The sequence below is a fragment of the Archocentrus centrarchus genome, chromosome 21 (assembly GCF_007364275.1).
Source record: "Archocentrus centrarchus isolate MPI-CPG fArcCen1 chromosome 21, fArcCen1, whole genome shotgun sequence".
NCBI classification, from domain to species: domain Eukaryota; kingdom Metazoa; phylum Chordata; class Actinopteri; order Cichliformes; family Cichlidae; genus Archocentrus; species Archocentrus centrarchus.
The window spans coordinates 25,707,530-25,779,618 of NC_044366.1; the positions used below are offsets into that span (position 1 = coordinate 25,707,530).

At 41.1% G+C, this 72,089-nt stretch overlaps 1 protein-coding gene across 1 annotated transcript; it reads right to left on the reverse strand.

Moving 5' to 3' along the window:
- Window positions 1–3,931: 3,931 nt before the first annotated feature.
- On the reverse strand, window positions 3,932–14,252 carry shox (shox homeobox). Its single transcript, XM_030758446.1, is given in 7 exon segments — window positions 3,932–5,956; window positions 6,310–6,451; window positions 6,454–6,531; window positions 8,447–8,535; window positions 8,718–8,775; window positions 11,959–12,167; window positions 13,851–14,252. Coding segments are annotated over 7 exon segments (1,038 nt in total). The 5' UTR covers window positions 14,098–14,252; the 3' UTR covers window positions 3,932–5,741.
- Window positions 14,253–72,089: the final 57,837 nt, after the last annotated feature.

A 72,089-nucleotide genomic window follows, 5' to 3' on the forward strand; every position in this document is an offset into this window, starting at 1 on the left:
TAGATTAGCTGAAAGGCTGAGAGAAGTATGATCACAAATCACTTTTTTCCCGCTAATGAAATACATGTGCCATAATCATAGACTGTATATAAAAGATGGACATAGTCACCATGACATCACCCATTGGTTTGTGGACTACTGTTTTGAAGCCAGAAGGATGGGGGTGTATTTGTCAGATAATTGCACCAACCACAAAAAAACAAACAGTATTGAAGTCCAACCCAGTGACTCAGATTAGCTGAGGTGACACCTAGCAGGCAGCTAGCTATCAATGCTAGGCACCTATCGTTAATTATGCTTAATTTTACACATTAGTACAATTTAAACAAGTGAGAGCCCTGGACATCTGTCATGGAGAATAAAATTAGTTAAAGGGACCAAAACAATTTTTTTTAACCAGGCAGTAAATCTGTTTATTTGTGCTGTAAATTCAAGCAATTTAATATATGGATCTATAGCGACTGACTCAACTTGGAGTGGGCCTCAAGTGGCCATTAGAGAAACTGCAGTTTTTTGGCACTTCCTGTTGGTCCCAAAGTTTGTGCCTTGGTTCTGATATGAAGCAGCAGATCACATTTCCTCAAAAGCCATATTCATTTCATTCATTTATTATCACCACAGGGGAAAATGTATTATCATGTAAATTATGAGGCTTGTTAGAAAATAGATACATCATTCAGATACTTTGACTTGTCCCAGTGTGCCATCATAACCTGACACACACACACACACACACACACACACGCGTGCACACACAATATCAAGACTCTGAAAATTAAGCAGATTGAATTGATTCCATTGTGCTTATTATTTTAAAAAAGCAACTTTTTAATGTTTCTTTCAGTCTAAAACTTGCTGAACGTTGATACTGTGGCTGAAAAACTCCTTAAATAAACCATTATATTATCCATGTACGCATGTTTGATTGTGATTAAACTGAGAATAAACTTTGTGTTGGCTGCCGCTGAACTCTGTCATTAATCTAATATTGTTCCTAACTCGTAAATGGATCCCTCTGGCAGGGAGAGAGCGAAACCAGAGGAGAACATGAAAACGCTGTGGTCAGAAATCCTTGAAGCCCACTGGATGGAGCTGCACATCATGAAAGCCAGTCTAACCTAACTAAAGCTAACCAGAGGATTAAAGCCCAAACCAAACCATCGAAGCTCAGCCATTATGTAGATATCCTTGTATCTTACTGCATGTGTCTGTAAGTGACTACGGTTATTATGCTGATAGTAATAGAGCTTGATGGGTGTTGATTAAGGGCAGCTAAAGAATGTGAGCAATGTTAGGATCAAACTTCAAATCATCCTACATTGTAATTATTCTAATTCCAGCTTTTTTGTTGTTGTTTTCACAGTGTTTGTAGATGGTGCAGATATGTTTAATAATCACTTCTAATTGACACTGCAATAGGACAGAAAATATTGTGTTTTTATTAGATAACTTACTTAGATTGAAACAACACAAGCTGAACGCTTGAAGTGGAAATAAACGGCTAATGAACGTAACATAAACAGCTGAACGGAATGTGAACTTAATGCCTCGCTTTTTTTTTTTTTTTTACCGCCCCAGAATTTAGATTCTTGACAGTTTCCACTCTCACTAAAAAAAAAAGACAAAGTGTTGACCCAGACTTAAAATGTTGGTTTTAATATAGTTTTGCACTGTTGATGACTCCAGATACATTTATGAGCATTAGCCAACAAAGCAAAGCAAAGTCTAGCCCAAACAAACTGGGATGAAAGGCGCCCTTTGATCCACGCTCGACCGTAGTGACTTCAGCACTTCAGCTCGATTGTTTTCAGCTGAGGTTTCTCTGGGTGGCTTCACTTCAAGCTACAGCTGAAACTGCCGGAACAGGATTTACTCTGGATTTAAGAACCGCAAAAAGTTGGTTCACAGACACACACGCGCACACACACACACACACACATGCACACAGGAAAAAAAAAACTCCAAGCTAAACCAAACAAGGCTGTTATTTTCAGAGTTGTTGCAAGTAGCCCCTCAAGTTATTGTGATATAGCATGACAAAAGCTCTAACTTCATGTCTTTGAGCTAAATATACACTGTCTTCTCAGGCCCATAAGCTCTGTCATTTCACACCATTACCGGTGCCCCGCGGAGCTTCATGTTGAGGCTACGACAGCCCACATTCCATCTGATCATAGTTGTGTGTGACATTTCAAAGAGGATTATGAGAATGAAATGTGATAAAAACTATTTTCACGTGACCCCTGAGCACTTGACCCCTGATAGGCTAGCGCGGCGTAGCACCAAGCCTTAGACTTCTGGGACAAGTTGTGAAGCTCATTCTTCCCGAACCAGACGCGCTGAGAAGTGGACGACAAAAGAAAAAAAAAATCTGATGAGCTGTACCTTCTGGAGATCAAAACCGTTACTTGAAGAAGCAATCGTTTAGAGAAGAGTTTGAGATCAATATTGGGAATCCAAGTACATTTCAACAGAGGATTGAAAAGTCGGGACAAATAAGGAAGGAGCTCTGGTTCTCCTCTACAACCCAGCACCACACAAGAAACAAGCAAACATTCATTAGCAATAAAATCAGATGTAAATTTAATATCAAGCACAGGAGCCCACTATATACCCCCACGCACTCTCAGGCACACACACTCACTTCTATATTAATGTATTATTGTGTTTGTTACTTGTGGCCAACACAAACAGCTTTATGTGCTTGAACATGTTGACAAAGCAGCCATGGCTCATTGGTGGTTGATGGATGGCTGTGTGTGCCTTGCTAATTATTAGTACACATAAAAGGATGCTGTTATTTCCAGACCTGGCCTCAGCCAGAGGGGTCACTGGGTAAATATGGAGCCATCAGTCTGTGACTATATCACTCAATCTTGATGTATGAGCAAAGAGTTACAAATTAAACGTGCGGCGACCTTCTAGGGGGTACCGCACTCAACAGAACGCCATTTGGGATAATTCCTGTATGGGGTTCAAACAATAAGCCACTATAGCACATGGTGTAATTACTTTGTATACACACATCTGGAATTAGGCTCCCTGAGGAAGCTAATACTCTGAGAAAAAAGCTGCCAACCATTTTAAAGTGCAAAATTTAGTATGTGTGGGTAAGACAAGTGGAGGGACTGACTTGAAATGCTGATGGACACACAGAAATTCTTGACCCTTTCATGTCATCTGCTCAAAGTTAATCATGAAAACAAGGACAAAAGATCTTCTTTGAGCATGCAGCATGCAGAGAAGATTACATGTCAGATGCGCAGTAACCCTCGCATCTCTTTGCTCTTTGCTTCTATTTTCCTTGCACACTTTGAGGCTTCCCACTCCAGTTACAGCCATCTTGCTTCTATTTGACGACATTACTGCCCCCCCCCACTTTCCATGCCAATCTTATCCGTGTCATTTTGACAAACACTGTGAGAGAGATGTACCGCGCAGGAGGCTCCAGAAAAACGGGTTGCATCTGGATTTTATAGCAGCTCAATTTTCTCTGCTGGTGTGTGGCACAGATTGAATGTGAAGAGCTGGACCGGCTAACATGGAGTCTGCGTGAATGTCAACTGTAGACCGATATTGATATTGATCCACAGATTGAGACTGTTGTTGAGGATCAGCCGCAACATGATGTGAGGCACGAAGGGAGCATGACGCAAATACCCAGAACATTGGGGAAGGGGGTTTAGTCGCGGGCTGTTGTTATTATCTTGGAAACATGGTTAGCACTGTGTAGCCAAGTAATTTATGAAGATTGTAGTGTTGTTTGTATTCTAGTGTACAGAAAATTACCAAGTCTCCCAGCAGCCGTGTGTTACTCTGCGTACAAAACCGCAGGTTTTCAGGACGTTTAAAAAGTGATAACAGCATTTTTAAAACTCATGTACAAATATTTATAACTTTATTGATAGTTTACTTGTACAAGATGTACATTCATATTTTGTGACTCAAAAGGGGAAAAACAAACCGTACGATGATTCATGTTTAGGCATGCTTGCATATGAAATGGTAATCATTTTAATGGGTACAACAAATTCCATGGAGTATTGTTAAATTCAACCGTCCCTGAAATGTTTGTAAACTCGGACACGCTACATTTTCTTTTTCTTTTCTTTTTTTTTAGGCAAACAATGTACTACAGCCACACCCCGCCCTAATTCAAATGAAACACTTAATAAAAACATACAAAAATAAATGCAAAGCCATGTAAAAATGTACACTTGTAAGTTCAACTATTTAATCTTTCATAAACTTTCAAACAAAATAATAAATAAAACACCCATATGCTTAATTTAAAATGGAGACATTAATAAACATTTCTAAATGGAGGTCTGTTAAGATAGAAAATGTCGTTTGGAGACCTGAAGCGGATCTACATATTTAGCACAGCTCTGACAGCAGTGTATAAAAGGTTGTCAAAATAAACTGAATTTAATCCAAATGTTTTGTCTGGAACAATTTGTAAAACGCACTCTGAATTTATCAAGGAAATTGAGGATGAAAAAAGAAAAATCACATAACATGCAAAATTAAACTAATTGTATCATAAACAACTGCTTGGTTAGAGTGTTGATTTTTTTTTTTTTTTTTTTTTTGATTCGGTGATAAATCCTTTTCCAAAATCCAAAAAGCAAACACGTTTTTCGAAATGTCAGTGGGGTAGTTAAGAGAGTTTCTTTTACTTTACCCTAATTTCTGCTGCATCCAGAAAATGTGCTCGTGTCTTCCTCAAACAGCTGTGCCTGATGTATAGAAAATTGTTTGAACACATAGGAGGTTATGCGGGATATGGCACCTGGTTTGTAAGGGGGGGGGTTTCTCTCAAACTAAAGAAAATATACACTGCCGTAGATAAACTGGTGTGTTTGGCGAAGACATTTCAACACTCCAACAGTGCATGAAAAACAACAAAAAAAAATCATTGGGTCTCTTTATCATTGGGGACTAACTGCTAGCTGTTTTTACTTCTTTTTTTTTTTTTTTGCTATTTACAGTATTGCACTTAAACTGCACACCATTGCATTTCAGTTTGACTGATGCTTTCTTCATATTTTTCAGAATTACAAAAAAAGAAAGAAAAAAAATCCCATTTATACCCTTTATCTTTTTGCTGATCAAACCCAGCTCCCCCTTTAATTAGTAAAGTAGTATCTGCTTGTAGTGCCATTTGTAAACACCCACGTACGAGACCTGAAGTGCAAAGGCGATCTTCACTTCTTTACCCAAAATACAAACACAACAAACAGAAAGGGGAAAAAAACAAAACAAAACAATAAAGACAGAGAGAGAGCACACTTTGAGGAGAAATGCGAACCAAGACTCGCCAACACATGCCCGACAACACTGAGTAACGTCTCTCCCCTCTGCAGCTAACAAAAAAAAAAGGATTTGTTGCTTTTATTATAGCATAAGTCCATCAAAAGAAAGATATCAGACTGTAATGGAGACCTTTGACTTTGAAGGTGTTGGGGGCATGTTGTATGGCAGTGTTTAAAACAGCTGTCGAGCGTTAATGTCAGGTGCGGATGGAAACCAGTCCCAGAACGGTCCTCCATTAGAGCTCATGCACTTGGCAGCAGCAGGGAACACAGTGGTTGGAGACAAATATGGCCTTTTTTTTTTTTTTTTTTTAATGTTTTCTTCTTTCTTTTCTGAGAGGAGTGGGGTGGGGGGGGTGAAGATGAGAGCTGTTCCAATGCCTCGGTGAGGTGGTGTTTGGGTCTGTTTCCCCCCCCCTCCCAAGCTCAACCCTTTGCATTGTCAACATGGCGGCAGCCAGTGTCAGCGAGGCTCTGCTTTTGGCCCTGCTGCTGCCTGCCAGTTTGCTTTGTTCTAACATCTTCTGGTCTGATGGGCCCCGGCCCGGCCCTCAGACAGACATCCACATGTGTTTGTACGGTCCTTGGGATGTGATCTGTGCCTGGAGTGGACTGAGCCACTGGCCCCGCAGAAGTCCTGCCTGTTGGGCGAAAAGTAAAAGGTGATTTCATTGGTATTTAATTACCGTTCTCTACAAGTGGTTTGTTTTGGCAGCTGGTTTTGTGACAATTTTCTCGCTCCCTCCTTCTTTTTTTATTTTCTTCCTCCACTGTTCTCCCCCTTTCTCTCTCACACACACTCTCTCTCCCCCCTCTCTGTATGTGTTCCTCTCTTTCATTCTCACTCAGTGTTTTTGTTTATTTTAGTTTTAGCTGTGAGTGTCACGGCCCTTTCACAGGCTCAGTCTTGTGTGAGAGGCGATTATGGGCATCAGGCGAGCGGAGGGGCAGCCCGGTGGGGTCAGAGTCCCAGAGCCTCGGTGTGTTTTCTTGCCTTGAGTCGCAGGTCGGCGATGCTCGAGTTCTTGCTGTTGCTTTTGGCGGCCGCTGCCACTGCCGCCGCCGCTGAGGCCGAGTCGGCGAGAGACGCAATTGGTAGTCCGAAGGGAGGGGGTGGGAACATCAGGTAGGGAGCGTGAGCGGCCAGGTGAGGGTGCAGGTGGGGGTGGGAGTGGGCGGAGTGGGTGACCCCTTCCAACTGGAGCTGTGCTTGGACCTGCAGAGCAGCAAAAATATAAAGTCAGCATGAGCCCCTCAGTGTGTGTGTGTGTGAAGAGAGGATTTAGGTTTCACAGTTTGACACTATTAAATTCCCCCTCAAATGTTACCCCCTCAAAGCTGTTGCTTACAGTGTGTTTTCTATGAAAATAGTTAAGGGCTGCACTCTGCGCTTTAGCCCTTTTTTCATGTCAGCTATTCTAAAAGTTAATGAATCATACATTGCTCTCAGACACCACATCCAATTTAATCATCTAGAATCAAAGTCTTTCTAGGACCCAGAACAGATTTGTTTAATTCAGACTGAGGACTCCGTTATACCCTTGGAAATATGCAGTCTTGTTATCCTGATTATGTATTCAATTGCATAAATAAACAATTTTGCACTAAAAAGATATTCACATATTTGGAGTTATAAATATTTATCCAGACATATCCCTGAGTCAAGAGGAAGAAAAAAAACCATAAGGAGCATAGGATATCAGTTTTCACATTCTTGGCAATTATTTTATAAGAAGTAGGTGAAAATTAAGCATCCGCTTACTTCAGAGGGAGAGAGCTGAGCCTGTTGCCATGTCTCGTGTTTCAAACACCACAGGAAGAAGTGGGAAAACTAAAGTATTTCTAGCTTTCTTCTCCAACCAAAATAGCACGATAGAAAGTCAAAGTTTTAAGTTGACTAAATATTATTTTTAGTTGTATTTTATTATAAAAATACCAAAAGAGATTTAAGTCGGGTGTTGTTAAATGAAAGGGAAAATTAATTTAAACCACAAGTTTATAGTTGCTAAGCGCTGCAGTGGCATGCAAAACAAAACCTTCTGCAAACAACAAATTTTTCCACGTATTGCGTTTACCAAAAAAAAAAAAAAGCAGGGAGCAAACTGCAGCCATGACTGATAATTTCCAATTGTACGGTGTGAAAGCGACTGATTACACAGTGTAGTAGCTGGAAAACCAAAATCAGCGTTACAAAACTTGATTTTGTGGGTTATGACAGAAATTGATCCATCCCTGAAAAAATAACAGGTGATGAAGGTTCAGAGTATTTGTGTCTTTTTGACCTGCTTTTATCTGTGTGCAAATGAACATTTGCAACACACGGAAACTTTGCATAGCTTTAAAAGACGGGTTTGATGGTTTTTCCCTTTACTTCCTTGTTGCTAGTGTTGTTGACAGAGAGGTCATGACCTTACCCATCTAAACCACTAGCCATCTCCTCGTTTTAAATGCGTATGCAGCATTGTAATATCTGAGTCTATGCATGCCTAGTGCGTGTTTCAACTTCATGCAACGTGCCTCTCTCAGTATGCAGGCCTCAAGCCTCCACCCCTGCCAGTGCAGCTCAACGCCAATATCCATCAGAGCCCACTTCATTCCCCGCTTTCATCATCTCTTTTATGTGCTCACGCCTGCCGCACTGTTGGCTTAATTAGGCCGTTGCTTTTCACGAGGGTCAAGCAGACAACACAGCAACCAGGACGCAAACGTAGATAGCAGCAGATCAAATGTCTGTCCACCTTTTCTCTCCCTGTACGGACCAACCTTCTCCATGCAGCCAGGAGGTGAGAGGTGCACTGAGGTCTGAGTCCCCCCTCGTCCCCCTCCTCCACGTATGCACTCTTTCATCACTTGAATCTATTAGCAACACATGGCTTATACATGCATGTGGATGTACAAATATAGAAGGCCTACTCTGACACCAATTCCACCACATATCCAAAGCGCAAAACGACCTCATTGCAACTTTTCATTTGCTTGACTTGTTTTTAAAGATGGCAAATCACTTGTCACCACTGGATTTTTAAAACTTTTTCTTCATTTGAGCCTGTTTTAAGTTTGCGGTTCTTGAGCGGATGTTTCTATATTTTTTGAGCTTTGTCAGTTTCCGCAAATATGAAAACATGGCCTACCTGTTGGAAGGGCATCCGGAGGGCACCCATATTGACATAGGGTGCTACTCTGCATGCGTCAAGGGGACTGCCGCTGCCCAGGATAACACCTGGAGAGAAGGGAAAGATGTCTGTCAGACAGCCAGACAGTTGTTGTTATGTGAGATGAGGAGGTCACAACTTTTTACACATGCAGTCAAAAACGGTGAAATTGTGTTCAAAATGTAATCAATGATAAATACGATAATAATAATATTAATAGGCAAAATAAAGTGGAAAAAATGACATTCACCTTTGTGCATCTGGTTTTCTTGTTTTCTGCATTTCGCTCTTCTGTTCTGAAACCAAACCTGCAATTCAAAAAGATAATCAATGATCAGAATACATACAATGTTACCAAAAAAAATGCAAATTTATATACAATTTATTGTCATATCTAAAGCATGAAATTAAATTGTCATAAATGGATGAGCTAATTATTTGTAACCAATCAAATATAAATAAGGGAAAGCACACAGGCAAATAAAACCTCATTCAGATGCGTGCACAAAATAACTATAAATTATAATAGTTTGAAAAGGGGGGGGGGGGGGGGGGGGATACAGACTGATGGGATATAAATGAAGCAAAATAAATTTAAAGATATATGCAGCTTGAAAAAAGAAAACTTGATAATGTTCACTATCACTTTAACAAAGACATGGTGTTAGATTGTTGTTTAAAAAAAACGATCTAAAATCTCACAATACGAGAATACTAGGATGCTATTTCGTTAAGATCCTTTAAAAAATGTCGTTAACTACCTTCCAATTTGCTGACTGCCTTTGAAGCTGCAGGCTGCGGGCCTTACTGTTAATCACCATCAACTTAATTTGCCTCGTTGAATAACATTATCTCCCCTCCCCTTCGACCCCGCAATGATTATCATTTACAGATGCGAAATTAGCGACCGGTCGCGGACCACAAAGGGCGCAGACTGACGATGGTGACGACCACTCAGGGCGCCGTGACGCTGTTTTTAAGCTGAGGAGCTACGTGCAACATTTGTTGTCGACTGGACTGCAATAACAGGGCAGTCGATAAACCGTCCATTAGGGACCGAGTCAGAGCGAGCAGGAGATAAAAGTGACGCGAAAATACAAATCTACTGCTCTCTGCTCCACACAGTATTATACAAATATAATTTTACAATAATATCACAGAACTGAGACGCCCTGTCAATACTTTGGCAAGCTCATGTAAATCTTCTCCACATAGAGTACATACAATTTATTATATTATTATTTTTATTATTGCTATTATTATTTAGGCCTAAAGATATATATATATATATACTGCACGTTTTCATTATTGTTTATGCCGTGAGTTATTAGCTCTACAGCGGTAAATGATGCTAGAAAAGGTGTTTATGAAAATCCCAGGTGATTTTGCATAGACGCACAGTAATCCCTCAGATAAATCAAGGCTAATATTAGACGGGCCCGAGATCAATTCCAATTACGTGCCAGTATGTTAAGCAAAGTGAACTACACTGGTTCAGACAGTTATTTCTTCATTAAGGGCCACTCAATGATGCGCTTCACAAATACCCTAATCTCATTTCCTTTTTGATTTTTTATTAGAGACAGTGAATAATGACATTTAATTTAGCAGCGCGCCAGAAACCCAAAGATATTAGTCCTAACTGAATTACTGCCTGCTCCTCACCAAGCTCTCATAACTTTCAATTAGATTCATTGACAGCTGCTCGGAGCGCAGGTTCACAGCCTGTAACAGCCCTGCTACAATTCACTCTCACTAAATCTGGAGCAAACACGTCCCGGTGCCCCTCAAAAAAGACTCTTAAAATGCTTCTTTCTTTCTTTTTTTTTTTTCTTCCCCAAAAGAGAGCATCGGTAGCTTCTGAGTGTCCATTTGACCATATGAAACACACGAGCGCACACACACACACACACACATATATACACACACATATACACACACACACACAGCCAGTCTTTATCAGTCGTATTTCCACCATAAATAATTTTAATGAACGCACTTTATTAGCGATAATCGGAGTGTACTGCTGTCAACTAAGTCCGCCAATGCTCCGCTCAGAAAAAAAGGTAATCGGTGGGCTTATAAAGCTCTATGATGCGGCTTATTCATCCGATTAGATATAGCTGAACAGCAGCAGAGTTGGCCCAGAATTGAATTATTTCTAATCTGTTTTTATGGGGACACTACATCAAGCCAATGGCAGATATTACAAAGAAAATGAGGAGCGATACGAGTTGACATAAGAGCGCGTCCCCTGAAGCAGCCATTCAGGCTCTTCATTCATTTTAATCACTGGCTGGATTTTTTTTTTTTTTACCACCCGCAAGGATGCTCGGATCGGAGGCTGTAGGCTCCACAGGCCTACCGCTGCAAGTTCAGCTGGCTCTTAGGCTACATCCCGGGCGGTTTATAGCATTTGTACAGGACATGAATCTTTATTAAACATACACTTTTTTAAAAATGGCAAATGTATGCTACTTGTTAAATGTATCACAAAGGGAGCATGGTGAAGCATGTAGACTGAATATTTCCCTTTGGTTAAATCCAGATACATAAAATAAATCATTAAATCTATAGCAATTGTGCAGTCTTTTTTTTTTTTTTTTTTTTACTTTTATAAATGTCAAAGCAAAACTGTCTTGCTGTAGGAATATTAAGACACCAGAGAGAAAAAAAAGTCATAGCTAGACAGGACTTTATAAATCCCCAAAGGAATATTATAGCAATATTTCAGACTTGGAGCTTTTTCACTAACAAGCTGGATCATTTATCTGTCAAGTTTGTAAGGTCAAGCTGCCAGTAAACTAATGAGCTTCTACCCTTTTATTCTTCTGTTTTTATTTATTTATTTTTTGCATGGTTCAGGACACACACGGTGACCTGTTTATATTCTAAAAGAAACCAGATAAAAAGCTCGCCTTTTTTTTTTCTAATGATTTAAACGCCACACGTGGCTCACGCAGTCGTTCGTTCGTTCAGTCAATTTTTAAAAGATCCAGAAACATGCTCAGTGTGAGGCCAAACACAGCAGAAAGGTTTATGGAAAAAAGAGGGAGGATACAAAATGACTGCATAGTTGTATAATGTATTCTTCCGATTTTATGATGTGTTTTATAACCAAATGATTTCAAGACAGATCCATGTGATCTGGTTCCCCTCCTTAATAATTAATAATATTTGGGTTTTTAATTTTTCACTTAGTTATAGCAGTGTTTCCTTGGAGAACAAATCAAGGGCTGACCAATATCACTGACACATTTCCCACAAAGCAGTGATGCCACTGAACAAATCACCCACACACGTATGAACCTACACAGCGTCTTACAAGTGTTGTTTAACAACACCAGAAATATTTTCATGCTACAACCGCGGCCAGATAGCGCGGGCCCCTGCAGGAATATTATCAGCAAAGCTTCTCGACTGCTCCTCACACAGTGGCACCACATACGTGAGTACGAAGAAAACGGGGAACCTATGAGGGAAATCCTCACCTGCACTCTGGCCTCGGACAGTCCCAGCCTCTGGCTCAGCTCCTCTCTCATGAAGGCGTCCGGGTAATGCGTCTCGTCGAAGAGCCGCTCCAGCTCGTTGAGCTGCTCCAAGGTGAAGTTAGTGCGACTCCTCCGCTGCTTCAGTTTGCCCTGTGCGTCTTCATCCTCGGACTTCACGTCCTCCTTTTTCTCCTTACACTCATATATCCCTGTTAAACGGCCCACGGGTGGGAAAAAAACAAAAGGTGAAAGATTCGTTTAAAATCGGGATATTTTCTAAAAGGTGCATACACACGTATTCCACGCAAAAATAAATAAATAAATAAAATAAATAACACACCCACGAACATGCACATTGCAAAGTGCAAATTACGGATCCCTCCATGTAGTCAACGCTGGGCCCTGACAGGGGGCCTTAGGCCTGGCACTTTGACAGCAACACACACACGAACACACACACACACATTACACAGCCTAGTTCTTCTATAGAGAGGCCTGTGGCTGCATTCCCAGCCTCCATAAGTCAGCATGTAATGTCAGTGCCGTAATGAAAGTAAATCAGTCAATATGGAAGCCTAATAAGGGTATAAACGATTTAAAGAGCAGAGAAATAAACGGAGAAGAGTTGGGCCTAATTACTCACCTCCATAAAACAGACTGAGGTTATTTCAGGAAATACACAAACGTCATCAGCCAACACAATTTTTCAAAATTCAATCACACCATTACGTTGCATAGCTGACAGTACACTATAGCCTGATAAAAATAGAACAGCCTATACAGGCTACTATTAAGAGTTATCAGTGTTAATTTTAGCAACACAGTTGACAACTGCTGTAATTAATGGCCTGTTCAGTCTTATTTTACTGTTTGTAGTTTGCTGACGCCGAACAGCTTTTTTTTCTCACAAATGAAAGCCATTAACTTATATATAAAATCCGATCACTTTATTCTCCTCCAGACAAAATAATAATAATAAAAATAAAAGACAGATTTAATGTAAAATATAAGGCTGATTATTGCGCCATAATGCTGATCCCCCCCTTTTTTTTCCTGCTCTTCTTACAGGATAAATATAGAAACAAGTCCACTAAATCACAGTTTTCTCTCCACTGCACATTGTCTGACTGCTGAGTGAAAGCAGGCCTGTGCTGCTGTTTTATGCTACTTCATAAGCAGGCAATAAATAATGTGCTTTTTTTTTTTAAGGCAGATCTGTTTAATTTTTGAATTTACACACGATTTTGCAGCTGAACAAAGATTTAGTGCTACTACAGAGTGTACAGTCTAAGGGTGCATGGCAATCGGCAATCCTACAGGCTATAGGTTTATAAGAAGATACTGCATCACAATTACATTATTGTTAAGCTTTTAAATAATGCCTGCTGGAATGTAAAATGCCCCCAAGAACACAAAATATACTAATAATAAAGGCAAAAGAAAATACAGTGCAGTGCTGACTTAAAGTAGGTAGTTGCCAGACACCTTAAGTCTGGCATGAAATGTTACATTGTAATCAAAATAAAGCTAAACTTAAACATGAGATCTTCCATAAGATTATATTTTATATAACAAATGTTACTGTATATTTTTTTTTCCCCTTTCTCTTGGAAAGGATCATTAAATAGTTAAAGCGATGGTCAGGCGAAGGGCCCGCCTCCTGCTTTGTAAAATTATCATTACAATAACAGATTAATGTGTTAACTTTGGGGATCTACATTAACTAAACGCGTGTAAATGGTTCCGTAAATTCGGCTTTTTGTTTTGCGCGTGGATCTGTAGGCTTAAAATAAAAATATGTCGCTCCGGATAAAAGACAGCTGAACTTGAGACATTTTTCCCCGACATCACACGGGAGGGAGCGTTTCTTAAAATGAAAATGAAAACCTTACCCTCTGTCGCCCTCGTAACATTAAAGTCCTTCAGTTTCTCCTTCTCCAGCTCGACGTGGTCCTTGAACAGATGCACCGGGCAGTGGTTGCCCTCCGTAATGTCCTGCAGATTTGTCTCCGGGCTGCCCAGCTCCCTCGCCCTTGTCAAGCCGCTCTCCAAAACTTCCCTGTACGTGATACTCTCTTTGCTGCTCTCCTTGCTTTTCTGATCGAAAGATTTCGACACGAATGCCGTAAGTTCTTCCATGGTCAGCTCTGTCGCTCAGTAGTGGTCCTCGTCAGGGAAATCCACCGTGAATTCTCGGCATATACGGTCTCTATATACCAGTATACTGCTCACGGATACGCTCTTTTAGGAGGCTGGCAGCAGCGATAGATAGAAGGGGTGGAGAGGAGGTGAGATCACTCCTGCTGTTGTGACTGTGTATTTGAGAGCACACTATTTATACACGGCCACCTCAGCCCAGCGCCCCCACCCCTTCTTCCCTCGGATCTCTGTGTCTCGAGCAATTACAGGCCGGCTCGACTTTGCAGAATTCAACTTTCAGCAGCTTTTTTTTTCTTCTTCTTCTTCTTCCACAAATCAATGATGGAACTGATGGAGGCGGTTAATTGAATTACGGGGTCATTAAAATGCCTATGGTGGCTCACTCCTGTGAGGAGGCTGTATATGGCTGTTATGTCTAATTAATTCGGCGAAAATTTAATTAACGCGATTAGGAGATACAAATGCAGGGTTTGCGGAATTTCGCTTTGATTTTCTTGTCGTTTGTTGACAAATGTGTTTGAACCTGTATCTGTGCAAGCCTGGGTCCACCTATAGCTTCTGGTTTATCAGCTTTTTGGACCAGTCTGAAGTGGAATTAATGTAGCACACAGTTCTGAGAGCAAAAGGCGTGCAGGGTGGGAATCAGCAAATAATCAGCATTATAAAGTTGTTAGTTCGTTGGAAATATACGGAATTGCTTCAAAATGATTGGTGACTGACGCTGAGCCAGTGAAAATTACAAGAGACGTTAATTATGTCCAAGTAATGTCTGAAAAAAAATAAATAATCACCAAGCTTTTATTTTCTTCAAAAATGAGTGCAGCCAGAATTTATTTTCTTTTTGTTTTGAAGTTATTTTCCACTGCCTTCTGCAGATGAGTGTATTATCATGTAAATGCATACAAGAAAACACAGCCAACATTTAACAGCAACAGATACACAATTATCGGATAATGCTGTAATTAATATTTGGCTTTTCTAAATTCGGGTCCCTTTGGAGTATTCACGTGGAATCCGTTGCGGTTTCCGTTTACAGATACGGAATTGAAATCAATAGATATCAGCAGTGAAAAAATGTGCCCTCTTTTTCATGGGAATAAGTGAGCCCATAATGGCTTAACGTTATCTAAGTCGTTCATCAGTCCAGCACACAAACACAAAAGGCCGGGAGAAGAGTGTGATCCCCTGGGTCTGCCGCCCTGAGCGGCCCGCCACAGTGAAAGTCTCATATCTCAGCTCTCTAATGACTCGGTTTGATGTCTCTCCATTTATCAGTGAGCCCGCTTCACATCACTGCGGCTGACGCACAAGTCGAGGTCTCTCCCTTGTTCCATGAACTGCGCCTTTTGTTGTTAATAGACCTAAATCCTCTTTAAGACGCAAATCTGCGCTCCCAGTCGTGTGCCTCGATATCATCCCACAATAAAGTGGGGTTTACAAAAGGCGCACGTGTCTGTAACGAAATAATACACCAAGAGGGCTTTCAAAACTGGAATTAAAGGAGATATTCAACTTTTACGCACGACTTGCGTCTTCCATCAAACTTTGAGGTTTTTGTTTTTTTTTAAAAAGGCACCATTTATTTTTATTTGTTTATTTCGTAATTTAAATTATATTTATGTTGGATTTGAGGCTATATGTACATGCAGAAATAAAAAAATAAGTCTAACATTTTAAACCAATCACTAGAAATATAGTATTCTCTAGCACTTTTTGTAAGCATTTTGATTAGTTTATTCATCACCAAAATTTATTTAATATTTTCTCAGTGAAACAAAAGATTCTTGCAGAATAATAAAGGAAAACATGTTGCCAGAGGGCCTATAGGCAGTGCCTGTTTAATATGAATGACGAGCACAGCGCCCAATTAAAATAAGACAACTTAGAGCACCGCGCATGCATGTATCTACTTAATGTTTCACCACGTTTTTATTCCACTTTATTGTTTCTGCTGAATAAACAATAACTGAAGCAAAGGCAGATTTCTCAGCCCCACTTTCTCTAAATATTTATTCCACAGAAATGTTTCCGCATGTAATCTGACAGACATGAGGCATGTGTTGGCCAATCAGCTGCAGCCTGGAGGAATATCAGAAGAAATCCAGGAGGGATGCTCTTTACGCACCAACGATGGTGTCGCTACAGTTTAGTGGCCAAAAAAAAAAAGAACTCTTAAAGGGGCCTCAATCATAGCTTCACTTGCCGTTCATTCCCCACGATTCAAACACCCCCTCCTTTCCTGCTTTACGAGGGAAAACGTAAATTTTTTTTTTTTAACTATCCAGTAACTTAATTATTATCGGTTCAGGTGTCGTTATTTTAGCCAATGTGGCTGAGACAAATGAGGGCCACTGTGTGGTAAGGTATAAGGTAAAGCATTATTATTATTATTATTATTATTATTATTATTATTATTATTATTATTATTATTATTATGCAGTAATTTGTTGTTTTTAAATTTAGACTTTTTTATATTTCTTTTTTTGATCATGTGTATTGTAATCAATACAAGCACCTATTTTCTATTAACATAATTTCAATTACATTTGATCATTAGCTCTTTCTTTTATATTATTAATATGATCACATATTATTAACATGTATTAGTATTAGTTTAATGGCAATTAAACAAGGATTTTTTTTTCAAGTGATAAACTGAACTAACAGAACACTTATTGCCAGTTGCAGGATGAAAGGAGCACTGTCTCTTACTGTCCATAAACCTAGTCATCTCCTGATCGTCCATTTCTTGCCAGTCAGGTAGCTGAGGAATTCCTTCTCTACCTGCTCGTGAAGAACATTATCAAGACATCAGCAGACTTAAATGAGTCTGTGCTGGCTGGTGTAGAGCAGAGACAGAGAGACAGAGAGACAGAGAGAGAGGGGAGAAAGGGGGAGGGAGAGAGGATAAGGAGACAGTGTGGAAGAGAGGGTGATAAAGTGGGGACATACTATAGCAATGCAAAGCAAAGAGCAAAATAGGATTGTGTTGCCCCCATTGATCATAGATCAAATTTACACATCTGGTCATCATTTAAATATTAGAAGTGAACTGCTTTAGAGCTCTGTGAAGCACGTGTGAGGGGTTGAATCCCTCTGGGCTGTCAATATTCACATTTGGCAGAGAAGGAGCAGGGAATACTGAGAGGGTCAGGGCAGCCACCGCCTGCCTGGACACAATTCTTGACTCCAGTAAAATGCCACAGCACTGCTTCAACCTGCTCCCTCTGCAAACTATTCCCTCGTGTGTGAATGGAGGGATGAGCCTAAATGCAAATCTCACCCCCTGTAAGTTGGCCAAAAATGTTTCCACTCACGAGAAGAGTCATTTACCAAATTTAATTCAACTACCCAAAATTTTTAAAAAAAAAAGTCCCAAGATGACTTAGATTATTTATTTACTTTCTTGTCTATTTGTGCATGACAAATAATGTGTGTGAATAATAGAAAGAAAGACAATAAAAGATATGTGTGTTAGCATGCGCCCATCCTCTTTTCTTTGCAGCACACTTGAGTAAAATTAAGATATATGACAGCTGCGATTGTCCAAATGTTATACCCGGCCCCAAGACGATACAGTGACTTTAAAAAATGTAACTTAAAACCCAACTACTACACCTCTGGCTTCTAATATAATTTCCATGAGAATAAAGCCTTTTTTTTAGAGCCACGCTTAACTCCAAATATCATCATCTGGTTCTATAGGGACAGAGGAACAGCAAAAAAAAATAAAAAAATCAATAAAGTGGTTTACTTGAATCTGATTCAGCAATGCAGAGATGCTGTATAGATGCGCTCCTGCACAGAAACAGAAAATTGGATTCTTCCCCGGTACGAAAAATTTAAACCTGTTCTGTGAGGACAAAGAAGATTTGAGCTCGCAGTGGTGCTAATGACAATGATTGTATGTGTGTGTGTGTGTGTGTGTGTGTGTGTGTGTGTGTGTGTGTGTGTGTGTGTGTGTGTGTGTGTGTGCGTGCGTGCGTGTGTGTGTGTGTGTTTATTAGACTTCTCTGGCCTGTCTGTGAATGCTGGGATCTCATAGTTGCTACATTGTCTGGTGCCTTCATTTAGGTCCTTTTGCCGTGCTGCAGTAGTCCACAGAGACTACAGGCTGTTCCCTGTTCAAAAGCCTTGTCTGCCATCTAAATGAGGCTTTCGGGGCAAAAAAAAAAAAATTCAACATGAAAATACCACAATGTGCTGAAGATTAGCTCATACTCAAGTGGGATGTTTTGGGAATATGTTGGTTCTCCTTTTCGGATTGTTATTTTTCCTTGTGTATTCTCTAACAGCTATCTACCCACAGGGCACTGGGGCCTCTAGTTTAGTGCGGGGGAAAAAAGGCATGAAATTGATATTATATCCTTAAATGCAGTGCAGATTTGCAGGGAAAACACAGTAATCCACTGACAATGCTTGAAAATCAAACACATATTTCTCGCTTGCTTACAAGCTAGTTTGCTCTTAAATCTGCTCTTTAATCACTGACATCTTCTTAAAACTGGATTCTTTCTTTTATATATTAAAAATGCCAGTTTTCCCCCTATACAGTACCTACATAGATGCTGTTATTCTTATGGTCAAAGACTCTGGGGAAATGCAACAGTTTATACAAATCAATAGCATTCAAATAATTCATGACTGATCACATGGTGTTTTAGCTCCTTATTTGCAGTAGAAAACCATGTTTTGTTTTGCTCCCAGAGGGCAACATGAAAGACCCAGGGAGAGGCGGGGAGAATTGGGAATGGAACTGGAAAGAGTGCATGAGGATAATAGGAGGACATTGATCATTTGGTGCACAAGAACACAACTGAACCTGCGAGTCTAGGCTAACAAGATGTATCATTTATACATTATTTAGACATGTCTGGGCTTTCCATGTGCATTTTCTTGCATCAGGTTTGCATCATCGTTTTTGGAGGGGACACGGTACGGTGACCTGAGACGATAAGAAGAAAATGTTCTAATTTTCATTGTTCATTCAATAGAAAAGAAGAAGACGAAGAAGAAGAAGAAGAAGAACTACAAACACACCAGTCAGTTCTTTCAGTGAAATTACTATTGTGTGTAGTGGGAGCAAATAAATTCCAATTTGGGCAGTGTTAGTCAGTCACAGCTTGTAATAAAAATTAATTTTGTAAATGTGGAGATGGATCAAGTTCCCTCTTGGCAGGGGGAACATCCCACAGACATGTTAACAACGTCTTCAGAGACCAATGAGGCCCATTTACAATAAGTGTCTGTTTTAAGTCACTTGCTTTGTGTGTGTATGTGCATGTCTCACCACAGCAGGCTATAAGAGGTCCCTCTGGTGTCAGCCGGAGAGCAGCCATTTGAGGCAGACTGGCTTTAATGGAGTGATGCTACACTTTCTCAATCACACAATTAAAGCCTGGTCTGCAGAGAGAGAGAGTTCTTTTCTGCTGGTAGTGCAGGGAGCAAAAGAGAAGGAGAAAGAGGGATAGCGTCTTTTACAGAGGGTGATTTATGTTGTGGCGTTGAGGAAAGAAGAGTCCTTGATAGATGACTTCATTAGAATTAATTAACAGAGCCAAAGACCTGACACAGACAGAGGAGACGGAGGAGAGACAGAAGGATAGCTGGTGGATATGAGGGGAGATTTACAGATAAGAATAAAAGGTGAGGAAAACATAGACAAGAGGTCTACCCAGGAAAACAGAGAGGTAGAGCAGAGGGAAAAGGGATGAATGGAGAACAGATGCCAGAGATTAGGATGTGACACATGAAGAGGAAGCAGCTTGTTTTTCTGTTTAAAGGCTAGCGGGTGATCAAACAGGACTGCCCTCTGTAGCTAAGGACTGTGAAGAGAGGTTGTTCATTTACACATACATATACTCTTAGCTTCCTTTGTGACAGACTTACATGCACACATAAAGTGATTAAGTGCCTACAATCTAACACTCAAACTAGCTGCACAATGCCAAATGGCCTGTTTAGAAGAAGGGCACAAGCGTGTTCGCTGTTAGACTGATCCGGCATGTGCCGCAGGCTGTATGCTGGCTGAAGGCAGGCTTTGATGGGCCAAATCACTGCCTCACTTCTATCAGACATGTCTATCATCTCATCCCTTTAAATCTATCATCTCCCCTGCGAAGAGACAGAGGCCAGAACTCGCAGCGACTACAATCAAACTGGAATCTGCTTGTTGTAGATCTCAAATGTCTTCAGATGACATATAGACACTTGGTGCAGCTCAGACTGGCATGTAGTATTTTTGACTTATCCCGCCGTGCCTCAGCTTTGACATTTTGGGCATCTGCCGGACATACAGACAAGCACTGCCACTGGTGAGGAAAAAGGAATTTTTAGCGCTGGAAGGTGAGCAGTCTAAAGTAAATGCATCACAGTCAGGTGCAGGTGGACAAGGAGGAACGAGACAGACAGGAATAAAAAGTGCAATTTCTTTTTAGCAGAAGCAGTCAAAATGTCATGTGAATGGAATTATAGGGAACGCGAGCAGCCGTCAGTTAAAACGGAGCAACTTTGCAAACAATTGATAAGCTCGTAACATAATGCCCTCCGACTGAGGAAAATCTAAGACGGGACATCAGGAGTAATTAGCTAAGCTGTGAAAATGTTGGTATACAGCTACATTTTAGATTTTATTTTCAGTGTTTTTCCATATGTTAGTAAAGTGGTTTATATTCTCTCCAGACAGTCATTATAAGCTGCCAGTTGAAAGCTCAGTGAGCTGCTGTAGGCAGGGAGCACCTGTCACTACTCATCCATCCATCCTCGTCTGCTTTAACTCAGGGCTGATGGAAGGAAGAAGACCCCTTCAGACGACCACCGCAGCCTCACCAGCTGAGAGCAATAATTAATCTAATTCCCCCTCATTTCATTTGGAATACCTGTAATCTATAGGTGCAAACAGTGCAGATGTGATATACTAAACAGTGTCAAATAAAATATAACAAACTTGTAGCGCATTTCCTGATCGTTTTCCTTTTAATTACATCACCTCTGATTTCTCTCTCCCTACCTCATATCCTCTCATCTATCTATCCCGTCTCAGATGGATTCAGACACCAAACACTTGGATCACATGATATGACTGAGTAATCAGTAGGTATTAGTGCGTGTTAACAACCCCTGAGCTGAAAGACAATTCCCCTCTCCATATTAAAGAGATAACACAGCAGAGGAGCAAAAAGCAAATGGCCCTAAGCCTCCAGCTATGCTCCCCTCCAAAGTTGTTTTCCTGGAAAATTAGGCAATTGACTAATGGCGTAAATGCTGTTAATTACCAGCACCAGTACCCCAAACAGTCGTCTCTGCCTGTAACTAATAAGAAATCAATTAGCTAATGAATTGGTCATTAAGTGAAAAGCTAATCTTGGCCGAGGTATTTTTTAATGATTATTTTTTGCCTATGATCCTGGCTAATTGCCGTTGTCATACGGCGCTCTCAGCTTTCAGCATGCCTAATGAAGCTTCATTAGATCATAACTGGCACTCTTGGAAGATTCGCGGGCAAACCTGCTTCCCAATTATTTTTAATTGCCAGACATTCTGCACAAACAAGTGCTGCAGCACCTTGCGGAACAGGAGAGCTCAGGCTGGCTGTGCTGCATTTCCTTCATGACTTCATTTGAAGCGATTAGAGCGTGGGGCAGGGTCGTCACAGAGCTGCTGTTGTCTGTGGTGGATTTAAAGAGCCCATCAGCTCAAACTGCTGGGCTCATCATTGTGCTTCCTTCCTCACTTTGATTTGGACTGGGGAGAAAAGCTGCTGCTTCCAATGTGGCTGGACTGGCTCCGTGTCGCCCGTGTGCACAGACACTGACATAGTGTCTGGCGATAACACACACAGACACACACAGACAAAGAGACATTCATGCATTTAACTGGTGCATCTCAACAATTACAAAAAAAAACAAAAACCAAAACAAAAAAAACACAGAGTAACACAAAAATATAAACACACACACACACTGCATGCACTGTTGTACCTGTACATGTGTCAGCTGACAGAAACAAAGGAGAGAGAGCATCCCTCCCGGGCATGAATAATTAAGAAAAGACAAAAGAGCCTTGTTTTTTTTTTTTTCCTCCTGTATCTCTTTCTTTTGTGTGTCTAGTAAACCCCAGTGTAGTGTACTATGCGAGTTCCCCACTAATAAGATGGAGGATCATTCTCTCCATGGTGCTCACACAACACATGTTTCCAATCTGACCCTGTACAAATATCTCTCTCTAACGTGAAGAGGCTGGTGGCGAAAACAGAACTGCTCAAACTCTGTCAATCCCGCTGATGCATTTCGACAGTTTATCCTAAATTTGCCTTTCTCTCCAACATCAGGTCTTTCCCCCTACCACTGCTCTAGAAAGCAAACACAAACAATGCCACTTCAATGACACAGGACTGAAACATTGGTTTGTTTTGTAGGAACCAGCAAAGAAACAAGAAATCGTCTCCAAAATCAATCGCCTTGCTCTCAAAACAATGTTTGTGAAGCACAGACCGAGTTTAGTTAGGCGGGGAGCTGCACAGTCTTATAACCACCTGTGCTTATGAATATTTTGTAGACTCTGTATTAATACAGCTGTCAAGCAAAGGCATATTCATCCAATCACAATAAAAGTTATTTGCCAAAACATTGTGCCTTTGAGACAGCAGCCAATCTTGGAGGGGCTTGATTTTCTGGCCAAGGCCGTGCATTGCGCTGATGCCAAACACCAGGTGCCTTCATGTACATGTGCGTCTGTCTGCATGTGTGTCTGCTAGTGTGTGACACACTGAGGAGAGGGCTGGGCCTACTTCACTGGGACGCCAAAGTTTGATGGTGGATGAATGGTGCTCCAGATGTCTATCAATATTTAGCAGCAAACGTCCCAGGCAGGCGGGGAGACGTGGCAGCTGAGAGCATGAGGTGGTGCAGCTATGAACTGTTGACTTTCACTTTAACGGGCTAAACTGGAAGGTAAACCCTCTCTGAAGCTGACAGTCCCAGCCACAGCTGTGACAGATTTGCTGGCAGCACAAACTTTTCTCTTTTTTTTTTCACAGAAAATTACCTGGCATTGGTGTGAAAAATAAGTTTAGGTCATTGTAAAAAATTTACCTGGATTTTTAAAAACACTTAAGGTTCTGTTTTGATTGTTCAAGATCAGAGAAACAAATTGATTACGCCCTCTTGTGACTTTGAGATTTTGGGCACAAGCATGACCCAGTTCAAACAATACTGTTTGCTTTGTGAAAGGCCCTCATTTATGTTCTGAGAGGTTGTTATGCCTAATTTTAAAGTTAAAATATGTATTTGTTTTCTTGTTTAAACCACAGCTGAGCTGACAGTTTGTTGCTCGAGCTGCAAAAAATAGCATTTAGCAAAGCAGTGTCAACCATAGACTAGAAAAGATGACATCACACATTGGTTTACAAGCTCCTGTTTTTTAGATTCAATTATAGCATAATATTATGATAAGAGCGTGATCCAAATGCTGAGTGTCAAGTTATTAGCCAGGTGAATCCACTGAGCATATGAGCGCACTGCACAGATACCTGCTTATTAGTGCTGAGTAACAAAAAATCTAATAAACTGAAGCACAGACTTCTCAGACAGATTGTTAACTAAATGTAGAGCAGCTTTCACCAACATACCAACATCACAAACATAGTCTAGTGATTCAGCTCAGTGATTCAGACCTGCCAAGGTGGCACCTGGCGCTCATTCCACTGGAGCAGCCTGTGTCAGCATCTCATCTACCTGTCCGTCAATGCAGTCACTCCTCTAACTTCAAGTCTTAAAACTATGTAAAAAGGCAGCTATTCCAGCTGTTAAGAAGGGGGAAATTAACTACAAAGAGCTAATGCCATAAAGATGCCATAAAGTTGCGCATTTTATCCTGAGAGTCTGTCCTGGGGATTGATTAGCTCCTGGAGCATATACTTTATATAAAAGATGAGCATAGCTTCTGGGTCTAAAAGAGAAAGCAATGCAGAGGTGCCATAAACCTGCATTTCTTTAATGGCCAACAGGGGGTGATTCATGTGGTTAAAAAAATACCTCTGACGTTGTTGAAGATGCTGGGACATAACTTCCAGGATGGTAAAATTAAGCCAGTTCAGGAGTGCCTTAAACCTGCATTCTTTCTGAACGCCAATGGTGATAGCTGTGGCTCCAAAGACTTCCGGTGCTATAGAAGTCTATAGGAAAATTTTTTTTTTTTTACTTAACCTCTATAAACACTTTCCTGCTGAGCTTATGGTCTCACTTACATGTTTTGAGTCATTCTGAATAAATTAAGTCTGCTTTGTAAATCTTGTTCACGTTGTGTTTCAAAATGGAGCATTATCTGTGGTAGGAAACTATATGCTCATTAGCTAACGAGCTGTCAATCACAAGTCATTTTACAGTCAGACTCAACCCTCCCGCGACATCTGTTTTTTTCCCAACCAAGATGGCGACAGTGGAAACACTCATCTCAGGGGTTCAAAACGGGACTTCAGAAACCAATAGGTGACATCACTGCAGCTACATGAATCTTTTATACCGTCTATGAGCTGCATATTAGTCTATAGGAAAACAGTCCTCAGCTTCCTTGCTCTATGATGCCTGTAAATAGTGTTCTGATAAGTTTATGGGTGCGATCTCCAATTTAAAGTCATAATGAATAAAATGTGAAGCCCAAATTTGTAATTTATGGTCCCCTTTAGAGTCAGAAATAAGAATAAATCACAGTATGCTCACTGGCTAATGACCAGGTATTAGCAAAATATTTGCCAGTAAATGTGAATTGTCGCCAAGTTTCTCAAGCAGATCTACGACAGACAGTGACGATGAGAAGGGGACTCTGCAACGCAATCATGACCTTGTGGCATCATGATGGCTCTGTCCACCTTTTATATACAGTCTCAAATGGTCATTAGAGGAACAGCAGTTACTGGCGCTTCAGCACTGGCTTTATTTTTAGCCCCAGAAGTTGTCACTTGGCGTGAATGGTAAATAATGAAATATGACGGCACCTTGGCAACCAAAATAAGTGCAGTCTGACAAACCAGATTAACATTTCTCAGTAGCAGAGTAGACTCACATATAAGGATAATGATTTTAACCAGATTTTACTCTATTTCAGATGGCAACTTTTGTTTTTAAATATAGATGAGCACATGTTAAATGACTAAACAACATCTTTTCTTGCCTCTCTCTTAAACTCTACACACTCTAGCACACACACTCAAATCACATTACAAGACATCTAATTGAAGTTTATGATGCAGTGGAGAGCATATGCTCATTGAGCCAATTGAATCATTAGAAAAGCACACAGTAGGCCGAAGACCTGCCAGAACTGCAGCTGAGGAAAATATGTGACGGCCTGGATTTCCTGTCCAAGACTGTTACTGAGATGAAACGCGCAAACATGGTGACACAGACTAAAACACATATTTCACATGCAGTATGACATTCTTCCATTATGCAAATCCAACATTAGGTTGTGTGCTTGTAGCAAGCTCTGTGCCTTGATGTCTCCCCTCACCTCGCTCCCTCCATTTCTGAGAGCCAGTTGAGCTCTGACATCCACACACGTCCACACATTCTGTCTGACATCGGGCCCTGTGGTGAGATGCTCCTTGACCGGCCTTGATCCACAGAGGAGAGAGTAAGTGGAGGGGAAGTAAGATAGACAGGAGCAAAGACAGCTCGTCAGAGTTAAAGGCAAACAGACATTAGGCTTTCCAGAGCTGCAGTTGCTCTCTGACTCTCCTCCGCTGCACACTTTATAAAATTTACATGACGCATCAGAAAGGCCACAAGAGCCTCTTTGATTGTGGAACTATGTCTGAAAAATACATCAGTCGCCATCTTTTCTGGCGGAGAAGCTGGGAGACAGAATGAAAATACACTTGGCGAACCCTTTCACGCTCTCGTTCGCAAACAACATGGCACACACAAAGGGGGGAAAGGCAGAGAAAGTCGTAGACGCAGCACACAGAGATACATTTAGTCACATGCCGCTTCACCCTCTGCATCTGTGAAACAGTGGGATGTAGCTTCTCAGTGTCATCTCTAATTCCTGTGATCTAAATGTATAAGAATTGATGGTGCCTTCCACCAAATGCTGTTATGGGGGACCTGGTTTGTTTATTTAATGAAGCCAGTGTCACAGCAGATCTGCGTCCTTGCCTTTGGAAGCGGTGGCAGGTGTTGGTGGCAGATTTTCCTCAAACAGGGCCACTGAATTAACAAATCAAATTAACATAACACTGGCGTCAGATCTGGAGGCCTGTTTCTCTGGCACGGCTGTCCCAGTAGTTTGCCTGTATGGACGCTCCCCTCTTGTGTCCAGATGTCCCCACAGTGCCAGCTTCCTCTGCCCAGAAACCACTGAACTGGGCCCAGAGTGAAAATAAAACACGGGCAAGGACAGAGCTTTTTCCCTCGCTACTTCAGCAAAAGTTTTTCTGTGTAGTGTAATTTCATCACAGCAAACCATCACACTACTAAACGCCTTACTTGTTGAGGTTTAACAGAAGCCTTCTGTGGATGTGTGTGCTTGTGAAACACTAATAACATGTTGTCGTCTTTTTGGTGAAAATGACCTCACCACAGGAAGTAGGGCTAAATAGAGAGGTTCATAAAAGCATTACTTACACCGCCTGAATGACAAGATTCCCATTAGCAGCATTATAAAAACCCTCAGAGCACCGGTGATAGGAGTGGAACAAAATAAAATAAAGTGGGATTAAATACGGTGGCATGGATTTGATGATGGATAGACTGTGATGCCCTGAACAGAAATGAAATGGGACAAATTTGGATGAAGTTGAGCAGAACAGACCAAATTGCAATGGATATGCAGTAAGTTGGGAACTGAACAGATTATACTGGAATGTATGAAGCCCAGCCTGCGTAGTAAGTGAGTAATTAGGCAATATGCCTGAATTACTCACAGTTTATATCCTGCTGTAATGTGAAATGAACTACATGGAAAGCAGTGCAGCCTAGCCACTCATATGAAAAAAAAAATATATATATATATTTTTTTTAAAACTCATTACTACATGAAAATAGCAGAAAGTACAAAAAAAGACAAAATATACAGTCAAAGGAAGGCAGGAGTAAAAATCTCATACAACATAAACATGAATATTTACTATAAGCTTCTTTTTTTTCTATATCTTTTCCCTATGGTCAGGCAGATAGTGAGAAGACCAAAGATTTTTATCATAGATCAGCAATTAGTGTCCCTAACCTTCACCATAGCTGCAATGCTCAGATCCAGCGAGAATTGTTAAAAACATTAGCAGTGAATGTTTAGATGAATGGATGATGATTATATGTTTATAAAAACACAAAATGTTGACACTGCACTTCTGCAGAGTATTTATAATGTTGCCTAGGGACGGGGCAGAATGGGCTAAAACTGAAACTAGTCTGAGCCAGACCTCATTGTTGAGTCTGTTATTGTTTCTTCAGAACAACATGCGTGCTATTTGTAACATTTTCCCCTCTCACACTCCTGTTTTTTCCCCTTTGAATATATATGTGTGTGTGTTTTGGTTTTTTGGTTTGTTTATTTGCATCTTTTACCATGTTTTATGCCCCCCCCACCCCCAACACCCCCCAAAAAGAGAAAAAAAGGAGTTTTTCCTTACCACTGTTGCCAAGTGCTTGCTCGTGCTCATAGGGGGTTGTTTGATTGTTGGAGTTTTCTCTCTATTAATGTTGGGTCTTTAACTTACAGTACAAAGCACATTGAGGTGATGCTATACAAATAAAATTGAATGGAACTGAATTTTTGTGTTTGACACTTCCATCAGAGGATTGGCGCTATATATATATTTTTTTTTTTTTAAATGTATCTCGTTTTAAATTCTACTGTATTTTATTCTGTAAAATGTCCTTATAACTATAAAATAATTTCAGCAAAAGCATTCTAATGTGGTGCAGAGCTGAGGGGCTTGAAATATTGGTGTGGTGTGCCATGATCTTTAGTTTTTCCAGGATTCATACTAAATTACACTTTCCAGCCAATGGATTAAACCAAAGAAGACTGGGATTACTGTAAAATGAAAGGGATAGAGTAATAAAAATGGCAATGACTAGAAGCAAACCAGTCAGACAAGTATTCAAAATCAGTCCCTCAGTCATATAATAAATAAGAAGTGATTTTGGTCGCAGCCTTAGGCTTACCTGACATGAGAATATCAAAATGTAAAAATACGACAGTACAGGGGAAAGTCTGCTGTTTTCATGTCCACTTGAATGGGCTTTAAATGAGTATTACAGTAATCAGATTTTTTTGATTTTTTTTTTTTTCTTTTTTGCTAGCCAGGGGCAGAACTTCAAAGTGAACATCCCCTACAAGTAGTGGTTCTCAAACTGTGGGGCAAGCCCCACTGCTGGGCCATAGATCCACTGCAGGAGGGGCGTGAATGACTGAGGGAAAAATACAGAGTGAAGCTCAGTCATAAGAACATGATTTCTGTAGGTAAGAAAGAAGAACAACAACAGTTTACTAATGCTGTCATACTTACCCCACTAATACTCGTACTCAAAAATCATTTTTCTTAATGATAAAGATCTTTTTTTTTTACTTCTGACATGAGCCTTTCCAGAAAAGGTTTTTGAACCACTGGCCTATGAGTTTGACTTTATGAACATTTTACCTGCTGTTTGGAAATTCACAAGATACGGAGCATTTAGAGCTGTGTTTATGGAGACTAATATGTCCATTATTCACTATACTTGTCTATAAGAGCAGTCGCTACAAACCAAAACAAGGTTCTGAAAGCTGCTAGAAACGCTAAGTTGAAGGATGATGATGATTCGCTGCAGCTTTGTTACAATAGGCATCCCTGTGAAACATAGCCACTGGAACCACTGTTCACATGAAAATGTTAATTAGCATAGCTTTAAATAAAGTACATCAGTAATAGCATTAATTAAACCAATATTTATCAAAATAACTCCCTCTGAACAATCAGAATGTTTAATTATCATTTCATTAGCTGGTCCAGGTTTTGCTGAAGGTATTTATGTAGTTTTAGGTTGTTGCAGCAACAGCAATGCATCAAATTTCACAAACAATCCCATTTAATCCTATTTTTTTGTATAATCCTAATTAGTTTTCCTGAGCTGAGCTAAACTGAATACGACTGTTAAGTTGAGTGAATGTGGATACTGCTGTTTGCAGACGTAATGCAGCTTTATGGAAAAGTGGAAGCTTCTAAACTGACTGTAAACTGGCTGTCACAGTCATTTATGGCCTCCCTATCCATCGACTTGATGTTGTGGATGTGCTGGCAGCACAAACAGAGACAGCCCAGAGACTGTCTCCTAGTGTTAAAAACAGTTAGCAGCATTTAGCTGTATTAAACAGAATATTAATGGATTTGGAATGAGACTACCGAGCACCATTTAAACCTCAAAGTGAGTTGATATGCACATATAAATTCAATTACCTCCATTTACCTTGGCTTTTATTCACTCGCTGACAGTGGTAAACAAAAAGCAAAGAGTTTAAAATGAATGACTTTTTCCCAATGCAGGCTTTACACAGCGTTGTTTCTTACCGCAAAAACTGATTGTGACGTTACATTTTCTAATCACCTAATCTCACAGAAGACTGCCTCTGCCGACAACACTTCAATGGCTCTACCTGTCCCGGGGAAAACATTTAGAGTGAAGGCGCATGTCCAAATGTCTCAGTGTTACACATGCCATCACAAAATGAAGCTGGACACCAAAGCTCAAGTCAGCAATGCTATAACAACACGAGCTGTAATAGAATGCAGGAGGGTGAGATTGTTTATTCATAATTATTGGTTTCAATCTCTTATATAGTGTGTGTGGCTAAATGACTGCTTCAAGAGTTATACTAATGAATGCGTACAGTGACAGCGGATGGCTCAGTCAATCATAAACACCTCTCATCTCATAATCACCAGCCAGCAGCAGGCCAGGGTTTCCTGTAAGATTCACCACAGCATTGACAAATATAATAATCAACAACCGCTGAGAATCTGCAACAGACACAAGCGCACACACGCAAGCTCAGGCGCTCAGATCCACAAGCGTGACAGAAGATTCAGACTCTGCAGCTGTGCCCGCATCGTATTTTAGAACTAAGCAAATATGGGAGATTGCCTGCATTTAATGACAAAAGAAATCCCAAATCAGGTGCAAAATGAAAGTTTGCTTACACCTTTAACAAAGTAATACCAAAGCTGTCAGAATATTTTCCAAATCCCTGCAGTTGGGAGTTTTTTAGGGGGGGAACATAGCAGCAGCCACTGAGCCTCCCTCAGCTCTGTCCATTTCCATAAACGCTGCTGGCTGTCTCACCTACACCAGAAACACTGCTGGGCTAAACGCCCTGGCATATCATTTCCCCCTTTCTTACGCTCACCTATTCTGAACCGAATGTTCATTACCATGCAGTCCGCTCGGAGAAAAGAGCAGGAGAAAACGACGAAGAGTACAGAGCTGAGATCATTGACAGCTTGATGTGACGAAGGTCAATTGAAATAACAGGTTTTTTGTGTGTTTATATTCTAAATGGGCCACTTGTGTCGGTTGTTCTTGGCTTTCTGCAGAAGGAGAAACTGGGGAAGCTCTGTGGCTATAGGGCTGTGTTGAAAGTGTGAGGCCGACGCACACGCACGCACACACACACACAGACACACACACAGAGACACACACACAGACTTACTTTCACTCACTGTAATGAGCAGGTTATGCTTCGGCACAGGCTGCTAAAATCTGTAATTATAATCAACCTCTCTCTCCACCTCTCCCTCTCCCCTCATCTCCATCTCACTTCCTCTCCCTTTTCTTTTTTTCTGCCTACATCAGTGAGCAGGCATGAGGGAATCCTTCACTAAGCACAGGAGGTAATGAGTTTATTGATTAACATGCACAGATGAAGCAGCTCTCTCAAATTAGTGTTGTTTTACATTATTAGATGGACTCGGGGCACTTCAGAGCGCTACAAGACCATTACCTCATTGCAGTCCCAAAACTCACATATACATTAACTATATTACTTAACATTAAGTAGAAAACCTTTGCTAAACTCTGTGTGAGGTGTTTTGACTCCTGAGCATCTAAGAATGCTTTGATCGCTGTCCACCAGCTTCTGCTAAATCATAGTTCTGTGGTCATTTTTGATGAATGCACCTCTACTTTAAATATGTTTGTTTTGTATGCAGGTAGGATGTGCGCTCTGTCAGACCACTGGCAGCGCTGCATCTGGCACAACCATCTGGATGAAGGAGATGACATGTGGCCCACATAATGGTGTGCGGACCGCACTCTTTGACACAGAGTCAAACAACAAGTTGTACCAATGGCTGTAAGAAATGGCACATAATTCTGGGGACTGGACAAATGTATGGATGAATGCATTTGCATAGTTTTACAATGAGAATATTTAACTTGATGCAAACCCCTTAAAAAACTCTTAAAACATTTTCTGTGTCTCTAATTAGTTACTTTTGTTTCAGCCAAGAGGACATGGGCATGCCAATGCTAGCTAACGCTAGCTAGCCTCACCACAGGTGGCAAAAGTACAGACATTCATTACTTAAGAAGAAGTAGAGATACTTGTGTTAAACAATAATCTAAAGTACTGATTCAGCTTGGTTCTTGACTTCAAGCACTTTATACAACATGTCTTCATTCACCTATTCATATAAGCACTTTGCTATACTGAAATGCTTCCTATCGCACACACATTCACACTCTGATGAGCCAGCGAGGGCTTGCGAGCTGCAGAAAGTACCACAACCACAACTTACATATAGATTTCTGTGCCAAAAATGCCGTTTGGGATCTTCCTGGCCCACTTTAACCCCCTGGGTATAGTGCTATAAATGATGCATAAATTACATACTTCATGTGCATTTAGCACCAGTGATGGATGCACAATCACAACTGTGTTTTATGTGTTATTATTCCCTCCATTTAGGTTCAAATCAGTTTGATGACCCTGATGCCCATCAAATGTCTTCAAGTAACGATCTTGTTTTGAAAAATGTAAGGAGCAGGAAGTACAGATATTTGTAATAAAATACAGGCAGTGAAAATAAAATACTGAAGTGAAGTACAGATACCAGAAAACAGTTTTTATACTTATTTCTTTCCACCTCTGTAGCAAACAACAGAAGCATTTTTATCACACCTTGATGTTGTGACATTGTTTAGCATATTAAATTTCTTATCTTCATTGTAAAACAGTTTGTATTATATGTTTATCAGAGGCTGAACAAGCAAAATGTTGCAGCTAGCGAGACAACACAATGACCATTTATAGCAAGTGCACAAATCTGAACCATTACTGTACTAAAGTACACTATATAGTATTGTGCCATAACTACAAAAAAATTAACAACTAGCAAACTCTGCAAGATTTAATTGACAACTTGAAATAATTTTCCTATAAGTTATACAGAAATATTATCTGCCTAAGTTGTCAAACTCTATTAAAACAGTTTGTTCATGGTGCACATATGAAAGAGCTTTTTTCACTCATTGTTAGCATTTGAAAATTCTTTACAGCATTAAGTCAAAAGATAGAGAACAACTGCCTACAATCTGTACAATTTTTGGTTATAATCCATTATCCTTACATCAGTTGAATAGTCTTACTTTCCAACATTGTGAATATTTCACTGTGTCAGTCATTACGTGCAGAACAATCACTCTAATTGTCAAAATCTGGCCGAGCCCCCAGGGCAAGGAGAAGACAACAAGAATGTGCAGAAGACAGGAGAGAGGGCAGATGCAGCACACAGGAAGTCCAGTGATTCCAGCACCTTTTTCTTGCTGCAGTCTCCCTAAGTTTTGTTTCCCAACTCAACACATTTTTTTTTTAGTGCTGTGTGTTTTTTTGTTCCTCTTTACTCTAGCTTTTTGTGTTGTGTAACTACTGAAGGGGGGGTGGGGAATGTAAAATCTTCTGCTCTTAAAATCAACATGTTAAGCGTATTCACTTTGATTCTGGTGTCCCAGATGAGAAATGCACTATAGTCCACCGTCATTCTGGCAAAATATTTAAACATTTTGACAACCATGGTTTACTCATCATGAAAGGAACTTGTCATTTTGGTAACAACTTAATTCAGTGACACAAAAACTTCATTTTGACAAATGAATTAAAGGTTTTTAGGTGAGTTACACCCTTTTTCAGGTTAACTATAGTGTTTTGCTGTATGAGCTGTTTGGTAAATTGCATCTTCAGAGCTAAGAACTTCAAAATATTGCGGAGAAATGTGCTACAGCAACTGAGAAAAACTGTAATCAGTACGTGACTGATATTACTTTTTCTGAACAGTATGCTGGTTCAATCCATGGACCCACAGTACAAATAAAAGTGGGGAAAGTGCACTAATAGTTGCCAGCAATGAGAGCTGCCCTTAAACAGGTGACAAGAGAGCGAGATTATCAGGAGAGCACAAAAGTAGCGTTCCACAGGATCTGGAGCAGACAACTTCTTTAAAACAGTGTAACTAGTTCTACATACTGCACCTTTAAAAAAAACATTAAACTGGTAAGTGTTGGTAAAAATGTTTTGCCCAGCAATACTGGATGTGATGATCATTATTAAACTAGTCATTAAAAAAATGTATACTCTTCTAACATGTTTTCTTTCATCCTGGATGCCCTATACAGAGAAATGCCATGCGGCCACACACACCCTGCTCACACTTTTTTTTTTTAAACTGGCCACCCCCACCCCCATCGACAACACAAACACACAAACACAAATCCTTTTAAACAGCCTGTCATGTACTCTCAGTTTACCCACACTCATCTCTCAGGAAGGTTACCCACACTCACCACTCAGCCAGAGGGGAGTCCCTCAACTCAGGTTCCCCCCTTTGCCAAGTGGATACTTCCTCTGAAGGTTCCTGGTGCGCGGCAGTCAGAGGCGCTATGAAGATACCAGCGAAATGGCAGAGCAAAGAAGTGGCGTCAATCTCTCACCGCCAGTGCCTCTCTCCCACCACTTTGATGTGATGGCTTTGTGATGTGGAGGAGCTGTCAGATTAGTGGGCCTGTCACGGCTCTGTCTGCTTGTCTGTTGGACTTGACAGAGTCTGTGATGGAGCTCAGACTAAACAAAAGGGTTATCACCTTCCCTGTGCTCGACCACACTACTCTTTCATATGTGGGGAGAAGGGAGGAGAAGGCATCCGTCCTACGTGAAGAGAGAAGTGGAGGAGGAGAGGAATGTCACCCTTCAACCATCATCAAAAAAGGTGTAAGTGGGAAGAAAAAAGCAAGCAATTATAAAACCTGGATGTTGACTGCATAAATAATACATGCTTACATTCAGATAGATAGAAAACAGATAGATATTCTTATGTATATTGTAAAGTAAGACGGGTGTGTGCATTTGTACTCCAACCCCCACACATCCTTCGACAGGAAGTCCCTGCTATATGGACTTCCTCTTAAATACAGCTGTTAGTATAAATGAGGCATAAAGAAAGTGAATCCATTCTCCGGACACCTGGAGACCACAGCCTACAGGTGCAGTGTGTGTGTATGTGTTGCAATGAGGTGAAATAGCACACTAATGAGGAGAGACTGATCACTGCTGACACAAACCGGCACACACAGTAATATGAATTTCCTGTTTCGAGTAATTCTTATTTCCTGTTTGACTTGTACTGTAATTAAGAGGCCGCGGCCTGGACTACAGTTTACTGCACCCTGCATTACTTGTGTGCGGATTTCAAAAAACATACTGTCCAGACTTTACATATCACCATCTGTAAATCAAAAACAAATGAGTAGAGAGATTGCTCCAGCAACAGACAAATGCGGCCCATCCCGGTACTTGTACAGCACAGCTGACTCATTAGAAATGCTTCTTACTTTCTATTAATAACTAATAATTCTTACCCTCCAAGTGAGTTGATATGGACAGCCAATATTCAACACCAACATGACTAACAATTTCAGCTCAGTTAAAAGCGAGACAGAGTTTTACTGTTTGATTTTTTGTGCTTCCTAAGTTGCCATTTGTGACTCTGATTTGACCTTAATTCAAAGAATCAAATCTGTGCCTTCAACCTTGGAGCAGTCTGCAGACCTATCTCATTCAGGATGCTGCACAATGGCCATGCGCCTCTCCATGCCTGAGAGGCGGCTGAAGGGCTGATGAAGAGTATTAAAGCCACATATTTCTGAGGCCTGCCAAGTTATGAAAGGGACTCATTGCTGCAAGTGTGCCACTTTCATACCCTGTCCTCAGCCTGATGAGACATCTGTTATTTAAATAATGATTCCAAAATGAAAATGTGAGAAATTGTTACCCAACACTGTCTTAGGCAGCTGATGACAGAGCGAGCAGAGTGAGAAAACAGAGAGTGACACTGAGATGGAGCACATTAATAGTGGTGGAGATAGAGGTGGTTAATAGCAAAAAAAAAAAAAAAAAAGAACAGTTTGAAAAGCACGACAGGAGGAGATAATGAGATGTTTTGATGTGTCACTAAAGAAAGCAGGGATCTAACAGAGGAGTCAGCCAGAGCGCACGGCTGCACTACAGGTCAGCTCACACGTACAGGAACGCACAAAACACAGCCGCTACAAACTAGTTGCACGCACTCAATGGTATTTAACTGAACAGACACAAAATATCAGACTCTGCCCTCATCTGCACTGTCTTCCTTAAGACACACACACACACACACACACACACGTATAAACAAAGGAAAAGCATATTATATGTTTATCTAAAAAGCATGGATACAAATATAAAGCAATTAGTTCTGCATGACTGTTTTATGTCCCTATAATTGAAATCGGTGCATTTTTGACTCACGCTGTAATAAGCAGTGATGGTATATTTACCTTGAAAAAGTAACACGATTACTGATTACTCCTTTAAAAAGTAACTTAGTTACTTTACTGATTACTTAATTTTAGAAGTAACTGGGTTAGATTACAAGTTAATTCATTAGTTACATTCAACAGCTGCCGGTGTTGTGCCAAAAAGTGATCGTCTGTCATAAAGTGATTCTGATGTTTCTGTGTGCTGTTATGTGTAATGTCTTTGCTTATATTGGTAAATAGAGTGCAGTCAGCATAATTTATGAAGGGCTTATATATAAAATGAAAAATAACTTGTTTTTCAACAATCTTTAGTAGTCTGTGTTATTGTAGCTACATTATAATCAACCCAGTGCTTTTTGGCCACTTAAAATATCTTTATAGAACTGTGATGTTATATTTGTTGTGATTTCTACGGCCTTCATGGCCAGATTTCTGTTTAAAAAGACATTTTAATGTCAATGACAGCTTTTACCTTGATGAAAAAAAAAAGTCACTTTGCCAAAACTGATTGCAGCTTTCTACCTTGTGATAGAAATGCTGTTCTCCCTCAAAATAGGACCTGATATCATTCATGAGAGATATGTTTGACATATGTTTCACAAATTATAGGTAAACAAGTCATTTACAGCCGTTTATACAAGCAATCTTTTTTTTTGGCAAATATTGCAAATAGTAACGCATTAGATTACTCGTTACCAAAAAAAAAGTAGTCAGATTAGAGTACTGCGTTATTAAGTAACGCGTTATTGAAATCACTGGTAATAAGGCTAGGCTTAGGTTTAAGTTAATATTTAGGGTTTGGCACAGAGTGGTTACAGATAGGGTTGCGTATGTCCCCTGGAAAAAGATCTAAGCCATTTTACTGTCCTCTGAAGTGATGGAATATGTGTGTGGAGTGAGCACAAATACATGCATACCTTCACATTTACATATCTCTGGCACTGATGTCTATATCTCTCCAGACTGCTGTTTGTGTGTATATGACACGCACACACGTAAGATATACAGTATGTGTGAGCACTTGAGCGTGTAGGCCTGTGCATCTACATCTGCGACATTTCCATTTGAAGGCGTCCAATCTCTGCCAAGATAATAAGGAGCAGTGTGTGAGCGTCTCCCCAGAGGAGTGAGTGACAATCTGAGGAAGCGCTGCGATACGCTTATTCACACTGATGGAGAGATCAGAGTGAAACATGGCAGACGTTGTCATTGCAGCCTTACACCAGAGAAAGGAACGTTTCCTAACATTGATGTTACAGTCCTGTCTGGCAGACAGCGACGCTCAGAGACAAACAATCACGCAGGACAGCTTGAAAAAAGCAGAGGAAGAGGACAGATGGGCAAGAGAGAGGAGAAGAGGGGAGGAGAATGTTGGATTGCTCATTCTTGAAGCTCCTCCTTTCTACTGAGGCTTCACCACGCTTCCACTTTTTCTTATTTCTGCCATTGCTGTTTCTTTAAATCATTTTGGGATGATCCCTTTGCTCTAACCCACCTATTAAATGTGCATGAGTTATTATGCCAGAGGACTAGCCCTTGAACCCACATGCTTTAACTCAAAGCAAGTGTTTGTGGCTTATGGAAGACTGGAGTTAGTCAGAAGACCACATGTCCAGTATGTGTAACAGCTCCTCACTGGCTGTGAATATATGAGCCTTTCTTTTAGCTTCTCAATCTATTTAATCAGAATGAAATATACCACCAGAGTGTCTGCAGGAGAGTCATACTGCATACGATGGTTGGACAGATACCCATTTTACATGCTTCACAACAGAAAATGGGAAAGAAGCCCATCTGCGATCCAGCTCTTTCACCACAAGCAACATTTGTAAAATAGACGGGCCTCCATCAAATGCTTTGAACTTTTACTGGCATCGATTTACTTGGGATTTTTGTATTGCAGGAAGTTTTATCATCAAAGACTACAAGTGGAGCTACTGAACAGCAGGCCCACCTTTAGTTTTCCTCCCCAAAACTAGCAAACATCACCCATGATGTTTCAAAGATGGCTCCCCTGGGAAGAGGCACAACTTGAAGACGTGGTAGAAAGTGCTGATAAATTCCACACAATGGCGCACAGATTTTTTTCCTGCAGAACATCACGGACAACTGGAGTTATCAAAATGAAAAGTGTTCATATGACAAAATTGTATCCTTTGATCATGAGTGAAATTTTAAATGGCAGAAAATTCATTTTTGTTCTTCTCCAATGGTGGCACTGATGTTTCCAGGAGGCAAACTTTGTTGGGAAAGTTTAAAAGTGCACTTGTGTGTTTTTCATATTTGTATTTGTGTGAGCTGCAAAGCTTGCAGGTTATGGACCATGAAAGAAAGGGCCATTTGTTCCCTGAGTTTGTCCTCAAGGCAGCACTGCCTCTTAGACTTGGGAAATTTTACCACGCTACTTATATAGGATTTAATAACTCATAGGTTTAGATGGGAACTAAAGTGCATCTGTGCATTTTTAACATGCTTACATGACTGTGACTAACTACAGAAAACAGACTGTATAGAAAATATGGACATAGCCATTGTACCATGATCCACTGGTTTGTGAACCACCGTTTTAAAGCTTAAAGCTATACAGTTGCCATCTTGGGTTTTTTGTTTGTTTATTTGGGGGGGGTTTGTTTGTTGAAACTGCATATTGGGACAGACAAGACGGTAGTACTGGGAACTAGTTCCATAGCTAGCTTGGCATGAAAGAAGCATCTGTTATTCACAGTGATATTAAGCAGGATGTTAATTCTGACTAGCAGAAAGCAGGCTTAAAAAATACTTAACCTGCAAACTGATACTTGGTTGTCTTTTAGTACAACCAACTAAATACTTAAGAAGGGTTGGGGGTAAATGACACCCAGCTCTCACTCAAAGTGTCCAGCCCCCTGATAATGCATCATTTAAAAACCCTAGTAAATTTAAATGAGTGTTATCAGCTCATATAGTTGTCACAAACAGGAAAATTATCTTTAGAGGCCAATACCCTTTTTTGTACCATAAACATGTTTATTTCTGCTGTGGATTTTAACATGAAAGTCTATGGGGATCTGGAGCTGCCTCAAGTAGCCATTCAGAAAACTTGGTGCACTGCTTCCACGTGGCTCTGGAAAATGTGCATTGATATGCATATGCAACTCGTTTTAGTTAAGTATATGCTAAATCTCTGCACCAGATTGGATATATGCTATGAAAGTTCAAGACAAATAGAATTCCCACAGGAGATGACAGCAATAGGAAATATGTTTGGAACTCTTGATGAGTATTCAGCAAACTTGAAGCCTATAAATGCAAGTGTTTTTAACTGGAACTTTATTAACCTGACATGGAGGTTTGATGAGGCGGTGAGATGTTATAAAAGTAGATATAGTAGATGAATACATAAGTGAATAAATAAAACAGATAAATAGTACAAAAATCATCAAAAGAGGGAGAATTTGTGATTTAATAACCTAATCATCCTCTGTCCTCTCCTACTTGTCCTTCCACTTCAGTCATGGCCCCACAGCTGTGACATGTTTCACTAAGGATATTATCCTATCCTCGTGTCTAGTTTTAGAGAGCATCTAATAGGGTTCTAATGGGTTTGAGTGTTAAATCTTGCTCATAAGAATCAAATAAACACCCATAAACCATGAGAACCAGAGGACAGTGAGGTGCACACATAACCCTGATACCTGCTGGGTAACAAAGGAAATGCGAAGGAAGTGACTGAGAGGAAGGAAGGAAGGTTGGCAGGGATGCAGAAGAATTTAGGCTTCAGGGAATGTAGGGCCTTGGCATGGTTACAAAGGCACATGCACCGTCTAATCTGTCACAGAACTAGGACTTTTCTAAACTTAGCAGCATAAGCAACCGGTAGCATTACTGTCTGATGATTATGAATATTTGATCTTGGGAATTCAGTGCCTGGTTTGGCTTGGCTACTTAAGATGTTTTAATCCCTGTGAAATTCCGCAGCTGACAAACTAACTATTATATCATAATCATATGTGTAAGTAAGTAACTGTTACAAAATTAAGCACATCTCTGTGCAGGGCCAGCGTGCTGTGAGAGACAGAGCATGCATGTTTAGTTCTAAGGCTGCTGTGGGACAGAGAAATAAATCAGGCCAGCTGATGCATGTTACCTTCCCTAAGCCCCAGGAGAACTTTGGGTAATTGAGCATGAGCAGATCAGCAATAGAAAACCCATTTTGTGCTGAGAAGCACACCCACGTACACAAACCTACATGTGCACGTGCTCTTGTTGCTCGTTGACACATGCAGCGCCCTTTTGGAGCTAACGATGCATATAAGTGCATGGCAACATAGGTTGAATGTTTTGCAACGATATTAACCCTGTGAGACAACATCGGCACACATGATTTGGCAAGTCAAGTCTTAATGTGATCTATGTGATGTCATTTAAAAAGGCAGGAAAGGATTCAAATTACAACACGCTTTTGTCAACAATTTAAAAATTTAAAGATGTGCATGTTTGCTTGCTTACTAATTTCAATGCAAACTTTGATACCTGTGTGTTTATTAAATTTGTCTAGTATATGCCCATGCTACAGTATTGTTTGGTCTGTGACTTTATCTCATTGTTAGGTGGTTGCTCGGTAACATGATGATGTCATAATATATCATGCATATTGAAGTTCTGCAGAAATCAAAATAATCCAGTGTTTTTATAAGGTGTTATAGGTGCATAAAACACTACATATGGGTCATTGGTAGGTGGTTGCTAGGCCACATGATGACATCATAATATGTGATATAGATAAGAACCTCAGGGTCTAAGACATAGCTATGTGCCAAGTTTGCTTACACAACTCCTGATTGTGTAGGAGTTAAATGTGGACACACAGACAGAGATTTCATGTATTATACTGAGATGATATAATGAGCAATTCCTTAGCTTATCTCTAAAGTTCACAATGGATTAATACATAAAAATATCTATATTTGAAACTAACTCTTTATGATAAGGGACCAAATGTCCAGGACTATATACATTGCTTAATAACAATCCATGCATCTTCTTCTGCTTCTGCTTATCCAATTCAGGGTCCGTGGGTGGATTTGGGGGGCGGGGGGCTGGGCTTGAGCCTATCCCAGCGGTCATGTAAAGCCATGGTAAACCCTGGACAGGTCACCAGTCTGTCACAGGGCTAGACACACTGTTCACAAACTATGGTTAGTTTAGAATCACACCAATTAACGCAACCCCATGCATGTGTTTTAGACTGTGGGAGGAAGCCAGAGTACCCAGAAGAGAACCCACAAATGAACAGAGTGAACGTGCAAACGCCACACAGAAAGAACTTAGACTGAATTCAGAGCCAGGACCTTTTGCTGGGAGGCAACAGTGCAGTCCCTGCTTATTAACTAGTGAATTGATATCAGTCTAACTCTCCACTTCTCTTCATTCAAACATCAAGCAAGCACAAAGTCCTAACCATCCAATAAAAAACAATGAAGTAGTGAAGCATCACCAAAAGCAGTTACACAGTAGTTCCTCAGTAATTCAGGATTAATTCTCCATACACTATCTACTAAGAAATAAGTAATTAGGAATACTGAGTAACTATTTGGTATGAGGCTTACTACAACAAAAAAGTATTTAATGGTGTATTTTCTGTAATAAATGTGTAGTTACTGTTTTTACATTCATTGCTTGATTAGAGATAATCAAGAAAGACTTATGAAGGGAGATAAACTGATATACAGTTGATTTTGAACCAATTATAACCCAGTCATTTACTTATACAGGATCTTCCAGCCATATCATTATCATTATCATTATATTATGTAGTCCTGGATGGGGAGATATTAGAGAATTACTAATGAATGACTCGTTAACTATCAAGTTGCTGCAGATTTGTTACTCACCTGTTATTAGTAACTAAATCAATTTTATAGTGTTTATGATATGATTTTACAGGAAATTATAATCAGTGCAGTTTTTTTCTGTTTTGGCCACATGTGAGAATTATTTGCTGTTGAAATGAGCAGAGCTAGCTGTTTGCCAGTGTTATTCCAGGTTTCACTAACCTTCTCCTGGCTACAGTTTTGTATTTATGATCAGCTGTCATCTAATTCTTAGCAGAGAGCATGTGCACGTCTGACCACACTTTGTAGATTACCACAGATCCAACTTAAAGGTATTTTTCAAGACGCTATATAGAGTATATTACACAAATTTCCCAGAGCAACACAGCATCTCTTAGTATGCAGTTGTGCATCTGAATAAATATGTGGGTTTACTGCATGTGTGTCTGTGATTTCTGTGTGTGTGTGTGTGTGTCTGTCGGTGTACGCATGTTGATGGCATCCCTGTGGTCGCAGCTCCCCTGCTCTTGTAATGTACCCATGTAATGGTGTAATGAAAATTCATGATGAGAGCATGTTAACTGCATTAGCCAGTCTCCCAAGTTCCAGCACATGAATAAAACGAACAAGGGGAGAAAAAAAACAGGGAAACTCATTTTGATGCCTAATTATTTTTGGACTTGACAGCCTGGCAGCGGCCTGGCCTGTGTATGTATGTGTCTAAATGTGTGTGTGTGTGTGTGTGTGTGTGTGTAGGTCGTCAGTGTTGCTGAGTAGATGCACAGCGGTAAGCAGGGCCCTTCATTATGGGCCATAATGAGTACATCCACCCCAGATACAACATCCTGGGAACCTTTGTTGCATTGTTTTGTTCCAACACATTGAGCAACAAATCAACACATTTTACACGGCTCAAGTACCTGCATTCAGTTTTGTTTTGGTGTTTTTTTTATCTAAATATGTAACAGGGCAGCTCTTGCCTTGGTTTATGTTTTTTCTGCATGCATTTCTTTCGTTATGTTTGCATAGACATTTTGTTGTGAAGAATCATTATCAGCAGAGCGTAATGCTGTAAAAACACCAAATTACTGCAGAAAATGTCTGTTTGATAATTGTACAATCGCACAGAGTTTCTAAATAACTGTGGTTACAGTCACATTATTTTAGATGTGCATTTACCCCAAAACTCAACAGCTAATTAGGCGCTAAGTTACAATTTTTAAACATGTTATAGCAGCAGCACTTCCATTACACACAGGTCTTTTTTTGTTTTTTTGTTTTGGTTTGGGGTTTTTTTGTGTGTGTGGGGGGGTGCATCCTCAATTATCATCTTGAGTCTGTAAATGGAAAACTGTTGACTTGAGGTATGGGATGCATCCAACCATAGTGGCTGTTTTCTTTGTGGTTACTTGCATGGGTTTCTGTAATCTGCACAGTCCTTGTTAGTGTGGTGAATGTTTTCCTCAACTCGTTTCACTCACAAGATGAAGAAGAAAGGAATTCTCCAGGAAACTGTGGCTTGTTTATTTGATTTTTGCGACCAGTGTCTCTGGGAGAGAGCTAATAAGGCAAACTGCTGAATATAATCACACAACTGTTTTTAATCAGGTAATAAAATTATCTTCTTTTTGCAACTCTGTAATCTTGGAAAGGCAAATGGTCTTCATATGACTAATATCAAGCTGACCAAAGGTTTCCTACCTTAGATAATCAGACGCACCTGTGTGGCACAAACAGCAGTGTGTGTGTGTGTGTGTGTGTGTGTGTGTGTGTGTGTGTGTGTGTGTGTGTGTGTGTGTGTGTGTGTGTGTGTGTGTGTGTGTGTGTAATCAACCCTAGGGAACTGACTGAATCCTTCCTGCCCATGACGGAGATGCGCTCCACTGCAAGGGATGCGAAGCAGGATTCCCGAAATCGCAATTTCCCTGGATTAGATGTGCAACGAAAGAGAAATGAAGCATCCGGATGGCTTTTATTGGTTTATGGTTGCCCTTATCCTAACTATATTAACCTCCTGATTACTTGAACAGATATTATTAGATGCTTCCATTGGAAAAAAAGGGGGGAAAAAAAGGAACAAATAGAGGCTAACAGGCAATCATGACCACAGGCCCATGCAAGGAATTTAAGGCCAATGACATAAAAGAAGAGAGGGAGCAACAGAAATGAAAAGGAGAAGAGTGAGAGAAAGAGGAGAGGAGGAGGAGGCGGGAGAGGAGGGGCGTTCGATCGTCGATTAAAGCGCAATTGTGCAATTTCATTCCTGTTCCAGCACAATGAGGAATGAGATTAAGCTCAATTTGGACCTGTTCAAGAGATCTCCTCACCTCTGTCTGAGGTGCATCGTGCAGCACGCGCATGCACCAAAGCACACTTGCACACATACACACACCTACACACCCCTGGAGCCCTCACCATGTCAGCACCCCTCCAGGGAAATCAGGCGTCTGGAGACAGGTCAGCCCTGGCCCATGTATATATTCATGGGCTTAATCTGGCATCATTTCTCTCTGCTGCCGGAAAAAGAAATGTATTTAATTTACACAATCCCCATTTGGCCCGCTCGCCAAGGAAAAACGCATAGGGAAAAGTAGGCTCATAGTCAGGGCTTCACCCCTTCTGCATAAACTAGTTTGTAGGAGCGTGTGCATATAGAAGTTTGTGCGTATTTGCAAGTGTCTGTATACTGTATGTCAGCATGCATAGCGGTATTTTGTCTGTGCATTATAAAGGAGGGGGGGGGAAAAACCATCTTATCATATTCCAGACCTGTACAGTACACCCAAACAGTGGCAGCTGTGCTAGTCAGTTTGAATGGGAGGATGGGAGTTGTACCCAGCAGATGCTGTGTGTGTATTAAACAGATTAATTATTAAAAGATGCTTGACAGATGAAAAGTGGGTCCTCGGGCTATAAAGGAAAATGTTTATTCTTCTGCCATAGACTGTAGTACACTTAGCTTCTGCTCTCAACTTATCCAGTGCCTCAATGAAAAGAGTAAACACTTTCTGTGCTCTGTGTGGTTGGAATCACATACATAATAATTTGAAATGGCCGCCTGGGATGAACCTTCAAATATGAATGTGTGTTTAGTGATTGGGGTGAAATGTGATTAGCGTGCAGCATTTACGTATGTATGTGTGTGTGGTGTGTGTCTGTTTGTGTGTGTGTGTGTGTGTCTGTGTGCAGTTAGGTAGCCTGAGGAGAGACCCAATCACTTTTTTTTCCCCAACTGTGCACCTAATCAAGTACCAGCGTTCTCACTGCCTCATGTTAACTTTCTTTCCTCTCATCCAGCATTTAAAATCAGTGCTGCAATTGTAAAGATTTCCCTCTAAGGTATTGGAACGGCCTTGAAGAGTGACTATTATGACTGATAATTTGTTGAGTGGAGTTAGATTTTTATGTACCTGTGACCTTTGTGACTGTTGCATGTTTGTGGTCATGCATTTTATCATTTGGCCGCTTTAAAAACAGCAGGAATTAGTCGGTGCGCAAAGCCTTGAGGGAGAATAAAGCTCGGGGTAATATCACTTTACTTGTATTGTGTATTTTTTACCTTCTTTAATGCTACATTATAGTAACACCATCTGTATCTGTTTATGTCTTGAAGAGTTCTCCATTAGCATTTATAGCTCTAATAGGAGCAAGTTTACACAAAATATTCAATATAATTTTTTTACTAAAGGAGCTTAATAAAATTTAATAATAAAGGCTTGATTTGCATGTAAACTCCATCTTCAAAGCAAAAATAGCTGTAGCTGTAAAAGTGCTAATGGTCTGAGTAAAATACAAATCCAGGCTTTAATAGTGGAAAAGTCATAATTGCTTTCGGCCACATGCATTTTTTTTTTTCTTTAAAAACTTTGGGTATAATGAGAGGAAGTTCAACTGAGTGAAATAGTTATGAGGCATCTATGATAAATAATGACAAAGGTGCAAAAAGAAAGCCAAAATATCTCATTTCACGAGGAAAGAATAAAAATCTTAAAATCTCTCTTTTCAATTTTGTAAGCAGCCTCTGACTGCAGTTCACTCACTTCAGCTTTTTGCACTGTGCAATATGCCAGGACACACGAAAGTAAAACAAACACCAGGATTACAATGTTATGTTTATAGCACATCATTCACATTAGAAAAATGTTGAATTTCTATGTAACTTTTAACAGGCACATTATAGAGTGAGACCAGAGCACAGAGTGAGTCAAACTCACTGCACTGCCTCTCAAATTGTTTCCAGAATCCAGCAACTGTGTTGATGATCTATTTCAATGAAGTGATGTGTGTTTACAGACTCATTTATAATGCCAAACATTTGATGGTTCATGGTTATCAAATGAGATAACCTGAAGCTTTCTTGGTCTTACACAGAACTGTGTGTTTCTGATATTGTGATATCCAATTTTGTTTGTTATCCATCAATTTGTTGCACAATTAAGACGATAACTCTTTGTCAGATAACAAAAACATTATTAGGACAGTTCTGAGCAGCAGTGATTTGCCTTTCTTATTTTAGACATCAAGAGTGCAACACACTGAAAGAGAGCCCCAGGAGAAGAGGAGAAGATGGGGGGATGTTTGCAGTTAGACACATCTGTCTGTGGAGCAGGGAGGAGGGAGAGTGAGATACCACCTGCTCGTTCCATTTCCCCAGTTCTTGGCTCCATGTAAATAGGTGACAAATTATTCAGACTAAGATCTGAGCATCCGAGCTACTTCTGAAGGTGGAGGCCAAGAAAAATGGACCGGTTACCCTCCCAGCATCCCTTAAAGATGGCTCCACCTTTGCTTACACTCACACACACACACACACATATATATATATATATATATATATATATATACATAAACACCCGCATGCAGAAATAAATATTTTCTCCCATCCCCCATACCACACACACACACACACACACACACACACACACACACACACACACACACACACACACACACACACACACACAGATACACACATAGACACGGGTTGCTGGGCCCCCTGTTGCCTCATCTGTCAGCCCCTGCAACCAAAACACACACACACACACACACACACACACACACCAACATGATGCACTCACACACACTCCCCGGGGAGAGGGTCTCAGATGCAGATCATCAGTATTAGCGGGTGGTTGAGGGATTAGCATCCCCCTGCAGTGACCTACAGGTGTAGCCCTGGGTTAGAGCAGACACTTATCTTCCAGAGCATCGCTGGGCCCTGACCCCTGGCCTTTGCCAAACACACCTCACAGGAGAAACAGCACAGGCAGACAGATGGGGGGAGGCGTCGCAGTGTATGGGAGTGTATGTTCAAATCAGTGGCACAACTGTGCATATGAATGTTTTTATACATTCATATAATGTTTTATACAGCACTCATCTACAATTTTGTTACCTGAAATTTAGAACTGACTACGACCAAGCCTAGACCCTGCTATGGAGATGAAGTGTGCTGAAGGCCTAGCTGTCTGAGAAAATGTAAACACACATCCCTTAACTACATTCTTAGAACACCCATTTTAACAGAAAACAATATTTAAAACAATTAAATTACTAAAACATTGGTCAGACGCATAAAAAAAAATCCTGAAATCCACACCCTTTTATCCTTAAAAGATGTCATCACTTTCACCTCTCATTTCTTTGCAAGACACCAGCCTACTTGATGATGTTTGTTGCTGCAAGTTTCTCATCTTGAGCTGACAGATCAGGTGGTAGTTGTCCTTCACCTGCTTTCTTCTTTTTCTCCTGCTCTGTAGTTCTATTTTTTCCACATTCTCTCTCTTTTTTTAACCTGATCCACAAATATTACAACCCAGCGCTGCTTTTTTTCTTCCCCTAACATTGTCACGACAGATGAAACACTTCGGACAAGTGTGAATTTTCTGCCTTCCAGCTCTGATGTTACCGTTTCAATTTTCTTGAAATTCTGCTTTTTTTTCTCCCCCCTCTTTGCTTTAACTACCATCAGCAACTTCACCGCTTTCTCCGAGATTCACATCTGTATGAATCAGAGTGTGCCTAACACGTGCTTGTCAATTTAGAATGATTCAGACTAACGCACAAAGCACTGTGTACAAGTAAAATTTTGCAGAAACTATGAACATTTGTACACAAGTGTTAGTAAATGGGGCCCCTGTGAGGAGTTTAAATTTAAAAAATGTGGTTAAAGACTGGCAGATTTTCACCACTTGCAGCTATTTACAGTTACTATAGATAAACTCCATTAGGGTCCAAATGTAGTATACTGTAAGCACAGACAGAAGGACTAATCAATGCTTTATATGTAAGTTACACAACATAAATAAGAAAAACTTTTCTGGCTGTCAGGTTATGACAAATAAGATTAGGCAGGTGTTTTGATTTTGTAAATAAACCCCATTACAATTCTTTCTATGTTCCTGATAAATCACATATGCAGTAATCAGTGTTGATGAGTCATTACTAAGGCGTTCAAATCACCTGCAGATAATAAGTTAAAGCATTGTAATAATTACCTGCTCCAGTGCTGTTCTTGTTAGAAGTGGTCATAGTGTCTAGCATATCTAAGGCAGTCCAAGCAACCTGGCAGCCTAAACACTGTCCTTGCCATTTTACTATTGGATTAAGAATTCAAGTATTATTATTTACAGAGTGCGGCCTGGAAATTCATCCCCATCTCTTCTGATTTTTACCTGACAGCAAAGCTGATAATATAAATTATATGAAAGCAAACCTAAATTTAAAAAAAAAAAGAACCTCCTCAGCAGTGACAGAAAACCAGCATAGGGGAGTTGGACTTTTTTAGTGGGGGGGGACTTATAAATAATCATTTTTATAAATTAATTAGAATTTTCTACTATTGTGGATTCTAAAATGTTTGACTGTCTTCCATTTGTTTTCTCCCCTTGTGTGTTTTCTTTGTCGTATTCTTGTAAGTTATCACGTTTTTGATTTAACGCAAGAGAAAAGGATGGTTTGATAAACAGACAAAGTCAAAACAATGTGAAGATCGAGGTAGACAAGCAAAGGGCCTTTGGTGGTTGACGCTCATGTTTTGCTCGCTGTAATATCATTTGAACCTGGCTTGTGTTGTTGCCTCCCGTCGGACTCGCCTCATTCTGTTGACATTTTGCTGTTATTTGTACACTGCAAAGCGGTCCATTTTCCCTGCATCAAAAGTGCTTTTACGCGTGTGTGTCAGGATGTCTTTGGTGCTTACCTTCAGCTCCTGTCAGAGAGCGAGAGCAGGGCCTGTGCTCAGGAGCAGAGGGGGGAAGGCTGCTTTGTGCCCTAAGCGTTTTTAGTGAAGGCGAGAACTGGCTCAAAGGCTGTCAGTGCACATGCAAACACACATCAATACATAAACACACACAGCAACAAGCAGTGTTTTCAGCTGCACTCCCAGTAAGAAATAAGTGTTTGAAATGAACTCTGATTCATAAGTGTACATAGACACAAGCATGCACACTATGCTCATTACACAGGTATCTTGCCTGTGTTTGTCTTTCTCAAAGGCTATAGAAACATGAGGGAGGTGAACGCAGCCCTGATCAAAGGATCCAGAGTTAGGACTTAGGACCTGACAAAGGAAAACAACCCACAGTGTGAAACGATGTGTCTGCAGCGAGAGCAGTGTGACAAATGACACCGGCGTTCTTTATGAAACCACAATTACGAAAAGCTGTTCACATGTCTTCCTGTGTCGCACTGAAAGTCCACCAGATGGAAAATGCAATCTGGTGCTCCGAATGGCATTTTTAGTTTTGGCTGTGACTGTGGAGAGGACAACAGGGTCAAACTTGCACTGTGAACTCTGTAGACGCAGGGAATTTCTTTCATTAGTGGGCTTCTTTTAAGGTTGTAACCTCATTCTACTCGTAATATTTAGTTATTTTGATTAATATTAGCATTAACCCTATATTCAGCGTGGGCCTGCCGGCAGGCCCATTTGACATACACTTTTTAAATGACCATAACTGTGTTACCGTTGGTGTATCATGGTGGCACAAAGCATTCTGCTCTCTGAACACAGACAGAAAAATCAGCTCCGCCTAGATTTCACCTTGTTTGCTTCACATTACTGTAACTCCTCAACCATTTTGGGCCACAGAGAAAATTCTAATGATTCCTGAAAAATGAGAATGATTTTATTTAATTCTACCGCCAAAATTATAAAACTTGAGTGTTAAAAGGTTAAAGATGAAAAAATGAATTTAAAAAAAGTGCATACTTTTAGTTATGTATGAAGTCCAATCAGAAAGTCAGACCCAAAGAAATCTGTCACCATACCTGCATCTACACACTGCTTTCACCACTGCTGCTACTTTTTATATGACTCCCTGGAAGTCCCGTTATGACAATTTGCTCTTGAACGTCTGCGGTCTCATCACGCAACATCAACTTCTGTCCAAAAATCCTGATTTTGACATGGAGAGCCACTGCTGGCGATTAGAGATGGGTCTGCAACGCCGCACTTTTCAACGGTTTTCAGCAGAAGAGTCTACAGTTTTCCTGAAGGTGGTGCATCAGGTCAGGTATGCGAATAGGAGCGTGCTCATTATTTTATTCTGCATTCATAGGGTCATGCACCATAAATTTATTCCCCTATGTGAGACTATGGTTCTACACTAACACCCTGAGGCATCTGAAGGACATTCAGCGGAAAGGACTTGAACTGTTCTGCGCCACTGTGCCATCATTTGCCTGCACATGTTGGAATGGGGAAATTTTTGGCCACATCCACTGAATTCATCCACTTCCCAAAAAAGAAGAATCTAGTGTTTTATCACACTGGAGAAGATCCAGCAAGCGTTACAGATATAATGGAACTTCAGCAGAGCCCACCTAAAAACAGCAGCTGGTACTGTGTGGCAAAGTTCAGAGGCTGCACTAGAAATGGGCAAATGGACAAATACACCTATACAGCCATTGGTGACTTGCTGAGTCTGTCACCAAGTGTTTTTTCTTGGATGAGAATAATTTTTAGGCAGGTTTTGTCATTTTATTTTGCTAACTTATTGGCCTGTCTCCTTGAGAATTCAACTGTTTCAAGTTTGCACTAATAGCAAAGAGCAATTGGAGTTGAACCATTTGTAACTTCTGGCTGATTTGTCTTTATCAAAAGAGGGCACTGACTGAATACCATTTTTTGATTATTTACTGGTGTCTGAAAAAAAAGGAATAAATTATATTTGAAAACTGTGTGGTTTTGCACCATGACCACTTAGCAGCAAATGATATAATGATTAGAGGCCTGAAGAGGCATCATCCTGCATCTGACTGACTTGTTTAGGTCGTAAGTTGTGTCCAGTTTAAAGCCAAAATAATCCCAAAGTTGTGATTTTGTTTTTTGTTTTTCCTGCAACAAGTAGGGATAGGGACTCTCCCACAGTCACAGCTTCAGTACTATATAGCTAGAAGTGTGATTAATGGCCACTACTTGGAAAATACACACACTGCCAAACACTATCCTGCAGTTTAGTGTAAAATAAGATGCTCTATCTACAGCAAACAAATGTTTCCTCTGAATTTCCCCGACAACATTGTAAAGTCAAAACGGCATAAGTCTACTAGCTGAAAGTTTCTTTTCCTACTGCCAACATTGTGAGCAATAAGCTGTGAACGCCTTTAAAATTTATGATCATGCTTTTTTACCATACAATGAAATGTCATCGCCAATTCAGGATGCTAATAAAAGCAAAAGAATTTTAGTTTCTTTTTTACATTCTGCTGGGATTTGCACTATTTTAACGAGTCAAAAATCAAAAAGTACCTCCCTCTCGACTTCCTCAAAATCTGCTGGGTTTTTGTGCAATAACTTCAGTATAATTCATACAGGAATGCAAAATTTTTTAATTATATGTTTGAACTCATGAACACAGATTTAAGATGGAGAAACAAAGTTTGGACACATCACACTGATCGAATAACTTAAGGCTGTTTTCCAAAATCCTTCCAATCTGAGCATGCAGAGAGGCCTGCGTCACAGATGGTCTCAGGATCAGTGAATGCTTTTGGCATAATGTGCTGCTTTATTGCTTGTTCAGCAAGCAGTTTCCTTTTGCACAAGATGGCATGTCCCTTGTACTCATTTTATTAAAACTTTAGATGGGAGCATCTGCACTGACACTTGTGTTCATCTCCTGGTTATCCTCAGATTATCCGCTGATCCTGAGAGTCTTGTAAATTAAATGGTAAAATTTTGACCGGCCCCTCTGTACTTCGAGAGTCTGTAACTTTTTCATATTGTGAAAGTAAGATTTTGAATGTCTTCAATACATATCCTAAAGTTAAAAATAAATAAATAATTAGGTACATACTTGCATTACTTGGCAATGATACACAAAGTAACCTCACCCATGTGTCAAACAGAAAAGAAAGTACTGCAAAACTGTCAAGCAGTCAGGTTTGGAGCTCTGTACTGACTTACAACAGCTTTAATAGTACTTTACATCTTTCACAGTACTTAAATATGTTGATGAGCAATAAGGACTATTTTGAAACTAAGGGCTGCAAAGGATACATGCCAACTCTGTTCTCCTAATGTGATGAAAAACCTTCTGGCAGGAGGCAACAGTTCTTCTGCAGATGATCACTTTAACAAACTACCTGCCATCCAGAACATGGAGTAGCAGGTGTAGTGGAGCCGAAAAAAAACAATATACAGATTTGCTCAAGCAGATACTTCCAGCTGCTTCCAGTTAGGCCACACCAACCGTAGGATGTGTATTTTTTTTGTTTTAATTCGTTTTGAGGTTTCAGCTATGAAGCAAGTACCTGCAGACAATTCAAAACCCGACATTACGTATGCAAAGAGAGTGATTTACCCTCCTCATTTCAAGTAACATGTGCCCTGCCTGTGGAATTTGGGATCTCAAGCATTTATTCCCAGCGAATGACAGCAGTGTACCCCTGGTGTGTTGGAAGCTGCCAACCACTAAGCAGTCCTGGCATTCTGCAGACAGGCCAGACTTGTGGTTGTTGTTTTGCTCGCTCCTTCTCAGTCTTTGGCTGCAGGCAATATGCAGAACACAGACAGCTAGCCTGTTCCCACACCACGGTTCAGCGCTGAAGGTGCTCATCCCAATACCCCGCTCTGGGTGCATTAGCAGGGAATAGATCTGGGGAGCAATTTGAAGAAGAGAGGAGGAGTTGAGGAAGAGAGAGTTTTGGTGCAAATACTGTAAGTGCGTGTTTATCCATATGTATGAAGTGGAGCAGGAATGTGGTTGAATACAAGAAAAATCTGTCACATTAAAGACTAAAACTCACAATGTCAGAATTACTCTTAAATCACTTTCTCTCCCTTAGTACTTTTCTTTTTCCTGTGCTTCATTCCACGCTTTGGTTTCTGCTGTCAAAAAATGGCTGACCACAAACTCAAATTTTCTCATGTCATTCTCCACAAAAGGAACGTTCTAGGCTATGTTTGGGTTTCTTGGTGAGCCATGGGCAATTGTGACTCAACCTAACCATCCCCTCTCATACTCTTTCAACTCAAAGTGACAGAGTAGCTTGAGTGTTGTTTAAAGTATTTATAGTAGTGTCCCACAAGCTCTCGCCCCAGCCACTAGGTACGATCCTAAAGCTGCCTTTTAAGAACATCAACATTTAAAAATGAAGTCCAACATTTAATTTTAGTTATGCAATTTAACAACCCTAAATATCCTTCTAATTTGTAGTTATTATTTGTCAGATCTCCAGCTGGTGTGCTGTGTCTGTCCTTCTGATTAGTTAGTGTACGATAAGCCTCCATTTGTTCTGATCACTCTCTGTTTTTAGCTCCCACTGTGGCCCGCCTCCCTCCTGGCCTGACTATTTGGTCACTAAGCTCAGACAGACTAAGACCTCTCCAGCCCAACCCTGTTCATATATGCAGTTTTAATTGAGTGATAATGACGAGAGCTTGTCTGAGATGAGGTTAACAGGAGTGTATTAATTTGAATAGGACCCTTTGGATTATCCCAGGCTCTGCAGTCTCTCTGAGCTCTGAAAATGGGCTGCTGTGCTGTCCACGCAGTGCATTTCGTAATGGACCACAGGGCAACATAAGGGTCATTAGCATGAGATTCAGACCTGGTGTTTATGTGTCGTGAATTCTCTGCGATTTATTCACCCTGACGCAAACTTTGAAAGACTAAAGCGCAAAAGGTAACATTTGACAGGGTGCGCTAATAACCAGAGGGCAAAGATAAAAATCTATTTCTCTCAATCATGATGTAGATTTCTATCTTTCTTCCTTTTTCTCTCCCCGTCTGTCCCTCTCCCTTTCTTTCTCTCTCCTCCACCATTGTTGTTATCAAATGATACAGTTGCTCAAGCGCAGCGTTTGAATCCTAAGGACCTCTGGGAGCAGATTTGTCTCCACCAAGCCCCTTCTAACGGGGATTAAGAGGATTAAAAACCATAAAATGACCCCAGCGCCAAGTCCCCAGAGCCAGGCCCAGCTTGTCTCAGCCGGGCCCAGAAAGGAATGGCGACCAGGCCGCAGGCCTTCTTTACCAACGGCCCCTTAAAGCTCCCTGTTAGCATGACAAAGGGGAGAGCAGTCCCCTGATCCGCCAAGGGGGCAGTACAATAGAGTGGCTGCTTTCTCCACTGCTCATTTTCATGGAGACAAACAGCATTACACTTGGCAGTGACATTGTTCTAAACTCCAACATGGAGCCCCTCTTTCTCTGCGGAGCTCAAGGTGTCATATTAATTATTTAAATCTAATGTGGATTTTCAGCAAGAGATCCCTCCAAGGCCTTACCCGCAGCCAGAAGGTCTGGGATCTGCATTCGTTTGGTTAATTAGACCTGAAACCAAGCTTTGATCTCGACCAAAATCGGAAAAAAGGGAAACTTCCAGAATGAATTATTTTAGACCTAACCTATTTTTTCATTATAGATCTTTCCTACTCATTTTCATCCCCTTTATAATGTTGTGAACACAAATGTGTGTTTGTCACCCTGTGTGTGTTAGACTGAATTAGAGTGTACAATGACTGAGTTTAGGGTTAAGGATTTTGCAGTTAACCAGCTTCATAAGGTCAATGATGAAGGTAATTGAAGGCCACTTTAATCCACTCAGGAGGCCTGACAGAACCATTTACTCATGTCGTCTCACCGAGAAGGTACAGTTGGACTCAGATGAAAGGAAAAAAAAAATACAGAGGAGAAGGTAAAGAGAACAAGACAGCAGAGGCTGGGGTGGTCTCTCTCTCTCTCTCTCTCTCTTTCACAATCCAGTTAAACATGCAAGAAGCGAGGCATTAGAGAGGGGAAGATGTAAAAGTACTGAGCTTGGAGACAAGCATATTGATTCAAACATTTTGTAGCACAACAGCAAGACTTTGAAAGCTGTGCAGCGAGAGGTTCACCCCAGCTTCAGATAATGTTGATTTCAACAGGCTGGTGGAAATCTGAGGTCAAGAAAAGTCCAGACGGCAGCTTCATTCAAGCTCAACCAACGATGGAGCCCAGCAGCAACAACAGAAAGCAGCAACGTTGGAAGATGTAAAAATATAATATTGAGTGTATCGTGGCATTTCACTTGGCTAGGTTTAAGTTCTATCAGATGCGTTCAATAATCGGATTGTGAGGATGGGTCACATGGGAAGTAGGTGTGAGAGACAGGACAGTCACTAAGATGTGAATTAAGCTTCCCATTGTCACTGTCTGAGATATATCTTCAGACAGCTCCCTCCACTGGATTCCATGTCACTCCTCTTTGAACGGCCAAATTGACATGTTTATGCATAATTGAGGCTTGTATTACGATAAGGAGAATGAGGGGAGCGTTTTTTTCCCTGACTGTGAAAGGAGGATGAGTGGGGGTTGGGGGTGGGAGGGTGGGAGGGGTGTCAGAGGATCTAATGGGGGAGAAGGGAGAAGATGATTTGCACATTGGTGGGAAGAAAAGATAGCCAGGCTCAGCTAACAGGGAGAACTCTGCAGGATCTCCTCACCCAGCCCAACTGCACGCTGAGCTCTTTCTGTTTCAACTGGTCCTCGATAAGCTCTGGGGACTGTAAGTGAATTCAGGCCAATGGTCTACGTGGAAAACTAATTTATTCTCCCATTAGAGCTCACTGCTCAGAGCCTGATTCTCCACAGTACTACACACTGTGACCGGTGAGGGATAAAAAAAAAAAAAAAAATGGGACGAGGATGGAAGAGGAGACATAAACACATGATGATGAAAAAGGGCAAATTTTCTGGCATGGTGGCTCAAAGGTGCACAGGATTTATGTCTTTTAAGATGGTCTCTGTACTAGATAAGTTGATGATGGAGTATTCAAAGTTCAGTTCACTAAAATAACTTCTTACCTCCAGTGGCATCTGTGCAGATATTTTTTTTTAAAGTTATGACATATTGTTTCTGAGATTTCTAATACCTGATACAATTAAAATGACCTACATTTTGTACCACATACTCAAAACAATGAAAATATTTTATTTACTAGAACTTTATGATTAAGCTTTCAGCACCAAAATGTTTTTTTAGACACTGTGTTACATCACTGGATAACTGACAAAGCTCACTGTGAATACTTATTTTACCTTTCCACTGTAGAAACAGTCCCACTAATAAGTAAAAATGAAAATCAACCGCCATGGCATCAAAAACATGACACAAAAAAGTCAGAAACTACAAAAAACAAACAAACAAACAAAAAATTATTTTGGACTGAGTCTTCTGAGAAGTCTTACAATGTGTCAAAGAAAGTGTTTTAGTTTTCTACAGCTGTCCATCTCACATGTAACTGGCAGACATCTGTTTTTATCAATCCAGACGTCTACAAAAGCTGTTTTACTTGCAGTGGTCCAGCAGGGGTCCCAGGACATGGGTGCTTTCCATTACTGAATCTGCCCATAAGTTTGATTTTTTTTTTATATCATTTCCTTTTCTGAGAAACATTCTGATACATTTTCTCTGTGGAATAAAGTAAGCCTACTTAGTTTTTTTTTTAAGTATCAACCCAACGGTCATGGCTCAAGAGGTGGCGTTGGGTATCTACCAATCAGAAAAGTCAGCAGTTTGAAACCCGGCCCCTCCAGTCCAAAGGTCAATGTTTCCTTGGGCAAGATACTGAACCCCAAATGCATCCATGAGTGTGTGTGTGTGTGTGTGTGTGTGTGTGTGTGTGTGTGTGTGTGTGTGTGTGTGTGTGTGTGTGTGTGTGTGTGTGTGTGTGAGTGTGAGAGAGAGAAAGAGAAAGAGAGACAATTAGTAAGTGCTTACAGTTATCCAACTGGATAACTTGAAAGTGGTTCTCAATTCCCAGAACTAAGACACATAATTGCACTGTTTTAACACATGGTGTTTTTCTTCAAAATCACTCCTGATTTAAAGAATCTGTTGTATACCATCATCACAAACTGAATAGAACAATATTAACATTTCCATGCCCTATTCTCACCTTTACTCTGGAGTACATTAGGATTAGGATGATGTGCGGTCTGATGGCAATGTATCTTAATTTTTTTTATTTATTTCTTAAATATCATATAGTAATACAGAGGGGCTGCTTCACATCCAATGAAACATGGCTGCCATAACAAATCCTGAAATAATACAATAAATTTTTATTTGAAAAGTCCAGACTTGGTCATTGTGTAACAAATTGTCTATTTTTTTCTTAGCCTGTACGCAGCCAATTTAACTTGCCCCGCTTTGCACTGTTTCTCAGATGTAGATCAAACTAACGCAACAAATGTGTCTCACTCTAATCTCCCATATTTTACAAGTGACAGCCTCTAACCCATGCAAGTGCACATACACACACACAAGCACATTCATGTCCCCACACACACTCATACAAACGAAGCCTTAATGACAGTGAGTGAGATAATCACCCGCCTTGCCTGTAGCACTGCGGGCTTGAAGTTGACCCCCTGCCCCAAAACACATACACACACCTACACACACACACACACACACACACATACACACACACACACACACACACACACACACACGTCCACAAGTACACACGACCAGCGGGGCCCTCTCCTCAGGCCCATACGACCAGCCCTCAATGAATACAAAGGATTGTGGGGATTAGCCAGACATTTGGTCGGGCATTGTTCTGGCCCACTAAATGAGGTTTGGCCGGTGGCAGCCGGTACAGGGGCCGGGTCCTGAGTGAAGCTGAAGCGGAGGCAGCGGCCGCCCCTCGGAGGAAGAGTGATAATTACCTCTTCCTGAGAGAGATGACAGCTTTGGCCTCTGCATCCCTGGATCTTGGACATTAGCAACTGAATAGAGAGCTTTCATACTGTATATCATTTTAATCTTTCATGTTCAGATCCAGCAGATGGCTTATTATTGGCCTGGGTTAGGAGGCAGCTAGGGAGACAAATGGCCCATGTCTCTTTTAAGGAGGGATGCTGGGGAAATGGCATTCATATAGGGCAAGAGCAGCGGATAATTGTATATCTGGCTGTTTGGAGGTGCAGCACTGCTCACACACTGCCAGCCTATAAATCATAAAACTATTAATCTTAGACAAATCCTACTCGGAAGGCTTGACGGAGGGCAGTATGTTTGGAAAAATGAGATCCATCCAAAATATGAAGAGTTCCTATTCGATGTTCGTGTTAAGTATTCAGACGTCCTCATGCAGCTGAATACATTTTAATTTGTTTACATTTACATTTAACCTTGCACCATATCAGAATACAAGATACATGAGCTATCCCACAATGTACTGATTAAAGGACTGGCTGGTTGTCTTATTATTCAGCTCACATATAAATTTCAAGTTACTCTCATTGCTTTTTGTTGAGTCTTTTAAGTATTCAGATCTGACCATTGACTTATTTATGCTGCTTGATTTATTCATTATTTGATAATAAATATTAAGGGTAGATTTCTCTATGGGACTGCACTGCAGGACACAACTTTTCATATGATCACTGGAACAAGTCAGAAGCATAAATCAAGAGACAGTGGCCAAAGAAAATGCACAAAAAGCAATAAAAGTCTAGAACTGCCAAATTTTCTAGTATTTGGTGATGTGTGTGTGTGTGAGAAGTTGAACATCTGAGCTGTATTTCATTTCAATGTACTTTGCATTTAGATACCACACTACATCCCTGTTACTCTCCTCCATCCTTCCCTCCCTTCTCTTGCTCTCTTTCCCTCTCTCTCTCTTCTGCCTGCTGTCTCTCCATTCATATCACCCATCCAAAAAGAAACAATACAGTTTCATCTCCCGCGCTGACAATGATGCATGAGCCTGATGGAAAGCACTTTTCAGGTGTTGTCATTACAAAGCCATTTTTTTCCATTGGCCCCATGTGAAAGAAATACAAAGACAGGGCCCAAAGTGTAATACTCTAATATCTCTGAAGCTTTTCACTGGCATCTGTGGAGCTTTGGCTGCTGGATTGTCTCCTTTTCAATTACCTGATCTTTTCAACTTGCTGGGAAATGAAAAATGTGCAGCGCAGTTGGAGCTCTGGAGCGAAAAGCCTTCACTCCATTCACTCTTTCATTCTCTCCCTCTCTAATCATCTCTCACACGTGTTCGGCATGTTCTGCTGAGTACGAGTGTGTCTGCTAGACAGTGGGCACAGCCTGCTCAAAATTAACCCTGGCTTGTGACTGTAAACAGTTAAAAACCAGCCTAATGTCACACTAATTTAGTGTTGATACTAACCACAGATCACAGATACTGCTAGTATAAGAGCATCCAAACATTATGATTAATGGTTTCACTCATTCAATGTGACTTTTCCTGGTTTGAACATCAGCTGGGTCACCTCCAATTTCTGACTTCACTCTTCTGTCCAGCTGCATTGCTGAAGACATTGTGCAGTTCTACATTCATCAAGACAAGCTGCTCTAATGCTTTTCAGTGACACAGAGCTAGGGAAGGAGGAAGAGGAGGAGGAGAAGCTGGTTATTAAAAAAATGTTTTGCCAAATGAGTCACATTAAAGTGACGGTCTGGAGAAGTCCAAAACAACATCTGCTTTGAGCTCATCCTGATATCCTGATTACATCAGTTACATCATGTGAAGTCGATGCAATGATAAAAACTGTACTTCAGCATGCCATCGCTTTACTAACTGACTAACAGCTAATACAAATCAATCTCCACCCACAGCCACACCTTCTGGTTTAAGAGTTTATAGTTTTTGTTTTGTGTTGCTTTATTTTTTAGGAGGAGAGGGATTTATCAGACATATCATCGACTATACACTTTGTAGGTGGGTGTAGCAAGCATATGACGCATGGCGGCTTACCAACATCACAGCATAACAAAATGCTTAACAAATATTTGTCATCAGATAAAATAAAACAGGTTTGAGAAAATAAACGGTGGTCTTTTTTCCAAAGCATGCTGAGTCTTTATTTTTTTTTTTTTCTTCTTCTTCTTGTTTTGAAAGCTACATACTGTAGTACAAAAGTCTCAGCCATACAGGAAAAGAACATAGTTCACACCTCTGCAATGCACCACCAAAGCAGCAGCATGCTGATTAGGGGCAAATAAAGTGAGCAACATTTTTTTTGATTGTTTAAAAGAAAAACAAAACTGCGTCAAAAAGAGTCTCGCTCCCTGTCTTGTCAGTGTTCCCTTCAGAAACAGCAAAAGATTTGAGTTTTCAAAGTCACATGCAACCGCAACTGTATTGTCTTTTAACTGTGTCTAGAGTTCAAAACCTTGCCTTCAATCATGGCAAAGTGAATTCACTACACAGGCTGTGCACAAGCAGATGTGAGGGGAGAGCAGCTTGGCCTACTCTCTGTGGAACTGCCATAGAGGGATGAAAAAAAAAATAGAGCTTGCTCGCAATAAATAGCAACATCTGATAAAAATGGTACAATCATTATTTTGTTTATGAATTTCTAATGACTATCCCAACAGCCTCATTGTGGCTAACTGGAAAAAAAAAAAAGAAAACACACTGAGTTCTACTTTAAGCAAAACAAAACAGGCCTGGAACAAACAAATCAGCCAATTTTGCATATTGGTAACATTTTTTTCTTCTTCTTCTTTTTTGCTTTTGTTCACTCCTGCTGAAGCTCCTGCCTTCACATGCTATCAAGTTAATTCAATAACAAACAAGTGAATTTATTTTTACTATGGCCTGTCCCTTGTGACTAATTACTATTCAACTGTAGCAAGAGATGTTTCACCCCAAGACAATAGAGTGTCATGTAGCTTCCTTACAATGAGCCAATAAATTTGGCCTGTATCAAATACCGTTGCTGTTGGAGTGAGCTAGCTGATAAATCCTTAAGCACACAAGCCAGTTATTCAACTCACACTGTGTTAAGGTTACCTCCTACTGCACAGGGTTGAGGAGATCTAAAGGACAAGAAAGCACGGAGATGTCTGGCTGGTCGGCCAGCTCGCTGGCTGAGATGCAGGCTGAGTTATCAGGCTCCTGCATGCAAATCATTAGAAAGCAGCACCAGCAGGAGCTGTAGGGTGTCTCTGGTCTACAGAGTGATCAACTGACAACTCTGAAACAGTGCAGGACTGCTGAATAACAGCAGACGGAAAAAGTCAGAGAGGAAGAGAGCGAGAGCTAGCTGGGGCACGCCTCATTAGCACCATCCCAGAAGTGAGGAGAAGGGGCAGTGCAGGCTTTCCACTGACCTCTCTGTGACTGGTGATGTCATCAAACTGTTCCCATTTGTGACTGGGACTGTGCAAGGATTGAAAGGGAACAGCTGGAGCAGGGTTTGAGTTGGTGACCCTCTAATCATGAGGCTGCAGGCCTACCACCTAAGAGTCACAGAGAAGTGCTCAAACGCATTCAAACAGGAAGAACACAGAGTAATCATACCTTTGCACACACACACGGTCACACACACACACACACACACACACACACACACACACACACACACACACACACACACACACACACACACACACACACACACACACGTGCACCTTGCTCTTATCTGACATTGCAATCACACATTTGTCAGACCCAGCTGAACTATACTGTGAGGACAAAATCAAAGGCAGACACTGGAGGATTGGCATATGACCCCCCCCAACACACACACACACACACACATATAAAGTGTGTGTGTGTGTGTGTGTGTGTGTGTGTGTGTGTGTGTGTGTGTGTGTGTGTGTGTGTGTGTGTGTGTGTTTCAAACATATAGGTCAGACAAGTCTGTGATCAAGAGACAGAGAGGGGGCCACATGTTACCAAAAGCACAGAGCAGGTGTTCTAATAATTGTCCTCAGATCAACTGACAACTGTTGCTCTCAAAGCACTGGAGCCTGTGAAATGCTGTGTGTCCTTTTAAGTATTTCAGTCATCATGGCTTCCTCTGTCTCACGGCCTCTGCAGCTGACAGCTCCCAATGACAAAAAAACTGAGTAATACAATAACAGCTTCCTAAAAATGCACAAACCTTTTCACATGTGAAGAGCGGTCAGGGCCAAAGCTGCTACATGTCTGAAGGCTGAAGCTCTCCAGTGAGTGCCAACTTCTCCATTATTCACACTACTCGTCTCCACCCATGGCCCCTTTTTGTGCAATGACAGCACTAAACACAGACAGTGTAATTGCATCTGACTGAGCCGTGCCAACTGTCCCATTTGATACAGGCCTTGACTGAGACCCCTCACTCAGCTCTCCAGAGGTCAAGAGGTCGACCAACGCAGAGAGGCACATACAGACTGTCCCCAGAGCATGGCCAGGTGACGGAGAGATGACACCAGATGAGAAAATGAATGCATGCAGCTGGTCAGATGCAGTGTAGAAGAAAAGGAGAGGACAGGTCACAAGAGTGACTGATTGGACACATCAGCAAGTAGCTATTTTGGGTTTTAATTAACCCTCAAAACATCACAAGTCTACATAAACAAGCAACTAGATATATGCATACACAAGTCATGAGCAGTAAGGCCAAAATGGCACAGTAGTGGATGAAGAAGTGATTGCTATGTTTGGATCAAAGTGTTAGTAAAGTTAGTGCAGCAGTGTAAAAAAAAAAAAAAAAATCAGACCACTGTGAGACAATCTCTGAAAACTACTAAAATTACTGGAAAAAAGGTGTGATAAAAGTAATAAAATGAGAAGATCTGAAATCCAATAAATTCCTCTAGAATTGTGTGAAAAATTAAGTTTTCACAGGAAAAAACTAAGTACACCTGAAGTACACAACTTGCTGCTTCTGTAAAAATTAAGAGGGCAAGTAACAGCCAGGTGCTGCTAATCAAATGCACTTGATTAACTGATCATCAAGTGTGAGCAGCTCTATAAAAGCAAATGCTTTGGCAGTTTGTTGGTCTGAAGCATTCATGTGAATGTCCTAATCTTCCAGCAAATTAACCCTGAGGTCAAAAAACCCAAGAGAGAAAGAGAGAGAGAGATCTCAGACACTACAGGCCTCAGTTAGCATGTTAACTGTTAAAGTTCATGATGGTACAATTAGAAAAAAGCCTGAACAAGTATGGCTTTTTTGGAAATGATGCTTCTCTCTATAAACAACATGTCTGCACAGCTTAGGTTTGTAATGCTGCATCTGAACAAACCACAAGACTTCTGTAACAGTGTCCTTTGTTAAAGTGGAGATGTTTAGCTATAATACACAGCACCACATTTGGACAAAACCCAATACAACATCACCACAAATACTTCATAGCGACTGTCAAGCACGGTGGTGGAGGGGTGATGATTTGGGCTTGTTTTGCAGGCACTGGACCTGGGCACCTAGCGGTCATTGAGTAGACCATGAGCACCTCTGTATACCGAGTCAAATGTGAGACCATCTATCCAACAGCTAGGGCTTAGCACAAACTGGATCATACAGCAGGACAATGATCCCAAGCAAACCATCAAATCTGCAACAGAATGGCTAAAAAAGAACATAATCAAGGTGCTGCAATGGCCCAGCAAATCCAGACTTCAACCTTATTAAAATGCTGTGGTGGGTGGGACATTGCAGTAAGTAAGCTGTGCATGAACTGAAGCAAAAAGAGTGGTCAAAAAGAGTGAGACAAAATTTCTCCAGAGTGATCTGACAAACTGATAGAGACAGAAAATGCTTCCTTCAAGTTATTTTTGCTCATGGTGGTTCTATGAGCTACTGAATCATGAGCTGTACTTCGTGTTTCACACGACTGCGTAGAATTCTCTGAAAACTTTCTTTTTCCTATGTTTGTAAGTAAGTAGTTGTCCCCTTGCACAGTAGAATAAACACTCAGCAAGTAGTAACATTAAATAGTCAAGACATGGCCGATATTATGTTTGCAGGATAATCTGTGTCTTTTTTTTTTTTTTTTTTTTTTTTTTTTTTTTTTTAGCCTGTCATGTCTGGTAGATCTTGCAAGCAGAACTGTGATCTGAATGCGTTGTTGTGCCAAACATATTTGCTATTTCAAGATGAGCTCTATAGGTTCTCAATAGGCTCTTCTTGTTGTTGTTTTAACCCTTTATTTTATTTATCTGAGTTATTTTTCCACATACTATGTAACAGCCAGAGCTGACAGGCTGAAGAAGAGGAAAATAAAGAGAAGAAAAAGGGAGAGAGAAAGGGAGCAAAAAAAAAAAGGGGAAAGAGCACAAGTCTATTAATCAGATAGTTCATCACTTTAACATATAAAAAAAAATACTATCAATACTTGCAAAATAAATTTGTGTGTGAAAAACAAAACTAACAAAGCATGTTACGCACACCAACAATTTTGTTGAGTTGTGATTGAGTGGGCGTTTGTGTCTGTGTCATGTTTGTGTCTGTGTCATGGAACGTACTTACCAATGAGGGCAAAACGCTGCAGCTCCACCCATCAGAAGCCAGAGGCAGGTACGGAAAGCCCCCAGAACCCCAGGCCACCAGCAGCCCACCAAGGGCCAGGAAGACCCCCGGCCACTCAGTCCAAAGACAACCGCACACCTACCCCAGCAGACGGGAGAGGGTGGTCTCAGACGGAGCCCCCCCAGTCGAGGAGCGAGGGCTCCAGGGAACCCAAGGCGATGAGAAGCCAGCCCCCCCCCAGCGGCCAGCCCCCTGCACTGGCCGGCGGCAGGGCTCCCGGGCCCACGGCACCCAAGGACCGCCCGACCCTCCACAGAGCCCCCCCCCACGCCGAAGAAGCCAACGCAGCCCCGCACCGCACCCCCAAGGGGGGCAGGCCAGTACCCACGCCAGAACACCCAGCCCCACCCAGGAACCCCGAGGCACCCCCATCCCAGGGGGGTAGGGGGGAGGAGGCAACCAGCAAGGAGCGGCCAGGAGGCAAGGCACAAGGCCCAGACCCAGGTCCAGCCATACATACAAACACACCCAGACACCCGTGTACACATTTATACACAGATACTCATACATGCCCATACATACTTACCCACACACAGATATGCCATACATACACATTCACTCACCCACCCATACTCACGGAGACGGTGACAAATACACAAAGACACACATTCATCCATAGCTACCCACCCTCTGAAGGCGGGGCAAGTGGAAACCACCCCAGGGCCAACAGCGACCCCAGGACGCCACCAGCCTGGTCCCCAAGGAACCACCCGACCCCTACCCCGGGCGAGACGCAAGAAATCGGGGTGTAAGATGACCCATCCACCCCTCCTCCTCCCCAACTTGTAGGTCTATGTGTTAATGTTTGTGAGTGAATGAGGTGTATAGGGTGCAGTTAAAATTGAGGGGACAGTTATGCCACAAGCGCCAACTGTTGGTCGTCAGCGCTTGCCCACACTGCCCCCCCAAAACCCTCCATGTCTAAAGTGCAAATAAAATTTGGAGACAGACAGTGACGAGGATCCGAGTGGGGCCACCTCAGCGGCCCATCTCATCAACCTCTGAGTAACATGCCTGCCCCAAAGGTCCTATGTGTATCAGGGTGTAAGTGTGTATGTGTTGTGAGTTATAATGACTAAAGTGCAATTAAAACGGAGAGGCAAGTGGTGGTGCAGCTCTCCACGTGGCCTCTCCATCCTACATCTGTGAGTGATGTGTATTCTGTGTGTGTGTGTGTGTGTGTTTGTGTATGGGGAGGGGGAGGGGGGGGGGGGGGGCATATGACCAGGAAAAATCCTGGAAGAAGAGAGCCAGCTGGCCGCTGGCTCAATAGGCACCCCGACCTCCCACACCCCAGCACAGGGCAGGGGGAGGTGAGCCCGGGGCCGCGGTGACAGCATCCCGGAGCACTGCAGCACCCGAGGTTGGCGCCCTCGCCCCCACCGCAGAGGGCGGCCCGCTCCTCCTAGATGCCCATTCACTCAACAATAGACACAAACAGGCGACAGGACATACTGGCCTGGGCATGGAAATGCAGTGCCCAGTCCCCCCCAACCACCCCACCGCGGCCCCATCCCCCACCCCACCCCCCTGCAATGCAGGCACCCCAGGGCCCCAAAAGCGTAGACCGGACATCCCGACGTCAGGCCAACCCACCCCACCCGGCGGCGCGGCCGGGACAGCAGAGGCCCCCCCCGCGCCAGGGGGGGCCCACCGGGAGCCGGCGCGGCCCCAGTGCCGGGGCCCCAGACCCCAGCCCCCAAGCCATACAGGGAAGACCAGCCAACCGACCGAGGGCCGGCACCACCCCCCCAAGCACCCCGCCCACACCCCAGGACCGAAGGCAGCACCATCCAAGCCCTGTGTCTTTAAAAAAATAGACAGTGACAGCACGCTTAAGCTTGGACTTTGAGCTAAATTGGCAGCTAAAAATGGCAAATTAAGCATTTTAGTTTGGCATGATTTTACAGTTATGGTGATGTTAATTTATATTAAAGCACTACCAGAAAAGTTGAGGCCTCACCAAAAATGAATACGGTTCATCATCTGGGGAGCATGACATTTTGAACACTCAATAGATTTACTCACACTTAGGATTAGGACCAATTTGATTCCTAGAAGGAATAAATCAGTGTGGTTTCATCGTGTTTTTGAGATTCAAATCAAATAGTTTGCAGTGTATTTATTAGATCGCCTACTGGGAAAAACATCATTTATTACTATAATTATCATTGCTCTATTAAGTATAATCTTACAGTTTACACATACAACAACAATATACAGTGACTTGTATTATTTATAATACAACTAATCCCAGGAGCAGCAATACAAGGAATATTAAAGTGTTGTGACTTACATGAGGTCAGCATGCTAACCTTTACTCTGCATCAATAGATGAGGCCCGCTGTCCTGTTTGATACAGGCTAAAAGAATTTAGGCTTTAAAGCATTGAACTGTCATCCAATTAAGATTCAGATATTGTGTTTGTTTTATGGTTATGAGATGTAAATATAATCAGGAGCAAATGTATTACTTCTAAATCAGTGCCGTTAATGTCGATGCAGGATTTTTTTTGTAGCTTTTCACACATAGAAACACACACACACACATTTCACCCACTACTGTGTAGCTCCAGGAGGCAGGTTGGACACATCTTGGTGTATATCTTTATCAAAACTGAATTGTATTACCATAATTGTCAGCTTTTTACTGTATCTTGTCTCTTTAACATCATTTTGGTTGTATTTTTAGATCTGCAGCCTGCTTGAGATTCAACACTGCTAATTAAATAGACGGAGATGCTCGCCATGCCAAATAAACTGATGTCTTTTCCCAGGAACTCTGCAAAGACTGTCAGATGAACCTAAACACTCAACACAAGCACAAACATACACTCCTGAAAACAAACAATCCTGCCAGGAGGAGATGCAGAATCCATTCTGATTACTGCTATTGTCACAGACTGACCAGTGATGTTGCAAGGAAGCTTAAAGGGATGATTACTGAAATGGTGCAAAGTTTACCTGTCTGATAAAGACAGGAGAAGAATGTGAGAGGAATGAAATGTGTGTAATTGAGTGTGTTTCTGTTTGTGCATGTGTGTGTGCGTGTGTGTGTGTGTGTGATGGAAAGAGAGAGCGAGAGAGAGAATCAGTGAGATAATGACCTACGTGATTGATAATCGATGGCCTCCCTCTCTACTTGTCTTGTGTTTCTGTTCTGGGGTTGTGTTTTAATGTCGCTCCTCTGCTCGCTGACCTCATTAAAGGATCTGGTTACCCTCAAACAGCTTTTTAATTTAGCCTAATGATTTTTTGCATAATAGATCAGATACTTGGTAAGCCCCAGGGAGCAGCCCTCTTCTTCAAGGTGCCTTTATAGTGAGAGGAGCTGAGGTTGGGGAGGTTGTTATTGTTCTATATGTGTTTTCGTTTTCTTTAGATGGTTGCCTTCTTACTGAATATAAATGTCAATGCAGCACCCACCTAACTGATATTTCTCTTTAAGCAGATTGAATTATTCTCTGCAAACATGCCAATTATTGTTAGCTGAAAACGAATCACTGCAGGACTTCTAAAAATTTGAGGTGGGAAATGAAAGCAAAATATACAGACAGCATGTTTACAGAATAAATCTGACTGTTTTCTGTATTTTTTCATTAACAAATCATGCAAAAACACTAAAAACATTCTGATGCTCTTCCTTTATTGTGTTCGGCCCCAAAAATACTAACAGATATAGCCCTTTTAACAAGAGTCTAATGCCATGCTGGCAGCTCTGTGAGGCTGAAATCACTGATAGCAATATTTCAACTAAATGCTTAACATCAGCATGCCGGCATCCTGATATTAATAACACTGCCGATATTATTCATCTTATTTTTTTCAGGTATTAGACCACAAAACAAGGCACATACTGAATTTTTGACCTGATAGAAATCTGAGAAAGAGACAGACACACTGTTGGCTTTTGGTGTTCTTGGTAACAAGAACAAAGCTTAACAATACCAAAAAAAAACATTTTCCAACTTCATAGCAGAAATAGCACAATCACAACCCATCCAAGAAGTCTGTACTCCAGTTTTGCTGAATGAAATTTTAGTACTTTATTATTTAGCACTAATTACCAGGTTTCTGTGTCTGTACAATGCTGATAAGGACTGCAAACATTAGCTGATAACTTAACACTCGCTCCTCTTCTCATATGGTTTCTCCTGGCTTGGAAAAAACAAGATGGTGGCAGCCACAATGCTAAAATCTAGGTTTAAAATTAGTTTCTGGCCACATCCATCTTTTACAGTCTTGGTTGGAGGCAGCAGTGTAGTAGATGGTGATACGATGGCCAAAAGTCAAAGGCTTTAAAAGGATGAACTGTAATTTTCCTTTCTATTGTTTAACACTGACAAAAAATACAGGTAAAGTATTTGTTTGTTAAAGAATTACAAGTGGTAAGAATTATTTATTTGGTCATGTATCTGAGCAGTATAAACGTCTGTCATAAACAACTATAGAATACGGTTTCATCAGACACGAAATTATTCACAGCACTCAATCTCAGGTTCATATGCATTTCTCAGTGAAATGTCTTGGGAACTTAGCATATTCAGAGCGTCCTTGTATACACAGTGAATGAACTGTCACACACAAAAACACAAGTGATGAATGGAACTCAAAATCAATTTTCTGCAAATGTCTTGGGAAAGATCCATCCACTCCACATATAGCAGAGTGAACTTCAATCTGTGCAGCTTCCTGCAATACTAAGACACTAACACAAACATATTTCCTTCCCACATCCACAACATGAAATTCACAAGTACACACATACAGACGCACACAAACACACAGTAGCAGGGAGTGTAAGGAGAAGAGACAGGCTCTGTCCCTGATCAGCAGTCACCCAGGCCTCTTCGTCTCGACATGATCACTGCCTGTCATTAGTCAGTTTTCCTCTAAATTATTTAACCATGCACATGTTTGGAACCGTCTAAACACACCAGACACAACGCCACGCAAAGCACTTTCATGCGCCGTGCGACGCACTGACACACTCTCAGAAAATCGGACCCTTGGAATGAATGAATAAGTAAGGCGGGAAATAAATAAATAAACGAAACAAACAAAAAACAAGCTTGGGTGGGGGGTGGGGGGGTTGCCTGAGCACGGGGATGACGGCGTAATTTAGCGCTCGACTTCAATCCCAGTCAAATTAAAAGGGAATCTTAATGCATGTGTCTCTCCCTGCATTGATGTGTTCTCTCTCTGTGATGTGACGCAATATGCCTGACAATCTATTCCCAGACTGGCCTTGCTGCCACTCAAACTAAGCACAGAACTACTGTAACTATTAGACGGGCTCTTCTGGGGAACTGATGGCTTTTCAGTGGACAGAAAACTATAAGGGCGCTTCTGTGTATGTTTTTCCGCAGGTGTGTGAGAGTATGCACATGCATGCCTATATGTTTGTGTGTGAATGTGTGTGTGTGAATCTGTACGTCAGCATGCTTAACCGTGTGTCTATGCATGTATGTATATATATGCATGTTCAGTGCGAGCGTCAGAACTCAAGGGCCTTGTAATCAGCAGTGAGCGAGTGCTCGACAAGGCTATTCCCCACCGCTGAGCATTGTGGGGCCTCGTCAGCCAGAACTTAAGACAACATCGCGCACAAAGTGGGTAAACAGTGTTTGACATGTTTTCAATATGGTTACATTAGAACAAGCTGCGTTTGATTGAAAAGCTAATATTCAAGCCATGCAAATCATCAATCATGGGAAAAGGCCTATTAATTATTCAATAAAACAGTCTAATTCAAGAATCAATGTAGGGAAGTGGAGAGAGGGATGAGCAGGCTCCCAGCAGAGGGGGGGGGGGGGTAATATAAAGGAATAGGGAATTACCCCTCTCTCTCTGAGCTGTGGCCTGTCTCGTCCCGAGCTGTCAAAAACAACTGCCGCTCCCGCGTTTCATCTCACCAAGTTTAAAGACGACTTTGGAAACACTTCATTTTCCTCACGAAACTCATTAGGTCTTTGTTCCTCATTAGTTCATCTTCTTTTCTCCATCTCTGTCTCTGTTACTCCTCCACTGTTGCCCCCCCCACCCCCCTTTCTCATATAACTCTTTTTTTTCTTCGAAGCCATCGTTATGGCTCTTACGACCGCCTGGCTTGGGCGTTTTGAAGTTTGGTATTGTGGACTCTGATCTCTGGCAATTACAACTGGGCCAAATCTCTTCCTTGGGAATTCATTATTTACGTTCAATTATACAAATTCATCAGTGGTCTCCTAAGTAGAATTCAAGGCATGTAAGTGGTTGGCTGTAACGAAGCTGGGGCACAGACCAGCTCAATCAGCTCTAATACAAAGACTTGTAGTGTTTCCTCGAGCCAAACCCCCAGGCCCCCAGCACCTCAAAGGTGTTTCCACAGGCTTCATTACTCACTGGGGACTTCTAAAGTCCAATAGTACACCACTTCAAAGCTCATTAGTATCTATTATTAATGAATTAATATCCAATATCTTTGATAGACCCAGGCTATCGTTAAAAGTTCTGGACTGAGAGTTAACTTCATTGGAACCTCATTTGGGTGGCTGCGTCTGAACTTCCGTTCGAGTGACTTTTCACAGATAATTTGAGCAACGCTGAGTCTTAGCAGCACTCTCAGCTGAAGCACTGTGAACTCTTTATCGTCTCATGCTCATAAAGTTCACGAGGTGTCTGTGAGGCGTTAAAAGCTCCTGAAACGCACAACTACAGTTGGCCTATCTGATAACAACTGTGCAGTTCAGGGACAGAAAAAAAGTCAATAAAGAATGGCTGTGGGACATTCTAGAGGAATGTGCAGTTCAAATAATAAGTAGAAATATTAAAGGATTATTTAATAATGTTATTTAATGTTTATCTTGGCTCCAACCAATTCCAGGTAAAGACCAAATCCATCAAAGAACTTTACTGTGATTATGTGTTCCTTCAATATGGGCACTGGTATTTAATTACCCTTCTGCTATTTGATTAGCTTCTGCTGTTAGCCTTCTGCTAACACCAAACAGTACACCAAATGTGTACAAGTTGCTGGCTAGAAATAGCCACCAACCAATTAGTTTACCTAACCATATTTGAGCAATCTTTGATAGAAAAAAACATTTAGTGCAGTTATAGAAAAGAAAACCACATATTTATGACCTACTGATAAAGATTTACATCTTCAGTATGGACAAAAGAACCTGCACCGGGAAATAGAAAATTTGGGTAATGAACTAATGCATTGTTGATTTAGGTCATCTCATGGGACTGGCTGACAAAAACAATAAACCTTTTCCTTTGAGAAAACTGAAATTCCTCAAACTGCCACTGAGGACTGGCTCCAAAAAACGAGATCCAGATCCCACAAAATCCATGTACGGCCTGGTACAAAAAAAAAAAAAAAAAAAACTATAGATAATTCACCCATTTCTATTGACTGTATGGAGGCTAAATTTTTATAGAACTTAATTGTGTCAATAAAGTTAAAGTTTTGCTTGCATTATTAGGGATGCTCCCATTCTGAGTGAGTGGGAGCTGACACTAGTGTCTGTGGACAGTAGACGTCTGTTGGACTTCACTTTTACTTTCAAGTCTCTGAACTGAAAC